The sequence below is a fragment of the Tamandua tetradactyla genome, chromosome 22 (assembly GCF_023851605.1).
Source record: "Tamandua tetradactyla isolate mTamTet1 chromosome 22, mTamTet1.pri, whole genome shotgun sequence".
Classification (NCBI taxonomy): domain Eukaryota; kingdom Metazoa; phylum Chordata; class Mammalia; order Pilosa; family Myrmecophagidae; genus Tamandua; species Tamandua tetradactyla.
This window is the reverse complement of record NC_135348.1, coordinates 47,692,775-47,764,863: the sequence shown is the minus strand read 5'-3', so window position 1 is coordinate 47,764,863 and position 72,089 is coordinate 47,692,775. Positions and strand designations below refer to the sequence as shown.

The 72,089-nt window shown below is 43.2% G+C and overlaps 1 protein-coding gene across 1 annotated transcript; it reads right to left on the bottom strand.

The window, feature by feature from the left end:
- Positions 1–28,365: 28,365 nt before the first annotated feature.
- NDNF (neuron derived neurotrophic factor) lies at positions 28,366–66,452 on the bottom strand. Its single transcript, XM_077140170.1, has 4 exons — positions 66,320–66,452; positions 41,748–41,936; positions 37,327–37,451; positions 28,366–34,085 (listed from the first exon to the last, which is right to left on the bottom strand). Exons 2-4 carry the CDS (start codon positions 41,933–41,935, stop codon positions 32,692–32,694), a joined length of 1,707 nt encoding a protein of 568 aa, XP_076996285.1. The 5' UTR covers position 41,936; positions 66,320–66,452; the 3' UTR covers positions 28,366–32,691.
- Positions 66,453–72,089: the final 5,637 nt, after the last annotated feature.

The following is a 72,089-nucleotide window of genomic DNA, read 5'->3' as shown; positions in this document are numbered from 1 at the left end:
GGAATGCAGCAAAGGCAGTGCTAGAGGGAAATTTATTGCCATAAATGCTTATATCAAAAAAGAAGAAAGAACAAAAATTGAGACGTTAACTGTCCACTTGGAAGAACTAGATAAAGAACAGTAAACTAACCCTAAAGCAAGCAAAAGGAAAGAAATTATGAAGATTAGAGCAGAAACAAACAAAATTGAGAATGGGAAAATGATCAAGAAAATCAACAAAATCAGAAGTTGGTTCTATGAGAAAATCAATAAGATTGATGGACCCTTAGCAAGGTTGACAAAAGAAAGAAGAGAGAGGATGCAAATAAATAAAATCAGAAATGGAAGAAGAGACATAACCACCGACCCCACAGAAATAAAGGAGGTAATAAGAGGATACTATGAACAACTTTATGCTAATAAACTAGACAATGTAGATGAAATGGACAACTTCCTAGAAAGGCATGAACAACCAATATTGACTTGAGAAGAAATAGATGACCTCAACAAATGAATCACAAGTAAACAAATTGAATTAGTCATCAAGAAGTTCCCAAAAAAGAAAAGCTCAACACCAGATGGCTTCACATGTGAATTCTACCAAACATTCAAGAAAGAATTAGTACCAATCCTGCATAAACTCTTCAAAAAAACTGAAGAGGAGGGAAGACTACCTAACTCCTTTTATGCAGCCAACATCACCCTCATACCAAAGCCAGACTGAGATATTACAAGAAAAGAAAGTTACAGGCCATTCCTTCTAATGAATACAGATGTAAAAATCCTCAATAAAGTTCTTGCAAATTGAATCAAGCACTACATTAAAAGAATTATACACCATGACTAAGTAGGTTTCATCACAGATATGCAAGGATGGTTCAACATAAGAAGATCAATTAATATAATATACCATTTCAACAAATCAAAGCAGAAAAAACACATGATCATCCTGATTGATGCATAAAAGGCATTTGACAAAATTCAACATCCTTTCTTGATGAAAACACTTCAAAGGATAGGAATAGAAGGGAACTTCCTCAACGTGATAAAGGGAATATATGAGAAACCCACAGCTAACATCATCCTCAATGGGGGAAAACAGAAAGCTTTCCCCCTAAGACCAGGAACAAGACAAGGATGTCCACTATCACCACTGTTATTCAACATTGTGTTGGAAGTTCTAGCCAGAGCAATTAGACAAGAAAAAGAAATAAAGGGCATCAAAATTGGAAAGGAAGAAGTAAAAGTTTCACTGTTTGCAGATGACATGATACTATATGTCAAAAACCCTGAAAAATCCATAGCAAAACTACTTGAGCTAATAAATGAGTACAGCAAAGTAAAGGTTACAAGATCAACACTCAAGAATCTGTACTGTTTCTATACACTAGTAATGAAAAATCTGACAGGGAAATCAAGAAAAAATTCCACTTACAATTGCAACCAAAAGAATAAAATATTTAGGAATAAATTTAACTAAGGATTCAAAAGACCTATACAAAGAAAACTACAAGAAATTACTAAAAAAACCACAGAAACCCTAAATAAATGGAAGGGCATACCATGTTCATGGATTGGAAGACTAAATATAGTTAAGATGTCAATTCTACCTAAATTGATTTATAGATTCAATGCAATACCAATTAAAATCCCAAAAACTTACCTTTCAGAAATAGAAAAGACAATAACCAAAATATCTGGAAGGGCAGGGTGCCCCAAACAGCTAAAAATATCCTGAGAAAGAAAAAATGAAGTTGGAGATCTCACACTACCTGATTTTAAGGCATATTATGAAGCTACGGTGGTCAAAACAGCATGCTACTGGCATAAATATAGACATACTGACCAATGGAATCTGTTATATCGTTCCAAATATTATCTCCCATTCTGTAGGCTGTCTTTTCACTTCCCTTTTTTTTTTTTTTTTTTTTTGACATGGGCAGGCACTGGGAATCAAACCCGGGCCCTCTGGCATGGCAGGCGAGCATCTTGCCTGCTGAGCCACCATGGCCTGCCCTGTATTTTTACTTTCTTGATGAACACAAAAGTGTTTAATTTTGAGGAGTTCCCATTTACTTATTTATTTATTCAATGCTTGTGCTTTGGGTATAAGATCTAGGAAATTGCATCCTATTATAAGATTTATAAGATATTCCCTACATTTTCTTCTAAAAGTTTTATGCTCTTAGATCTAATATTTAGATCTTTGATCCATTTTGAGTTAATTTTTGTATAGAATGTGAGATATAGATCCTCTTTCATTCTTTTGCATGTGGATATCCAGTTCTTTAGGCACCAGGTGAGTTCTGTCCCAGGTGAGTTAGCTTGGCTGCCTTATCAAAGATCAATTATCCATAGATGAGAGGGTCTATAGTTGAACACTCTATTCAATTCCATTGGATACTGGATAATTGGAGCTGAAGGGATACAGATTGTGCAACAGCACTGATTGCAAAAATTCAGAAATGGATATCACAATGCTTCCTAATTGTAGCACAATAATGTTAGTACACTGAATGAAGCTGAGTGTGAGAATGATAGAGGTAGGGGCTGGGGGCACAAATGAAATCAGAAGGAAAGAGAGAAGATAAAGACTGAGATGGTATAATCTAGGAATGCCTAGAGTGTACAATGATAGTGACTAAAAGTACAAATTTAAAAAAGTTGAGAATGAGGAAGAACAAAAGAATGTCAATATTGCAGGGTGTTGAAAAGAGATGGTAATTCATATTTTAAAACTTTAACTTATGTGTGAGAGTAAAGCAAAAAACTGTTTATTTGGTTCAAAATTTATATTTTACGTAGTACATTTCCTAATATAACTTATGTGGACAGTTTAATTGAACATCAAAAGTACATGGAACCTTGAGTAGGGCATGAGATTCTGTAGGTTTGTCCATAGTGATGCCTCAATAAATTTCAGAATGATTTGAACAGTGAATAAAAAAGTATTTGTAAAGCCCCCTTGGGGGAATGGTGAGAAAGGGAGAAAATTCAACTTCCCCATGCGGAGAATTCTGGATATTCTCACAAGCAGTGGGGACAACCAAAGCAATAGGCCAAGCCCTCAATCTTGGGGTTTGTTCATATGAAACTTATCCCCTTAAAGGAGAGACTAAGCCCACTTAAAATTAGGCCTAAGAGTCACCCCCAGAGAACCTCTTTTGTTACTCAGATGCAGCCTCTCTCTCTCAGCCAACTCACTGCCCTCCCCCTCTCTACATGGGGCATGACTCCCAGGGGTGTGGACCTTCCCGGCAATGTGGGGCAGAAATCCTAGAATGGTGGAACTCAGCATCAAGGGATTGAGAAAACCTCCTCGACCAAAAGGGTTTAATGGCGGTTTTTGATGAATTCCCTGGGAGAAGCTGGCTGGCTGAATTATAGATTGAAATTTCTCCTTATGACTAATTAAATCATCAGTTCTCCTTTTAAGGCCTTCAATTGATGGGATAACACTTCTTTCCATAGTTGAAGGCAACCTCCTTAGTTGATTGTAGATATAATGAGCCATAGATAGGATCAATTTATTGATTATTTAAATCCATGAAATATTCTCACAGTAACAGCTAGGCCAGTGCTTGACCAAACAACTGGACACCATCACCTGGCCACACTGACACCTGAACTTCACCATCACACATAGAAAGGGTAAATATTGATTCTTGTAATTCTTTTCCAGTTTTACAAATACTCATGTATTTTCTGGGTCGCAATATAAGTATATATTTTTTTGTGGCCATAGTTTAAAAGTGTGGAAGGTCTTAATTTGAAGGATAGACAATTGATTCCAAAGTGCAATTTTAATCTTCATTAGAAATTGCAGATAACTATTAACCAAAAACATTAGGCAAGAGTCCTCCGTGTGTATTTCTTTCATTACTTTTCTTGTAGGTTGAACTATTAAATCATCTGCTTCTACAATGGTTGCTTGATGGCATTTAAAATTCATGATAGGTTGCATCAGCTGAATACAATATAAGCAATTAACTAGAATCAAAATTATTATTATTCCTTATAAATAACTGAAATTCAGGAAACCAGATTGCCACATCTAAGTCATGAAATCCAGACCCAAATACAGTGGATCTGTTCTGGAAAGTCAGATGGTCTTTTCCTTAGTTCTAGTCACAGACTTGACGTGACTAGTGGGATTTGTACATGTACTGTGATAAGTGTCAGCTCTGGCGCACACTCCCCTTGACCAGCGAGAAGAGCCCCACACTTACCCAGTTCAGTGTGTTCATACTTGATCTTGGGGGCTTCAAGAACACTTGTAATGTCCTGATAATTTCTTCCAGATAGACAAATTTCATCATCTTTTCTAATTGAATTATGCCTACTGTTGAAATAACATTTCATACACTTCACATGAAGTGGGATTTAGCTATTCCTTCATGGATTTGTCCTGACAAGTCCTTATTTTACTCATTTTGGGATTTTTCTAGGTATATTTCTCTGAAAGTCTCTAGCTCTTACTCTATATATCCAAGAGAGTTGTGTGTATGTTAGGCAATTATGTCCACATAAGAAGTAAAATCGTAGAAGGGCAGAGAACATCATACAAAGAATGATTCAATTATTGGTCCACTGAGGCAGATTTCCTGAGTTGGATTAAATACTTCTTGCAAATCAGGCTGGACAATCTCAAAAACAGTAACACTTTGACTACAGCAGTTAGCAAAGATAGACCCAATATCTGTTTCAGGCTGGTGAAGCCAGTGCTACAAAACTGTATAAAATTCAATAGAAGTGCTTTGTTGATTCGTGGTCAGAGTTAAATTTCTTTAAGGATAAAGAGTGGGTTAGTAATGTGAGGAAAATTCAGGTATTTGAAAAGACCACTAGAAGGAAATACACCTTCTGTAGTTTCCACTGAAAAGCCATTATATTTCTATTGGCAAGATCGAGGAGGGAGGGCAGGCCACGGTGGCTCAGCAGGCAAGAATGCTCGCCTGCCACACCAGAGGACTCGGGTTCGATTCCTGGTGCCTGCCCATGTAAAAAATAAAAAATAAAACCTTTGAAAAAAAAAAAGATCGGGGAGGGAGAAGTTATTAATCTAGTAATCTATTGGGTTCTTTACCCAATATGTATGTACTAAAATATATTAATAAACATTTTAGGCAAAAGTAGAATAATAAGTAAGATTAACAATAAAAGATAGAATAGTGAAAACATCAGAAAGGTGATCTTCCCGCATCATCTTAGATGGAAGCTGTTTGGTGTCATCATCAACCTGATCTAAAGGCCTGGGATTGGCTCCCTGGCTCTGAATATCTCTTATGTCCAGAGGATTTTCTCATGTAATGGGTATCCAATGGTCCACATGCTTCTTAAAGTTAGAAAACATGGATCCAAGGGTCAACATCTAGGACCCATGGCATTGCTGTTCCCAGGACCTTGGGTCCTAGGTCTTGTAGTCAAGATCTGAGCGTATTCTTCCTCCAGAAGGTTGAATTCTCTGGGTTTTAGATCACTAAGAGCCTACTCAGTAGATGCTGTGAGGAGGCTGCTTGTCCTGCTGCCCATGAAGCTGAGTATGCAGGACTCCCTCAGAGAACCTGACCACGTCAGCTTGCAACAGGGATCAAAGATGAAACCCCTAAATACAGGGGTGGGCTCATTAATTTATAAGGAGAAAGTCGATGAATCCCATAAGATTTTTTATCTCATTGTCACTAAAAGTAATGCAATAACTTGGACTAGGAGAGTTTGAGGGGCTCTGAAAGCATTGCTAATTTTAGTTTTAGAATTTCATTTGTTCCCTCTACTTTTCCTGAGGATTAAGGATGACTTCTTCTTAGTAAAACACAAGAATTTGCAAAATTCATCAATAAGAGTCTCCGTGAAATGAGTGCTTAGAGTGACAGGTTAGGTTTCTCCAGAAACAAACAAACAAACAAAAAATCAATTTTTTCAAAGCCATCAGTTAAAAAAAAAAGTCTCAATGCATCCTGAGATTAAGTGAATAATGACCAAAAGACAGGTATTGGCCAATTTCTGGGGGAAACACAGAAATATTCAAAGGGGATTTCAGGCTTTGATTCCTTGTCAGGGTGATGTTTTCAGTCAAGTAAAAAATCTGATGTTTCAGATTTAGTAAAGCATAGCTGGAAATCTGCTTGGCAATGCCGTAAAATTACCCAGCCAATGGTCGTTCAATATCAGAGTCCATGCGTCTACACAATTCTGAGTAAAGGAGTGGAACATTTTTTTTCCCAAAACTCTACAAGATCACTTTGTTTGACCAGACAACAGTTTTGTGGACACTATGATTATCTTCAAGTACTGTTCCGTCTGAACTTCCTCATTGTTTCCCCAATCGGGAATATCTTTGACGATTAAAGATGGTGTCTTTGAACCTCTCCAAGGTTTTGCCCCTTTGACTGGTGATGGTGGCAGTAGCCTTAGTAAATGCTGCTTGTGTAGCATGGTGGCCAGCTGGGTTCTCATCATGGGGTCTCAGATCATTCTGCCTGAATAAGTCTCTTTTATTAGGGTTCAGCGTTTTTAAGAGTTTCTGCAGAGATCAGGGAACCTTTTTCACTCCAAAGCATCGCCACATCATGACCTCCTATGAGCACACCTGCTGTCTGCATAAATATTTGCTCTTTTACTCTGGTGTAAGCCATCTCAGCTGAGAATGATTAATTCAGCCATTTGACTTAACTTCTGGTTGAAGCTCATGTACTAATGACGAATTCGGGTCTATGATAAAAAAGCCCGCTCCTCATTTTCCATTCTTATTTTTAGGTATGACAAAATTAAATCAGGATTATCCAAGGGACTTTCCAAAAATATTCTTCCACAAAAGTCAAATAATTATAGCATTCTCATTCTTGGAGTAGGGAAAGGAGAGTCACTAAGTTCTGGGTGTTACAGTAATGGTTGGACATTTGGAAAAGGAAATTAACAATATTCCAAAGGAAATAAGACATCTACCTGAGCAGTGCTGAAGGTCTGCACATCGTAAGCAATCATCAAATTTATGGAGGCAATAGAACTATGTCAGCTGAAGCATTTACAAACCCTGCTCCTACAGCTGTTATGCAGGGTATGATAGCCATTGGTCAATGGACTGAAATAAGCAATGTTTTTTTTAATTGTTTCCTTTAAGCTGAGTCAATACACCAAGGTTTACCCAGACATTCACAGTCAAAAAGAGGAAAAGTGTCATAATTAGGCATATCTAAGAATGGGGGTTATTGGGGGGTCTTCTTTAGTTTACAAAAGGCATGTTTATATTTGTTTTCTCAAAGAAAACGTCCAACAGTTGCAGCAGAATTCAGCACACAGTGCCTCCAATCCATTCCAAAGCTCCTCATGTTAACTGGTCTAGGACAATTTTGAATGACTTGTAATCTGTCAGTGGTAGAGATTTACCTTCTTGGGGTTAAATCATTTCCTAAATAATGGGTCTTTTGCTAGAGAATCACAAGTTTCCTTTAGAAGTTTTGTGTCCTATGATAAGGCTGAGAGGTAGAATCAATCTCCTTCAAATCCATTTACATGTTTCATTGATTATAAAAGCCATGTTTTGTTTCAAATTACATCTTTGGAATTAGGATGTGTCTCACAGTTTGCGGTATCTGGTAATTGGTGCCAGTCAAGTGGCTGACGAGTTATAATTGTCAATGCCTGTGTATTCATAAACATCCAAAGATCCAGCACCAAGACTTGTAGTGGGGTGTCAGTGGCTTGAAGAAAATTTCAGAAACAGCATTAAAGCATTTTTACCTCACAGAACCAACTGATACAGGGATATGGTGAATCAGAAGTATTTAGCAAAATTCCTGAAGAATAGTTAAAATTGCGCTCTACGTAATTGACAGTCCAGGAGCTCACTTCGATGGCTTTAAGTTCCTCCCAGGATTCCTTTTTAAAATGCTGTGTAAACAATTTTCTCAATGGCATAAAGAATGATTTTGTACATAAAAAACACTAGTATTAATAACTACTGAAATATGATTTTGAAGTTTCACTTGACTATCGATGTGAATATGAAGACATTTTAGGAATAACTTTTCCTAAGGTCCTTGGGCCTGAGAAACAGGGCCCCCTGCCTGGGTCCACACTCCGAGTTTCTGGCACTGACCCTTTTCTGTCTGTGCCCTTCCTGGTGGGACAAAGAATCTTGGTACCAAGGGGCCAACACAGAGGGCTTCTGCATGCCACCACCACGGCATTCCACAGGTCCTCACCCTGGAATCCCCTGCCAGGGCATGCACAGGTGCTCATTTGGGTCCATACTCCCAAGAATGGGCCATGCAGTGATACGCTCATCCTCGGGTCTGGTATGGGATGGAGCAGAAAAGTGAAGAAAACTGTGGAGGCAACTGCCCTTATGCCTGGGATGCTCGCATGGCACACTCCAAAGAAAAGTCTAAAAATTCCAAATTGGAATGTGGCCTTTGGAATCATTTTCCAGTTGTATACATACATATATTTTACTATAAAACAACATTCAAACACAAACATTCTTAACATAAAAGCATTCCATACGTGGTGATCAATCAATGACTCACAACACTATTACATAGTTGTATGTTCATCACCATGATCATTTTTAGGATATTTGCATCACTCCAGGAAAAGAAAAATGAAAAAATTCATACATACCATATACCTTACCCCTCCCTCTCATCGACCACTAGTATTTCTATCTACCCACTATATTTTAACCTGTGTTCCCCTTATTATTTATTTTTATCCATATTTTTCAGTATCCATACCCTAGATAAAGAAGCATCAGACACAAGGTTTTCACAATCCCACAGTCACATTGTAAAAGTTATCTCTTTACACAATCATCTTCAAGAATCAAGGCTACTGGAACACAGCTCTACAGTTTCAGGTACTTCCCTCCAGCCAATCCAATACACCAGAAACTAAAAAGGGAAATCTATATAATGTGTAAGAATAACCTCTAAGATAACCTCTCAGCTCTGGTTGAATTCTCTCAGCTACTGAGACTTCATTTTTTTCTCATTTCTCTCTTTCCCCTTTTGGTTAAGAAAGTTTTTTCAGTCCCCTGATGCCAGGTCCCAGGTCATCCCAGGATTTCTATCCCACATTGCCAGGGAGATTTACACCCCTGGGATCTTGTCCCATGTAGTTGGGGAGGGCAATGAGTTTACCTGCTGAGTTGTCTTAGAGAGAGAGAGGCTACATCTGAGCAACAAAAGAGGTTCTCTGAGGGTGACTTTTAGGCCTAATTTTAAGTAGGCTTAGCCTATCCTTTTTGGGATAAGTTTCTTAGGGGTGAAATTCATGATTAAGTGGGCTTGGCCTATTGATTTGGTTGTCCCCACTGCTTGTAAGAGTACCAGAAATTCTCCAAATTTCTGATTCTGAAAATTGACTTTCTTCCCCTTTCTCCCCAGTGCCCTAAGGGGACTTTGCAAATACTTCTTTATTCACTGTCCAAATAGCTCTGGGATTTATCCAAGCATCACACTAACCTGGACAAACCAGCAAGATCTCACATCCTATTCAAGATTCCATGTACTTATGGTATTCAACTAAACTGACCACACAAGCTAAATTAGGAAATGCACTATCCAAAATAGAAATTTTGCACCAAATAGACATCTGTCCCTGTAGTCTCATACAGAAGTTGGCATTTAAAAATATGGACAATTTCATCCTTTACCCAGTTTTCTGATATACCTTAGTCCTATCCAGATCAGCTTCACTCATATCTCTACTTGATGCCTAATCACTTTTTAAACTTTTTAAATAATTCCTGTATGGGGTAGTGCTGATTTTCCAAGCTTCAGAGTTGTGACTGAGTCTCAGGTGTCACATAAATACCCAAAGTTTCCGGAAAAGACCAGGTAATATACAAACAGCTCAGTATCTCAGAGTTTAGAATCAACAGTTACAACTCCTAAGTGTATGTGATTGCTGTAAGAGCTGACAATCTAGGACCCTTTACAATAGGCCCCAACCTGATAACCCATGCTCTCAACTTCAGTTCTCCGAGTTGGTATATCAGTTAATCCATATGATTGAGGCGTGATATTGTCTTTTTATTTCTGACATTTCGTTCAACGTACTGTCCTCAAGGTTCATTCTCCTAGTCGCAGCCTCACAACTTCATTCCTTCTTGTGGCCGCTCAGTGGCCCATTGTCCGTGTTCACCGCAGTCCCCCCTTCCATTCCTCGGTCGCTGAACCCCCAGGCCACCTCCACCCATCGTGGATCAGGAACACTGCTGCCATAGACACCCGTGTGCAGATGTGCATCCGTGTCCCCACACTCAGCCCCTCCAGGTACACACTGAGCAACGGGGATTCAGGATCCTGTGGCAGCCCCACCCCGACCTCCTGTGGGCCAGCACACTGCCCTCCACGGGGCTGCACCTCTCATTCCCACCAACAGCGAACAGGTGCAGCTCTCTCCCTGCATTTCCTCCAGCACTTGCTTCTCTCTGTTCATTTTTAAATAGTTTTATTTACACATCATAGAATCTAGTCTAATTGCATAGATATGCCTTCGTTACCATACAATATTTATGTTTATGAAACTATATACAGGAAAATGAAATAAATATGTTTAAATTTAAGTTTGTTGATTTAGTTTATAGCTTTTAAATAGAGACATGATGGTATATGGCATTCCATTAGTACTATTTTATTTATGATTTCCTTTTCCACTTGCACCAGAGTTATACGTTTAAAATCTATGCCTAATTATGTATAAAATGACAATTTCAATAAGTATAAAATATAAGCACTGTTTTAAGAATGCATTGTGTCATAGGGAAATGGAGAGTGCATAAAATAACAGCACTTCTTAGAATTGCATATTAGGTTGGATTCATCACGGAATTCTCCCTCCTGTTTCAGTTTCTTTAACTTCCCATCCTTCTTCTTGACCCTGGCAGAGACGACACCACCTGTGCTCCTCACGAGGCGTGAGAGCCCCTCTGAACCACAGGGAAGGCTACATGTATGTATTGAAAAGCAGGGCAATCCCTGCACACACCAGGAATTCAATACGGATGGAACGGTTGAATCCTGCCTTGCCTTGGCAAGCAAACCTCACAGGAAACAGCATGATGACCACTCAATAATATTTTATTTTCCTTCTCCTTCCTTCATTTCTCCCATCATCACTGACCCTAGCCATGACTTTCTTAGACAAATCTAGCAGTGTTTCTCTGCCCCGAGCCTCCTCGGCGTCTCTGTGTCCGACTGTGCTCCCTGCTGAGACCCAGACACGTGGGGCCGGGCTGCCGAGTGGGCCCACAGAGCCTGTCCTCAGCCCCAGTCCTCCCCATGGGCGCAGCCTTCGGGGCACACGGGGGCTACTTCCAATGAGGCCGGACACACCTCCTTCAGGGTGAGTCTTCGTCTTGTCACTGGGTCTTTGTAAATGGAATCAATACAGAGAGAGAGAGTGAGAGATCGCGCCATGGAGGCAAGTGGCAGAAAGAAAGGGAACTGGGGGAGAAGGGAGACGGCAGGTGCCCAGGTGCCTCGCATGCCGGGGGGGCAAGGACTCCCTCTAGGAGGGGCTTGACGAGGACCTGAGGTGGGCGTTTCCTCAGCCTCAAGCGATAAGCTGATGGATTCCCGTTGTCAGAGTCGACCCACTCATGGCTCTGCTTTAAGCAGCCTAGGAAGGTGACGAAGTACACTGGTCCAATTCAAGAGGAATCACAGCCACCGGCTGAAGCCAGCGCCGGGCAAGGTCACAGCGGCCCAGAGGCCGTCCGGGGCACAGACGCACGCGTGTCTTCACACCAGCCCTCCGCACACTCATCTTCATCTCGCGTTTTCCCTTTCTTTCACCGATTAGAATCTTTCGCGTCAGGACATGTGTAGTTGACTTATCTTTATAGCAGCCACACAGACCCATTGCACAAACACGCTCCATGTTTTTTACATTTGGGCAGCTTCTAGGATTTTTTTGGTGGTGGGGGTGGGGGTTGCTATTAGAGTACTGAAGCTATGAAAAGGCTTAAATAACCCACACGTGTGCAGGTCTGCCCAGCGTGGAAGTGGGTTCGGGAGCAGTTGGAACTGGGGTGCAGCGCTCCGCCCCGGCTTGGACACGCTGCAGTCAGGCTCGTCCCACAGGGTCTGACAGGAATGCTGGGTCCACATTTCCAGGGTTCAATCCTGACTCAACCACTATTGGTTGTTAATTTTTGAAAGCAACTACATTTTCATATTCCAGTTTCCTCATTTTAAAATGGGGATAAAAATGCATACTACTTTATAGGACTGCTTGGGGGATTAAATGAGATACTACACAAATTATTGACACATTTATGAGAGATCCTCATTATATTAAATATTATGAATCATTACTGGGCTATTGTTGTTTTACAGTTTATTAAATCAACCACCACAGCTAAGGTTAAACGCCTGCCTGAAGGAGAGAAGTCAGAAAGTTTCCTGAAAGAGATGTTACAGAGAGAGAAGAAATTACATGTATCTGAGGGTGTGTCTTTTCTGTCTACGTTCATATACCATCCTTCACTGAACACATCAAAATGATATGAAATTAAAACCTGCTAACAGATGTACAGAGAAAAGAAAGAAAATTTTCAAAAAATTAACAGTGATTATGTTTGAATGATTGAATATTGTGCTTTTTCCAGCTCCTGTTTTCAAAAATATCTATGGCCAATAGGTATTGTTTTTCTAATAATAAAACCTCAGTAATCCATTTAACAATGTCTAAATTACTGTCCTCCAGCTAGGTACTCGTGTATGCATATGTGATGGCAAGGGTGCAAGGGACACAGTTTGCAGACCCCACATTCTAACGACAATAACACTGTTAAGGTTTAAAAGAGAGGAAGTCCTGGATTTGGCAATAAAATAGAGGTTAGATTTTTAACTCTATCATTTACAGATGTGTGACCTTCAGAAAATCATCTAACATCTCTGAGCCTCAGTATTGTCACCTAAAATGTAAACATAAAAACCTATATCCCTGGCTTACTGGGAGAATGAAGTAAAATAGGGGGTGGGTGCGAGCTCTGAAATGTGTATCACTTTTCAAATACAGGAGAGGTTATTGTCATGGTGTGATGGTTAAGTTCATGTGCCAGTGTGGCTATGGTGCCCAGGGGTTTGGTCAAGAAGGCACTTACCTGATTGCTTCTGCGATGGATTCAAGTCATCAGTCATTGATGGGATCTGTGGCTGATGACATCGGCAACAACAAAAGAGACCTTCAGCCATGAGAGAGGTCTCATCCAATCGGGTGAAGGCTTCAAAGGGAGAAATGATTTCAGCAGTCAGAAAGAAGAGTTTCTATTTCTACTTCAGCCAGCCAGTTTCAACTGGGAAATTCATTGAAACCTTCATTGGAGTTCCTAAAAAGCTAAATGTCTTTCACTCATTGCCAGTGAAACCAACAGCTGGGCAGAACCCCTTGGTTTCTTGACAACCTTCTCAGCCCTCCAAGGTCAGATTCTTCCAATCTGGCCATTTCTCTCCACAGTTGAAACCCTCTTATAAATTTCTGTGGTCCCCTCTGATGAGGACTCAGTAATGTATGAAATGAAAACTTAATATACATTATTAGGTGGCATAAGTATTTCTTCTCTTAGAACAGTTGAATGACTTTTTCCCTTCTCTTGCCCCAAGTTGCATTAATCACCCCAGTGCTTCCCTGCTAACAATCAAGCTCTGGAATTCAAGAGCAATAAAGCATCTCCCGAACTTCTCCTTTCACGATGGATGTATACCGTCATTTAGAAGAGAACAGTATACCTTTATACATAAACTTCTACACTTTACTTTTAGAGCAGCCCATGCCTTTAGCTTATTGCTAGAATTCTGATTTGATCCACCCTTCTTATTGGAAGACTCAAAAATATGTATCTTAGACACTGCGAAAAGCAAAGCCAGAGACAAACCCCTGCATCTGGGCTTCTCACTGCTGTGTAGGAAACTGACACTGGCTCCTTCCGCGGTTCCAACCCACACTGCTGTGTGGCCCAGGTGACCCGGAGACTCCTCAAATGCACCAAGCTAGCCTTGTCCCACTTCTGCTTGACAAGGACTGGCTGTTCTGAAGCCTTTGCGCTGTTTCCTAGTAAGGCCCACTGAGGCCCTCGGCTCCTTTTCGCTATCTGCAGCTCACGAGGTGGGGACAGGCGCCTGAGGTTCCGACCCTGCTCGGGCCTTCAGCAGAGTTCGGCGACCTGGGATGCCTGCGGACACCGGACGCCTCCTAAGCCTCGCACGGTTGTTGTTAATAATTATTGCCCCTCAGCCCTCAACAAGGAACAGTTGGTTAGGACTTTGTTTAAAGACTAGAACTGTGCTTTGATTAATCATAGAATGTGTCAAGTGTGGCTTAAAGAAGAACTGATTATTAGGCTGCTCTCTCATTCTCAAGTTCATATGGCCAATGGGCAAATGTCATTTCCAAAGTAAATAGAAGGGATCACTCCCGATCAACGCCTTCATTATATTTAAATATATTTACACTACATGACCCTTGCTGTTTAAATTTGAAGTTTCATCAGAAGTTACACTTACCATTTAAATCTGAAATTTCAGACATTGAAAACACTATAAAAATATTTATGACTCTCAGGACAAAGTTTGCCAGGTATCTGTGAGAAATCTTGTCAGTGAATAAAAAAAATCAAAGGAAATTTGGTAGAAAAAAATGATCTTTGCTAGGAATCAGGGGGCAGCCTCTGTTTGCTGTGTGACCCTGGGACACCTGCTGTATCACTCTGAGACACCTTGTTAGCTTTAAAGTGAGGACATTTCCATGAGAGCACTTTCAGGATTAATTATTTACTCTGGTCTCTGCCCCTGTGGCTTTATGACTTATTAGAAACTACTCAGTGTGTGTGTGTGGGGGGTGACTGTTTCCGTTGGATTTCTGAGTTGCTGACGAGGTGTACTGCTCATTTCTCAGTGTTTGGGCCCACGTGTTTCAAAATATCACAACTTAGAGCCTCACGTCGAGGCACCAACCCTGGCTGGACTGCAAATGTGGAGGGTCCAAGAATGTTCTCAATAAGTTGGGACTGAAGCGGCAGGGCTACTCACAACAGGAATGCGTTAAAGAAACTCATCACAGAAGCACAAGTCAACGTTGAGCAGACCCCAAAGAGGGGCATTTACCCTATTTCGCAAACAGGTCTTTTAGTTGGCCTTGGCAGAGTGTGAGGTTTGGATAGTACATTTAAAGGGCAGGGTTTGCCAGCTGCTGACGTGTAGGTATTATTAACACACACTTTTCCTACTTTCTCAAAGTGATACATTCATGCTTATTTTGGGACGTAGGCGATGGGAAGTCATTGACTTTTCGCAGTTCCACAACGCCTGTGCTTCCCAAGACCCTGTCAGGCTGTTTTCCAGGGACTTTCTTCTGGTTTATAAGTAGGCAAAGCCGAGTAAGAGGAAACTGTAATAAAACAATGTCAACTAAAAGAAAAATTGGAAGGATAAAGTTTTCTTTTATCTGTAATTAGGTTTAGTTTTAACGCAATTTCCTCTTTTGATCCTGATGTCTGCACTGTTGTCAGCAACCTTGGTTTATTTATGGCTCCTTGGTATAATCTAGCTATGTATGAAACCCCAGTACCAGGCTTCCTCGAGTACCTCGTGATAAAGCTCAGTCCAGAGCAGAGTTATGAGGGGAAGCAACTGTCTTTCCTCTATTCAATTTGACAATAACACACCTAGCCAGAGTTAGAAACAGGCTTCTACTGGAGCAGGAAATTTGGAGGTGGATATATAGACTTGTATTTCATAGATATATAGATATATACCTAAATGGGTGTTCAAATATGGCCTAGGAGTTGAATTTGGAAAGAGATGGTTGAGGTAAAAAAAAAAAAATGGTGAAAACCAAAGGGTTTGTAATGGCCCCAAAGCAGTAATTTAAGTTCTGTCTTGGTTCTCCCATCAAAGCTATCATCCACAGTCAAGAAAAGAAAGTCAAAACAGAGGGGATTTCCACAGCCTTGAGTTTCTTTATTCTTTATTCTATACCAAGTTGGTATCAAACTCAACTGACTTCCTTAGAATTTTGACTTCTCCTTTGTGAAATTTTCTTAAAAACAATAGGGGTTTTACCTAAACTTGAAGATCGAATATTAATTACCAAATAACACCCTTTAAATGGTGTTTCTTTCAGCAGGGTCTTTCTTTTATCATTTGAAAATGATGAAGAGATGTTTGTTGGGGTTTCCAAATTCCATTTGCTCTCTGGAAACCACATTGCAGCCAAAGGACTCTAATGAAAGGTTCTCTGTGACAAACCTGAACAATGATCCAATCTGAATGAAAAACCAAACTAATGAGAAAATGATGGAAAAGACCAGCTTTCTGCTCTCCCCATGAGGACTTCATTTACAGAGAAATCAGCAGCTGTGCCAGGGGTAACACAGGAGTGCTGGCCATGCAAAAAACACCTTGGAGTGAAATGAATTTGAAGTAAATGGACTGGAAATGTTGCCTCTCCAAGCAATGAACACAACACAGGAGGAAAAACATGGAGATTTTAATTTGGTTAAGTGTGCTGATTCCAAACTTCTCCGTACTGTCTGAGTTCCAGTGACTATATGGATACTTGTGACTGCTGATGAAATGGAAATACAATGTTTCCCCTAAACGACTGGGCGCAGGATCTGCAAAACCAAGATGACATCAGCTCAAAGCCTCAGAAGCTGCCGTGTCCCTTTCCTGCTGTGTGAAAGTGAATGTTCCCTTAACTCTGCCACAGCAGGGATGTAATATTGTTTATTGCTACTGCCTTTTTGTGAAGCTCAATTTATACTGAATATCTTCAATACATATTTTTCAGTATAGGAGGGCCTACACATTTTTTTCTTTGATCCTTTATATATGAAGTTTAGAGTTAAACTTAGATAAATGATTCAAAACATTATCTTATTAATCAACCCACTAATGAAAAGTTCAGATAATCCCATTAGTACCTGAATACTATTGTGTCAACTCAGAAAATTACAGGTTTCCTTAAATGGATTCAAAACAATGAAAGGATGCAAAATCCAAAGGAAAAGAGAAACTGCTTTCAGCCTTAGACAGTAACTATGAGCTGTTATTATTATTTCTTATGCTGTATTAAGTTCTGTTACACATTGCAACAGGAAAGAGAATCACTTCTCCAGAGGGACTAAGTAAGAACTTCAGTTCACCAGTAGTGAGTGCCACGAAGTGACCTCATTCACTCACTCTGAACCGCTTTTTCCTGGGGACAGGCAGCTGGACTTTGGCCGTGGGCAGTGACACTGTCTGGTCCGTCAGGACTCTGTTCAGGAGAGTGGCTCTGGAGGTGCCAAGAGCCTGAGCGTTCGAGCCAAACTTGGGCTCCAAGTTCAGCTCAGGTAAGTAAAGTAATTTACTTAGCTTTTCCAAGCCTTGGTTTCTTCAGTGAGCAACTTGAGCTCATTAGTAGTAGAAGATCCAGCATTAGAATCCACGGCTGTCTGATTTTAAGTCTATTCATTTATTCTTTGTTTTCTTAGTAAAGATGCATGTCTCAAATGTAGCTTTAAGCATATATCCCCATTATCAGACGGCGAAGCTTCCTTTCTGAATGCTTTGCAAACCCCCGGCCCTTCCCGAGTGCTACGTTCCATCCGCAGCTCAGCCTTTTGACCACGGCTCACCCTGGATCAGCAATGTGCTGTGGTGGGGGAAGAAACATGGAGGGGAAGAATTTCTACATTTTAACACTAGGCAAGTGTCAGAACTGGTGCTCAAGTCTCCCATGTCTGCAGAAATCAGGACTACACTCCGCATTTCTTCTTACTTATTTTGTTTACATTTATATCTTCAAGATTGAAACTTCTAAAGCCCAGGATCCCCTCTCCTCCCTTTCATCCCCCCCACCCTAAAGATCTGAAATACATTGGAGCTTTGATCTGCTGGCTGTACATCACTACGCTGGAGCTCGAGGGGATTCCAGAGGCATCTGCCTCCTCTCAGCTGTCAGAGAACGAGTTAGTATTCACCAGCCTGGACTTTCAGTGAAGGTGGCGACCCTGTCCATTTTTCCCCTAATACATAAACATGGTACCTGGTCCGTGGCGAGTGCTCAATACAGACTTGCTGGATAAGTGAATGAGGAGGTAAAACATTCTAAAACCGAAGTGATGGTTTTTTACAGAAGTCTTCACTATTTACTTGTTTCATATCCAGTAACCCTGTACAAAGGATACATGCATCTAATGCTTTAAAGCATATTTACACCCAGAATATTCTAGTGCATTCACTAGAAAAAGTATACTTTTCAATTCTAGACACTTGTTTGCGATGTTTTTGAGATTTTTCAAAGGCCAAGGAAGGGGACAAAATGGCAGTTTTTAAAATGAATATTTAAATTTAAACTTTAGTACAGTTTTTGATTCCCAGAAAACTTCTGGGGATAGCACAAATTTCCTGTAGGCCCAAGTTTCCCCTAATGTTATCATCTTACATCAGTGTGGTACACTTGTTACAATTAGTGAGCCAATAGTGCCCATTATTAACTAAAGTCTGTAATTTATTTGGATTTCCTTGTTTTAATTCATTAGTTCGCTCATTAATTTACCTAATACCTGTTTTCTAGCCCAGATGCACATCCAGGAAGCTGCGTTGCACTGAGCCATCATGTCACATTTTCCTCGTTTTTAATGACCTTGACAGTTTTGACGAGTACTGGTAATGCGTTCTGTAGACTGTCCCTCTCTTGGAATTTGTCGGATGGTTTTCAGATGCTTAGACTGGGGCGATGGGTTCGGGGAAGGAGATCACAGAGGGAAAGTGGGGTTCTCGTCACGCCCCGTCAGGTTCTCATCAGGATGTGTGCTGACTTTGTCGCCTGCTGAGGGGTGTTTTTACTTTCTCCGTGCTGAGGTCACTCTTCTCCCCCAACTTTCCACTCTGTGCTCCTTGGAAGGAGACCTCTATGCTCACTCAGCCAGGCCCACGCTGACGGAGTGCTTGGCTGGACTCCAGACCCTTGAATGTGGAGTGTTTACATAAATTATTTTAAATTCTTCTTCATGAGAGATTTGTCCTTTTCCCCCCTTTATTAGGTCATTTATTTATATCGATATAAACTTATGGAGATTTGTTTGATACTTTGGGTAATAATCCAACCCCTCTTCATTAATTTTATTGTTCAGATTGTCTCAGGTTTGGCCACTGGAAGCTCTCTGAGTTGGCTCCAGTACCCCTTCGGCAGAATCCCCATCACCGGATTTGCTTGACTGTGATGGTGGTAGTTTGTTTTGTTTTGTTTCGTTTTAGCATCTCTTTGCTTTCTGGCACCTTTGAGCGATATGCTCAATGCTCATTATGCCTTGTCCATGCACAGTCCTAGGATGAGTCATTTCTCTGAGGCCCCGCGATTCCTTTTATGAGAGAAAAGTATTAGAAACCAAGATCTGGAAGTGAGGTGTGCTCATTGCTATGGGGGTGTTGTTGCTTCTAGACCCTCTCAGTTGACAGAGCAAGCAAACATATGTGTGTATACACATACAGCAACAAATATTTCTATGTATCCATATGAATCTAAACATGAGTTCATACTGTCTCCAATTATAACCCAATTCCACGTGGATCATTCCAGTCTTCTCTTGATTCTCTGTAAATTCCTACCCCAACAGTGAGAGATTTGGCTTCCACCATCTGTTCTTCATTAACCTAATTGTGCAATTTCAGTGAATATGTAAAACAATGTAAGAATTTTTACTCCATACCCTAAGGAAAACAACTTTTTCAACTAGGGCAGAGCGCTTATGTACAGTTTCCTCTGCCTTTCGTCTTACTAACTCCATTCATTTCCAAAGTTGGGTCAGCAACTCCCCAGCCCCACCCTCTTCAGTGAAGCTATTTTTGTCCTGTATCTGTAATAGAGTTACATCATTTTATCATTCTCCTGAGATACCCTAACCTCCTACATGGTTGTCTTAAATTTGCATTTATTAAGGTTACTTTTGGTGCTGCAGAGCTTAATGGATTTTGAAAAATGTGTGGTATGCAGCATCTATTTTTTAACAGGGCCGAAGTCACTGTGGCCATGTTCTATGATGTAGAATGTGTGTTGCTAGGCAATCTTTAGGATGTATGAAATAGATTGCTCTTTCTACTTTTTTAAAAATCCTATTGTCCCTGATAGTACACTCTCTTCAGAGGTGGCCCTCTCCATTTGCTTGATTAGATTCTCCACTCCCAAGAAAAGATAGCCATGTCATCTTCATGGGTTGTTTCTAAGGTAAACATAATAATTTCCACCAACAATTCAAAACTACTTCAGGTCCTCACCAGAGACTTCAACCTAAATCGAGTATGTCATCTTATTTTTTCAAAAGCCCAGTTTAGGAAAATAATATTCACGCTCACACTAAGTCCAGAGCATATCTGCGGACCACTGACCCCTTCGTGGGTATTTTCGATTCTCCCGTCGACCGCATGCATGTGCTGGGTTGTCTTGCCTCCTGATGGATTGTCTGCTTGGACTTCGTATTTGTGATCACACCACTGGCTTTCCGCTGAGGCACTAGAAAAGATGCTGTAATAAAGCCCTCTCTGCATGCGTGATGAGAATATCGTTGATGGCATATTCTGTTACTCATCTGCCTACTCTCTAGTATGATGTTCCAAGTGGGAAACATAGACATTTAATTCTAAAGAAGTTTTGAGAGATTCAATTAGAGGAGTGTAATTACTCATATATAAGTTTTTCTAAAAAACAAAAACAAAAAACAAAAAATCCCTCCTCCACTAAGAAGACTGAGTGTTGGGTTTTACACCCAGGGGAGAGATGAATAGGACGCACGTTTTGCTGGTCATGTCAGCAGAACAAACCCTGGCAGGTAGTAGAGAGCCGAGTCCCTGCCGGGTCACTCTCACATCCAATTTCATCTAGAATGTAGTGCTGGGAAAGGCTTTATTTCTTTAAGTAATGGATATGTTACTTTTCCGTCTTGGCAAAGGGTATCTGTGCAAACAGATACGTCTACCTTTTCACTCTGACCACCAAAGAAACTTCAGAATTTGGAGTTCAGCTTGAATAATGACCTAGCTTTCACAATCAACAGATTGCTGTTACTCATTTGCAGTTTCATTTATATCTTACTATTATGCTGCTCAAAGGAAAACAACTTAAACATATTTGTACATGGGTAGAAAACGCTGTACCAAACAAACACTACTAATATAAAGCTGACGTAAGAACAAAAAAATTATACAATAACTGATTAGAGAAATAATCATTAGGGACAAATACATTCCCTAAATATATGAGATTTTTGTTGGAAACATAAAATCTTGAGCTTGTATACTTGTACAAGCAACTCACGATATATAAAACAAAATTGACAATATTACAAGGGAATTCTACACATCTTCAATTGTTGGAGATTTTAATAAACTTCTTTGTCTATTATAAACTAGTGTATTATACTGACAAATTAAAAAGGATATTGAAGGTTTGAACCATGCAACTTACAAGCAGCATGAATAGGCATTTTACTTGTAGGACGTCAACAGTATAAGAATATACATTTTTACAAGCACACATGGAACATTTATATAAATTGAAAAAGAACTAAGTCACAAAAAAATCCTAAACACTTAAGTGTACAGACTACACTTTCTTATCACAATGAAATTAAACACATATCAATAACCATATGAAAGCCACATCTCAATCACTTTATGTATCACAGAAGAAATCATAGTGGGAGTTAGAAAGTCAACAAACTTTATGACGAAACACTACCTATCGAAACATGTAGAAGGTGATGCTCAGAGGGGATGTTATTGTGGCACTTTAATGGAAATGTATGGCCAGAAATGCATATGGCAGGAGATAAGAAAATAAAAATAAATAAGCTAAGTGATGACCTCATGCAATTAATAAACTGTGAATTCTAAGAAAGGAGGAGAAAGTAACAAAACATGAAACAAAGAAACAATTTAGAAGATGGTCGAAAACAGAAGCTGCCTTCTTTAAAAAAACGAAATAAAAAAATGAAACATTTTGGGAAGATGTTTTTAAGATGTGAAGACAAAAATAATTTTTGAAATAACAAAAGACATAAAACTATAAATATGTAGAATATTTAAAGATCATAAAATAATACTATGAAAATTATTAGAGCAATAAATTAAAAAATTTAAGTGAAATGTCAGCTTTTAAAGGAAAATATAAATTAGCATTTTGACTCAAGTTGAGATAGAAAACCTAAATAGAATAAGTGGTCTTAACTCCCCAAAGGAGAATAGATTCACATGCTCTCAGGTGCATTTTATCAAATATGCAAGGAACCAATAATCTTTAATATTTAAAAAAATTGTTTCTGAAGCTAGGGAATGAAAGAGAAAGCACCCCAACTGATTTTGTGAGGCAAGGAGAACTTTGTCAGAAACCAGACAAAGCTAGCGTGGCTTAGAAATTAGAATGCATCCTCATTCTGGAATATGAAAACTAAATCCAAGTCAAATATGTTAGGGTCGTTATATTCTATCAATTGTTTTTTGTAAATAAGTTTATACCTTCTGTGTATTTATACGAAATATTTTTTCTATGAATGTACATAAAATTAGGACTTGCATAATAAACCAGATGTTAGCATTAATTGTACATTATATCTTACCTAAAATACAGATGCAATATTTATTGTTTACATGCTCTTTAAAAATGCCTTTTAATTATTACTTTAATTCTCTATGGATCCCTGGAGAGTAGCCTCAGTTTACTTCTTACGGCCACTTCCCTTGACCAGAATGTGGGAGGAGCCAGGCTTGGTCAAGGTGTTTCCTTCGGCTTCTGTCAGAGGCGGACGGCGTGGCACTGCGCGCTCAGGGCACTGCGCCCACGTCCTCCCCGGCCTGCCCTGCAGCACCTTCCCTGAACGCTCCAAGGGGCAGCGCGCGAAGGAGAAAACCTCGAGGTGGCTCGAGGAGGTTGTTATTTCACTTGTCACAGCAATGGGTGGGAGGGGTGCGGCGCCCCTCCCGTGGCCCCATCCCCAAACAGGAAGTTGCCACCCTCTTCCAGGCGCCTGAATGCGCTCCGAGGTGCCGCCTGGAAAACTCCTTTGGAAGGTCTTGCTCCTCTGCGGCTGGGGCAGCTGGGACGGTGAGGAGGGCTGTTGGTGGGCAGCAAAAGAGGGGCCCGGCGGTGACCTGCCTCAACTCACCCTCCACGTGCCGCGGTCGAAGGGGCAGTTTCTACACGAACGTAAGTGTCACTTGCCAAGTGTCAGCTTGATATGCGTAGAGCAGAAACACAGACCATCCTAGGGTCTGATGGAAGCAGTCACATGAAACTCATTTAAACCGGGCCTGAGGCAAGTTTTCTCTGAGCTTAAGCTTGAGGGTACTTGTCTGATGGGAGTCCGAGGTGTGTGTCAGCCCATAAGAGTGTTCCGTATTGTGAAAGGCCGTCCGGTAAGATATGATGAGGCTGAAGATAAAGACATAGGTCTGGGAGTGTTTTGTTTGTTGGGAGAAGAACCCTATGAAACAGCGAACACAGGAGGGGTGAGGGTTCAGCCCTGAGTCTGGGGATAGTTTGAGACGCAGTGTACAGGCCATTGCTGTGTGTTTACCCTCTTACACCTCCACGTTCACAGGAGAAACATTCAGGGAGAATGGACATGAAAAAAAATTATTGAGATCAAGTCGACACAGAATGCTAGCTAGATATACCTACTTCAGTGGGGAAAAAAAAGTCAGTTGTCAAACTGTATTTAGCACAATACCATATTTGATAAAAATGAATAATAATAAATATTAGTTTATGTATGTGGAAGGAAACAGTATCAGAACGTAAACAGAATTGTCACAGGCAGTTTTCTTTGGAGAATGGCATTAGAATGAAGGCTCTGTTCCGTGTTCCATGTTTCTGGAATGTTTCCATTTTTTATATATCCAACCTTACTTTAGCAATTAGGGAAAATATCTTTAAAGGGCAGGGAAGACAAGAAGAGCATCGAAGCTTTCATCGCTCCTTAGCATTGTCCAGGAAAGAGAGTCCAACCTAAGAGGCCCCCGGCCCAGAGGTGCCGTCTGAAACCTTGTCTCCGCTGATGGCTTCCCCCACAGGCAGGGGCTCAGGCAGTGCCTACGTAAGCTTCTTAAACGTCCAGTCCACAGGGAGAATTTATGTGGAAACAGCTGCAATCAAGGGAATCGGAATAATCCCGATAGTGGGCATGCATTGTGTCGACAAGTCAAGTCCTCGGAAAGGAGGGCACAGTCCAGCATTCAGAGGTGGAGTTGTGCCCTGGGGCCCCCGGGGAGCACCGTCTCCACGTTTTCCACCAAGTCAGGGGCAGGCCCGTCACTACTTCAACCACCAGCTTTGTCTGCCACCCTGGATTTGATACTGGGCTGCAACCCTTGTCAGCTGTTCAATGCTGGGAAAGTTACCTACCTCTTTTGTTTTTTCCCTATCAAAAAATAATTCATTTTTCCACAACAAAATATGGAAAATCATAGTACCTACCCCATAGGGTGTGGGTTAATGATAAAATGTCTACAAAACTCTTACCTCAATGCTTGGCATATATTGAATACTTGGCAAATATCTGCTATTAAAATCAACTATCACAAAAGAAGGTAAATGTATACAAGGGCAAAAAGAGAACTTTTTATACGCTAAAACACAAAAGTATCAAAATTTTACTGATATATTACAAACACATTATGTCAAATAGCATTATAGAAAATTCTGTAGAATAAGACATATAATCAAATACCAAGCAAGTCTGCGTGGAAGCTAGCATAAGACACTACTAACTCATTAAAATGGAAACGTTTAACACAGTGTGAAGAACTTGGTGATACTTTGTCAGTTCTTTCCTCCAGCTGTCCTTAATTACCCACATCAAAGACAAGGGGTTTATAAGCGACAAGCCCCACCTTGCAGGCGCTTAATTTGCCCTCCTCTGCACTAACCTGCCCTGGGGGAGTCCTGGTGGGCTGGTAAGCGCCAGAGGCACCCGCACGGAAATGGGAAGACGCCATGTTTGGGACTAGATGCATCTGAGTTTAAACTCCAGCTCTGTCTTTCATTAACTTTGTGACCTTGAAGATTTCACGTCATTTCATTGTGCTTTGTGTTCCTCATCCCTTCAGTGAGAATAAAATAATGCTTCCTCTCAGGGGTGGTATGAGGATTAAATGACTCAAGTGCCTGACATACAGTATATGCTTAAACGCTGTTAATTTTCCTGCTTTTCCCAAAATGAAGCTGAGAGACCACCACCCTCTCACATGACCCTTGAGAAAGCTCAAGTCCACAGAAGTTATAAAACTTACCCAAGGTCCCATTTCTAGGTTCTTTCCTCGGTTGTCCTTTCTCTTATTAACTCAACTTCAACAGAGAAGGGAAAACTCAATGGAATCAAAAAGTATTCTTTTTCTCTTTTTAATATAGGTAAGCCGCCAAGAGACTTTTAAAGTAGAGTGAGTCTTATGAAAGGTAATAAGTAGTCTAAGAACTGTTCTAAATCCTCAGAGATATTAAAAACAGGTCTGCGCTCCCAAGATTTCCCCAGCAGAACACAGGCATTCTGTATGCTTTGGCCCCAAAACTCCAGACCTGAGCATTTCTCAGCTCATGCGTGGGACTGGCGAAGGTGCCGGGGCCGGGCATTTGGAGCAGCTATGTCTGCTCAGCTGCATTGGCAACACAACTCTCTGCCCCTGGGCAGTGGACCTGTGCACGAAGAGGTCAAACTCTCTGCTCCTGGGCAGCAGACCTGTGCATGAAGAGGTCAAACTCTGCCCCTGGGCAGCGGACCTGTGCACGAAGAGGTCAGTTAAATGCAAACGCTGTGCCTCTTACTGCTCTCATGGTTCCGTCAGCTTCTCCTGAGGGGCCCTTGGACAACCCAATGGGGCTGAGTTCATGTGGATGATGGAAAGGAGCAAATCCAGAGAGCTGTAATTTTTGATCTTGGCCTTTTTTTTTGTTTGAGGAAGAATGATGATCTTTATCCATCACGAAAGAGATATAAAATGCCACCATTTTAAAACTAGTCAACTGAAACACCCCACTGTTTCTTACAAAAAGAAGAAGCAAACCCCCAAAATGATATTTTACCAAAACAGAAATGGCTGCATTTTATTTGTTTATTTAAAAACACACACACACACATATATATATATAGTTTGTGTGTGTATATATATATATATAGTTTGTGTTTCTCTCACTTAAAGTTCTTACTATACCCAGAAAAAGTAGGAAGGCTGCATATAGCCGCTCGGATATGTGGACACGCCCCCACCGGAGCCAGGTGGTTTTCATAGGTACCAGTTGTCCTTGCCCAGCTGCTGCTAGGGGATCGAGGCCCATGGCTGCACCACTCACCGGTGGTCAGTTCAGGCCTGAGAGGGCCGGAGAAGACCCTCGAGGCTGGAGGCACCGCCCGCGGCCCGAGCAGCTGACAGCTCCTGAACCACACCGCAGACACTTTCCACCTGCCTTGGAAAGCTCTGAGGTCATTTACTCAGAAAGGATGATACTGAACAGTCAAACCTTTATTTCTATTATGTGTTCATTTGTTTGGTTCTGTTTATTACAAAAATGTTTCTGAGAAACAAAGCCCCACCGTCAGAATTATTATTATTTAAGGATATTTTGGGCTTTTAACAAAATTTTAAAACACATTTCTGTGCTGTCAATTTATACAAGTTTAAAAGGATTATATCTAGAGTTAACTGTGGACAAGAGATGGATATTAAATTATTTCCAGATAATGATGATTTGATTGGCATTAATCTCAACAGGTATTTATACCAGAAGAGTGAAATCAGAAACATTAGAAATAACTTCTGACACTAATACCAGAATACTGAAAAAAAAGGAACATACACATCCTCTCTCTTACTTGTAAGATGGTTATTCGTTTCTAGACTGTTCTGTGTGGGTCTCATCACCAGAACTGTCTATGTTGACCTCTTTGTCTCACACTTTTATCTGAATTCAAAAAACAAAAATCCAAATTCTGAGGATTCTTGGGGCATGGTCATAGACTGGGGGGCTGTTTGATGTGCCTCCGATTCTAGGTCTCCAGTCTCTACATTTCTAATAAGTTTTCAGAGAGCCTCACATTATTCTGAAAGCTCTCTCCTCTCCGAGGCATGATGAATGCTGAGTTACATTCCCGCAGCTTCATCCTTCGGTCTGCTTCTTAAATGCTCCTTGCAGCGTGGCCCTCTTCCCTCCAACACTGTCATTTACCCCAAAAGATGGACCCATCTTGCAGAATTAGTATCTAAATGACAGTTTAACAATGTCCTGGTCTCTTTGATTTTGGACCCCATTATTTTTCTGTGGCAGAGATCCACAGTTCTTTTATTTTATTTGTACTTTGAAAGAATACTTAAAAATATTCCTGAAAGAGGTTTAAGGGTAGATGTGAAATTCATTCTAAGTGACATTCTCTCTACATTTTGATTATTAAGTTTGTTTCTAAAGGGTGAGAAGAAGAATTGAAGGAAACTTTATCCAGATCCATGATCAACCACTGCCAGGCAGCGAAAACTTCTGTCAATGGTACACAATCTTAGTAGAGTGGGTAATCTAGCTCAAAAACCCAGTGTAGGATTGCATGTAGGGCAGAGTCTAAACCTTACTAAGACTGGACTGTATCAGATGCCTCTGCTGCTCGTGGTCTCTCAAGCCTATAAGAGAAGAACGAGATAAAACTGTACTTCTCTTCATGTTCCATCTCCTCTCCCTGCTCTTCCTTCCCTCACTTCCCCCCTTCAAAACCACCAAGTCCCCAACCCCAAACCACTCTATATTTTCTGACCAAAATGTTCTGGAGGAAACAGAGCGCTGGGTGAGTCCTGACACTTTCCTGGTCCTGCAGACAACTGCGCACAGGACAGCTGACGTCTGAGCGCAGCCCCTCGGCTGGGTCCTGGGGAGAGAGTCCAAAGGCCGGTTCCCGGCTGACTCTCCCACTATCACACCCTCTCAGAGGGGGGAGTGGAGGGGCCGAGCTGCTCCAAGAGACCTGGCCTTCCAAGGTCGTTGCTAGCTTCTTGCATCGCTTTGCTTTTTAGCTAGGCAGTGAGTGGAGGCTTTATGTGAGTCGTTGAGTGCTCTCTGGAGTGGAGTGGCTTAAAGTGAAGTCTGGAAGTGACACCAAACCAGGAGTAAAGAAACGTGGGTTCCAGTCTTACTTGCACCTCAGTTTTCTCATCTGTAAAGTGAGGTGCTGAAACTCGTTGATTTCTAGAGGGGTTGGTTAAGTGATCGAGAGAGGTCTCAGGCTCAAGTCCCTTGAATCGCATGCAAAGATGGAAAAAGGTCTAAAACCCTCAAACCATTATAATCTTTTTTAACTGTAAAGTTTGTGTGTGGTTTTTTAAAAAATTGAAGACACTTCATTTGGCCCTTCTATATACCGATGTCAGATATCAATATCACAATTTTTCTAAGTATATTCTGAATAACAAAAAAGGAATGCATATGACCTTTCAAGCAGTGATCCTTTAATGTGCATTGAAAATATTAATCTAGATATTAATTCTGAAGTACTATAATCTAGAAAAACATCTGATGCAATTTTTGGATAGATTCTGAAAAGTTTTAGACACAAAAAATAAGGTTTATCATGAAAGCAATTGATTAATGACCGCACAGCTTCAAGTTCATGTAAGCATGCAAACCCAGGCTAGAAATACTTTGTCTCTAAAAGAAACTAAAATGGCCATAAATTTTTTTCTTTTAATTTGAAGTTATCAGTTATAGATAATATAAAATTCTTAAGGAAATCTGAAATGGTCTGGAAGAATACGTGGCTTTGTTTCATAAATAAGAAAAAGTTCAGTTCTTTTTGGAAAATGAAATGCATAAATGACTTTTATTTTAAAAGTTGGTGATTTAACAAAGTGTCAGTGACTGAGAGATTTCAAACAGAGTTGAGAGGTTAACCTGGCAGTTATTCTTACACGTTATATACATCTTCCCTTTTTAGTTTATGGTGTATTAGAGAGGCTGGAGGGAACTGTCTGAGACTGTAGAGCTGTGTTCCAGCAGCCATGTATCCTGAAGATGATGTATAATGATACAACTTTTGCAATGTGACTGTGTATTCTGGTTTGTTAGCTGCTGGAATGCAATATACCAGAATATACAGAAACAGAATGGCTTTAAAAGTGGAATTTAATAAGCTGCTAGTTTACACTTCTAAGGCCGAGAAAATGTCCCAATTAAAACAAGTCTATAGAAATGTCCAATCAAAGGCATCCAGGGAAAGATGCCTGGTTCAAGAAGGCTGATGAAGTTCAGGGTTTCTCTCTCAGCTGGAAGGGCACATGGTGAACACGGAGGCATCTGCTGGCTTTCTCGTGGCTCTAAAAAACGGACTCTCTCCAAAATGTTTCCTCTTTTAAAGGATCCCAGTAAACAGCTCCACCTTCAATGGGTGAAGACACACCTCCTTGGAAATCATCTAATCAAAAGTTACCACCCACAATTGGGTGGGTCACATCTCCATGGGAACAATCAAAATGCTCCCCCCCAGCAACATTGAATGTGGATTAAAAGACATGGCTTTTCTGGGGTCCACCACAGACTCAAACCAGCACACTTTGTGATTGTGAAAACCTTGTGTCTGATGCTCCTTTCGTCTATGGTATGGACAGATAAGTAAAAAATTGTGGATTAAAAATAAGTAAATAATAGGGGGAAGAAATATTAAAATAAATTGAATAGACTGAAATACTAGAGGCCAATGAAAGGGAGTGGCAAGGGGTACAGGAAAATATAGGGGGAACAAAGCCTAAAATATATTGGGTAGAGGGAAATACTAGAGGTCAATGAGAGAGAGGGGTAAGGAGTCTGGTATGCATGAGTTTTCTTTTTTCTTTTGTGATGCAAATAAACGTTCTAAGAAATGATCATGATGATGAATACACAACTATGTGATGATATTGTGAGCCACTGATTTTACACCAAGTAGGGAATGTTCATATGTTAAGAATGTTCATGCTTGTATGTTGTTTTGTTTTGTCAATAGAAATTTTTTTTTTAAGCTGGTGATTTATATTCTTGTAAGGATTTTGGAGTATGGGCAATGTGCTACTTAGCTGTTTTGACTATGAAAACTTTATTATGTTTTTAGTTTTTTAAATTTCTCTAGTTTTCAGTGTCTTTCTGCACCTGAAAATAAAGATGATGAGCTAAATGTCCTCAGAGATTCGTCCCTGTCTGATGAAACCATGGCTGTTCCTGGGATTCTGAGTGCCCTATTATCGAGACTGTATCCCGGAGCTTAAAGGAGACACGGTAGTGCTTTCAGACTCTCTCCTAGGTCTTTTGTTATCTACAAGTAAGTTTTTCCAACTTGTTCCCAGCTCATGTGAATACTCCTAAAGTCTGGACACATTAGTAAATAAGAAAGTTTCATTTTTAACAGGTATTTTCCTTTATGAGTGATTTAAGTTTTGCAGTATGTTTCATTTACCTACAATTTTAAAAAGGCAAATTTCACGGGGGCCATGAAAGAATTCTTAGGTTTATCTAGAGTATGCAGAAACACCATCACAGCTGGCTGCAAAGTAAAAGCTTGGTTAAATTGATTTGGCCTGGTTCCCCGGGTTCCCAAGTATTATGCAATAACCGAGAGTCGAGTCCATCACCTTCAGAAGCTGCAACAACTCTGATTCACTGTAACCCCATTTAGTTCTTTGCTCTGCAATAATGTACATGCACGTAGTGGGGGAAGCTGATTCTCCTTCCAGAGACCCCACATTTATGACTCAAGACACACTATCTCTGGGATGTTGTCAATTTTAGAGTCTCTCCTTCCTTGTTGGTTGGTGACATGACAGTTAGGTATGTTTTTTTTGCTGTTTTAAACTCTTTCAGATGTCCTTGCTGTTTTTTAGAGATGTGATCAATTTTGTCTGGATTTCTTAACACTGAGGATTTGGAGGATATATTTCTGCTGGGGTTCTTTATTTTTCTGGTGAGCTGAGCAGGTGTTGTAGAGACTGATGTCATTTATGCCACCTTAGCCATAGTGATTCCAGACTTGATAGCAATGTACCGTGCATGCCTACCAGGTGAAAAGTGGCACCAGCATGCAGAGGACAATCCAGGGTTTAAGAGATTACACCTGTTCCCACTTGTGGTCACAGAACCACTTTGCAAATTCAAATCACAGAATCCTACAAAAGAAACCTTTTGTAATAGAAGGTGACTTACTAAGTTGCCTTGTCCAAACTGATCCCTGCCTAATTTTACGGTGGAAAAGGGAGATGATGAAAGGTAAAAAGGTTTGCCTAAAGCCACATAATTTAGGGGATTGTAAAATCAAGACTTTCTGAATTCTGCCCAGTGTTCTCATACCTCACAAATCATGTGTAGAATCCGTAGAGAAAGAAACCAGCTGAGACTGTCCTCTGTGCATTCTTTCCATGATTAACGATCTGCTGTTATTTGCCTAAATTTTATCTTTCACCTAAATTACTTCCTAAAAATAAATTAAAAAGCAAAATTAAAAGTAGCTGACTGCTAATGTTACAAACAGTAGCTTCTGTGGTTCCCTTGCTCCTAACTGGTGGTTGCTAAGGTGCTTCATCTAGGAATTAAAATAATTATCTTGCTAACTTTCACGCAGATAGAAAAATACTTAGAATATCCAACTTTTCCATTTAAAACAGATGCTTAAAATGCAATATATTCTAAGTCATTATGGACAATTTGTTTAATAGTTGTTAAGTTGCAATGTTTGGCCCGTCCTTTTCTTTTTCTCTTTTTCTGCATGGGCAGGCACCGGGAACGGAACCCGGGTCTCCGGCACGGCAGTGAGAGCTCTGCCGCTGTGCCACCGTGGCCCGTCTTGCCCTGTTCTTTTAAAGCCAGTCCATGGCAGGCATCTCATCTGTCACAGCTGGCATCTCTTCTATTTAATGTCAAAACACAAATTCTAACAACTTATTATAATGCCATAGTAGCCTGGAGAGATGTAGAATACCTTTTTGATTGTCCAAAAAAAAGGCAATTTTGGTGCTAAATTACATAACAGCACAGTTTTAGGAAGAGAATAGAAACTGAATAAACCAAAGTAGCTGCTCGAGAAAATGATCAGTATATAATCTAATATCTTTAATTTTATGTACATGAATATAATGTACGTCAACTTTTTTGTACATGAGATACATATAGCATTTAAACATTTTACTCAACAAATAAGAATTTACAATAGTGATGTAACTGACTAGAGGGCTGTCCACTTAATAATACTTAGATTAGATCTGTACCTTAACAGGAAGAGAATTTAATAGATTACAATCATAGAAACACTGACATTTAAAACAAGACTTTATAAAATAATTTATATATATATATATATATCCTAGCATCTATAGAGAGGAATGATTTGCATTTGTGGATTGTGTGCAATGAATGGCATGTTTTAAATCTTTAGGTTATAAAATAATTTAGAAGCAGTTCATGCAGTGGTCAAAGCAGGGATGACAGTTCTCAAGGGGTTCTTTGCCCTGGACAGCAGCTGGGCCTCGGGTGCCCGCTGGGCACCTCAGGGGACACTCAGTCCATCTCCTCCGACTGTTACTCACACAAGCATAAATATCCGCAATCTGACCTCTTCCCTTCGCAGGTGAGTGCAGGTCCCATCTTCTCTCAGCCGCCAGAGCCGCCAGTTCGCAGGTACGTGATGTCCCGTCTCTGTGGGAGTGAGTTCTAGGTAAATATCCCTACCCAAGGGGACTAACAGAACTTCCTGGTTTTCACAACTTTGCTGTGATACCTCACCGAGTGGCCCCCGTGCCCGATGACGTAAACATCCAGCAGGTAGGACCTGCCGGGCTGAAGACCCCTGATGGTCTCTGTGGCCACCGCCCTCTGCAGGTTTTGCCCGTGGAAGTGCTTACACAGGACCTTTTCCGATTTCTTCCTCGCGTCTGGGCCTAGGCACTGGTTTTGGTCTCTCTTCTTCTGGTCTTCGCTGTACTTATCATCCACTTCTTTTTTGTAGATGCAGAACTTGTTCCTTTCCTGGGTGCCCAGCCAGGCCACGGTGGCTGAGGAGCAGGTGCGGAGCTTGTCGAAGGCTTTGATGCGTGTGTCGTTGGGAAGGGACGGGAAGGCCGCTTTGCTCGGCCCCGTGGTGGCCAGCAGCTTCAGCATCGATGCGCCTCTCTTGTTTCCCTTCAGCTTCAGGAGATATTTTGCCTTGGGTTTTCCTCTAATCTGGAACTGCCGAATGCCCTCCACCGGCTGCGACAGGAGAAGCTTCCCGTCTCTCCTCACCTGGATGTGGACGGCGTCCAGACAAGAGTGGACGAAGAAGGTGACTTTCTGGTGAGAGGAGATTGGCGCGAACCGCAGGAACTTTGCTCCCTTCCTTTTAACAAACACGTCTGCCACCTTGCCGTCCTTCAGCTCGAGGGTCTTCTCTCGGGCCTCCTCCTTGGTCCTGGCGAAGGTGCCCACGTAGGCGGTGCTGGCGTTGCTGCGGCCGCTGACCACGAACACGTCCAGGTAGTACTGCGTGCCGGGCCTCAGGTCCGACGCCGTGAAGATGTTCTTGTTTCCTATGCAGACCTTCTGGAGGTCGGCCCTGGGCCTGGCCGAGGCGTGGCGACCCGGCTTCGGAGAAGGCCGTCTTAGGAGCCCGCGCTCTTTCGCGGACCCACCTGGAGGAAACCCGAAGTGGGCGAAGTCGAAGGGGCTGAAGTCAAGGCCAGGCTTGGGCGCCGTCATGAACGCGTCGTCCGCACTCAGCTTCGCCTCCACCGCGCAGAGGCTTTTGAAATTGTGCTCCTGGCTGATGACCACACAGTACTGGACGGGCTGTCTCAGCACCGAGGCCGTGGGACTCGGTTTCCAGGCCAGAGTGACCGTGGTGCGCCCCAGAGCGGTCACGTCCACTCTCGGGTCGTAGGGCAGCTCCGGGTAGGGCCGGTCCGACTCGGGCGTGGTGGTGGCATACACTTTGAAGAGCGTGTCTTTCTCCGTCGACAGAAGCTCCAACTGGTACAGACCGGAGGGGGAACTGGGAGACACAAAGGACTCGACGTCGTTGCCTCTGTAGGAGAACAGCTCGGCTCCTCCCTCCTGGACGCTCTGCTGCCGCTGCAGGTCCAGGGGCTCCCGTTCACCTGGGGACGAGAGAAGCACTGGCAGGCTTAGGGCACGGTCCTTGGACGCCGCCCGTCGCCATGGCTCAAGATTTATTTACTTTGTCTTCATCATAAAAATAATACATATTCATGGAAGGAAAGTTGGGAAATAGAGAAAAGTGACAAGGTAAAAAATCGTCCACTAATTCATTATAGAGAAAGAGCCCTGTTGTGGTCTGTTTCCATCCAGTCCTCTCTGTTCTCTGCACCCGATATTATTCTCTTTCACTGCTCTCTATGACGTAATAGCATTTATTCACGTGCATTTATTTACCTCAACAAATCCATTTTTGAATCTTATTTTTCTTAATATTGAAACACAAAAATAATACTGCTGGTCAACATGTTGCTATTATAAATAATGCTCTTATATGTGTGTAAAGATTTTTTGCATTTAAATGATTTCTTCGTGGTACAGTACAATAACAGAATTTCTAGGTCAAAGACTGCAACACTTTCAGAGATTGTTAAACTCTGAAACTTTGCCAAAACCTTTCCAGAAGAATTTTATCAGTTTGCATTTTGATGGTCATCCATTTCATTAGTTCCACTATTGGTAGTAGGACTGGATAAGCTTATTGAAATACCAATTATGCTAATTTGTATTTTTGTGATTTTAAATTTTTAGCTCTTTGATTAGTAATCAAAATGAAATATAAAAAATTTTGGTTAGATATTTTATCTCCCTGCCTTTATGAATAACTTGTACATACCCTTTGACCTTTATGTGGTTTTTCTTATCACTTTGTTCCCTAAAGCTATTTGCTTGACTTTATTTCCCCCCACCCCCAGGTTGCTATTCACTTTTTTTTTTTTTTTTTTTTTTTTTTTTTAAAGGAAAGACAGAGAGAAGGAAGGAAGGAAGGAAGAAAGGGAAACATCTTTTAAACATTTTCTTGTTTTATTGTATTCTGTTTCTCCGTTTTTTGTTACATGGGCTGGGGCCGGGAATCGAACCGAGGTCCTCCGGCATAGCAGGCAAGCACTTTGCCCGCTGAGCCACCGCGGCCCGCCCGCTATTCACTTTTCAATTTTGCTTGCGCTTTTGGAGTATACCAAAAATTTTTTTGAAGTACAATTAACTGTTATTTTTATCCTTTGTAGTTTTTCCCATGAACTTTAAGGTTAGAATGTTCTGTATCCTTTGAAACATAACACACACATATTTCTTCTGCTTTTTTATGATATTTTTCTTACATTTAAACCTATGATTCACTTACATTTATTTTTATGTGGTATAAGGTAACAATCCAAATTCGGTATGCATGGAAGTGGATTGAAGAAGAGAGAGCTCCAAAATCTTTGTAACAGAATCCAGATATAAATATCAAATTATAAACAGGTTAGTCAAAGCTTAGATCTCATACAGCTTATTACAATTTACTACATTTCAGCAACGAGGTGTGACTTGAAGTCACATTTGGTTTTTCTAGGGATTTGGTTTTCTTCTTTGCACCCACACAGATGCTAATTTCCCGCTACTGCTCTCTCCTAATTTCTCTGGGTTCTCCATGGAAATCAGGCTCCTGTCAACGTGGCCAATGCAGCTTTTCGCTGCGTCTGCCAAGATGAGCCTGGGGCTCTCATGACTCCTCGGGTGCCTCTGCAGAACTGGGCGCGCTGCGCTGGCCTTGGAAGGCGCTGCCGCCGACACTCACCATTGGGATAAACTTTTCCTCATCATTTTTCGCTAACTGACACCAACTTGCCTACTCACTTTTGTTTATACACATTTTTAATTAGGCTAAGAAATGATTTCGAGTGTCAGTGTCCAAGGACATCACTATAAAGCCCCAAATCCTGAGTTCCTGCCTAGTCAGAATGTGCTTGTCCCCAGTTATAGCCTCCGACACGAGGACGTGGACGACGAGGGGAGACAGAGCCACAGCAGCCTAGACTTGCTGCCTTTTGTTACTGTTAATGTCAGGGAGTTACAGAGTTACCTCCGGTTGTTACTGCTAATGTCAGGGAGTTACAGAGTTACCCCTGGTGGTTACTGCTAATGTCAGGGAGTTACAGAGTTACCCCCAGTGGTTACTGTTAATGTCAGGGAGTTACAGCTACCCCCGGTGGTTACTGTTAATGTCAGGGAGTTACAGAGTTACCTCCGGTTGTTACTGCTAATGTCAGGGAGTTACAGAGTTACCTCCGGTTGTTACTGCTAATGTCAGGGAGTTACAGTTACCCCCGGTGGTTACTGTTAATGTCAGGGAGTTACAGAGCTACCTCCAGTTGTTACTGCTAATGTCAGGGAGTTACAGTTACCCCCGGTTGTTACTGTTAATGTCAGGGAGTTACAGAGTTACCTCCGGTTGTTACTGCTAATGTCAGGGAGTTACAGTTACCCCCGGTGGTTACTGTTAATGTCAGGGAATTGCAGAGTTACCTCTGTTGTTACTGTTAATGTCAGGGAGTCACAGTTACCCCTGAACAGATGCCTGCACCCTGCAGCGTGAACTGTGCCATAGGATCTCACAGCCCATGGATATGGAATTAATAAAATCACCATGTCTATGTCAATATCAGAATTCCCACTTCCCCACTTCACGTGCACAGTCCCACAGTTTCCTAGTGACATGTCTCCTCTTTGCAGCTCACTGGTGTCTTTGAATGGGACGTCATCAAGCCTCACCCTTAGGCTCTGAAGCCTCATCCCCTAAAGGGACGACACCACGCCACACCCTCGCACAGACTCCGCTCACTTGCCTGTGTCTGGTTACCTGCTTTTTACCCTCTGTGCTTCTGTAAATGCCCATGCCTGCTCCTGATGGGGCCTCTTCCTGCTGGCCTCTCGCTCGTCTTCAAGGCTCCTTGCTCCTCTCTTTGTTTCTGCCCTTTATTTCCCACAGGTCGGGGGTTAACCTTGGCTGCATATTAGGATCAGCTGGGGACTTCGAGAACTCCCAAAGCACAGGCCACACCTGAGAAGCAGCGGGAGTCTCTCCAGGTGGGGTGACCTCCAGCTGGTCCCACGTTCAAATCGAGGCTGCAAACCACCGCTGAGGAGGTGAGCCCAAACCTCTCCCTTCGCCACCTTGGGGAGTCCCCACATCCTCCTCTGACCTTTGACTTTACCAAGGTCACGGTCACCTAAAAACATTCCCCTTTTTCCTCATCTCGATATCAAAACCTTCAGGGTCACCAGGGCCCCTGTGCAGCTTTTCTTCCTTGTGGAGGGCAGGAGGCTGAGGTGCGGCGGGCTGGATCCCGGGTTCCTTACCTGAGCCGTCCGCGCTCGCGGGCTCCGGCAGCTCCTGCAGCCTCAGCTTCCACTCGAGAGGCGCGTCGCACGGGGTCACCGTGACGGCCAGCGGGGTATCGTCCTCCTCCACCGTGAAGAAGTACCTGGGGGAACGGGCCCGTTCAGACCAGCAGGATTCCAAAGCAGGCCTTACTGAGTCAATCCTAAGCGTTTAGTTTTCATTTGTTAGACAGATTAGATTTAAGAGAGGCCACTTACTGCATTGACTGTGGAAGTTCAATAATCCAAGGTCCTGCGGCCAGATGTACCACCAAACGCAGGGTGAGAGATTAAGAAGACATTGAAGCAAAAGCATTTCGAGTTAAACCAATACTTATCTGAGCTTTGGTTTTATTTTTGCAAAGTAAGTCCCAACCCAGCAGAATTTCCAGGTATCATGCCCTGCTGGTACTGTTTTCCCATAAATCTGGTGATAGAGGATAATTTGTAAGTTGCCCTCGCAGGGCACCCAGTTGCCAACTATTTCAGACCACGTGGTCACCATGACCTGCTCTAAAACACATGCATTGTCGTCTGTCACAACGACACCGCCTTCACCTTCCCACATCACACGACGCCCGTCTTTGCTCACACGCCACAGCCCGCCCTGGAGCCCTCGGTCTCAGCTTCACTGTCCGTATCTTTTCAATTCAAAGTTCGGACAGCTCAAAAAAACTTTCATAAAAGTAAAGTCCACTGTATCAGTTAGCAGTTAGACACATTCCTCTGCCACTTCTCCATCACCAGGCTTTTCTGGATAATTAAATCATTTAAAGAATCGAAAATGAAATTTAGGAAAATGAAAATACGACTGCTATATGGCCTCCCCTCTGATTTTGCTGCCCCTCGAGACTTTTGAAGGAAAATAAAAATATCGCCTAACAATAGCAATGCTATATATTTTTCTTTTAAATAATTTAGATGACTTCATTTAATTGTCTTTCAAAGCCTATAATCTTGCAAATGAGGAAACAGCAATGTCAGTTCTCACAAGTCCAGAGTCACTCACTGTCTCTATGGCAAAAAGTAAGAGGCTTTCTTCCTGCAGATTCTCCCTCCTGAGTGGCTCTTGCGTCTCTCCTCTCCAGCTGGAGAGATGGGCTTCTCCCTGGCCAATGCCCTCTGCCCGTTTGCGCTCAGCTGCCCGCACTCTAACCCCGCTGGGTGAGGGGCCGTGCTGGGATGTCTCTTCTCTTCCTACGTCAGTCCCTGCCCGTAGGCTTTAAACCCCCTGCGTGTGGACGCCTGGGCTGCAAGCCCTGAACTCCTGCCCCAATTCCAGAGGCACAGGGCTGTGTGATGGTGGCTCAGTGGCAGAGCTCTCACCTGCCATGCCAGAGACCGGGGTTCGACTCCCGGTGCCTGCCGAAGTAAGAGAAAAAAGAAAAAGAAAAAAGAAATTCCAGGCGCATGCATCCAACTATCTTCTTGACAGCTTCACTTGGATATTAAGGAGAATTTAAAATCTGAGATAGCCTGTCCAAACTTCAGATTCTCCCCTAGAAATTAGTTTCTTCCTGCAATCTATCTCTTTCAGTAAATGGCAACTCCACCCTTCTTTTTGAAAAATTTTTTTGAAAACATGGAAAAAATTTTAAAGTTTTCTTCCTCTTCCACTCTACAGCTGATGAATCAGCATGCACTTTTGACTCCAGTTTTAAAATATATACGCCATCGACCCCTTTACCTACCATTACCTGATTGCAGCTGCCATGACTCCTGTCTGAGTGCTGCACGAGTGTCCTGATGCATCTCCCTGCTCCCGTGCCTGCCCCTTCTAGGTCACGTTCTCCTTGGCACTCTCGGCGTGTCCTCTACCTCTCTCTCTGGGAACTTATTATAATTTCTCACTGCATTCTTGTGTTTTTATTTGATTTACGTCACGTTCCCCCACAAGGACACACTTTCCTCTCCATGTCTCTGTATTTCTAGCCTTTCGCACAGGTTTCCATATGCATTCAATACGTGACAAATAGCTTTGAATGAATGAATTAGTAAGTTAATGAATAGAACCCAAGAACCATAACACAAATCTTACTGTTCTAGCCAGAGGATCCTTAACCTAGCATTATTTCTATCTGAAGATAGAGAATTGGAGAAGAGATACAAGTAATTTTTCCCATTCCAATTCAAAAATGACTGTGAAGCTGGGGCTTGGGGATAAGGCAGTAGGAGGACAAATAAGGATCTTGCAAAAGCAGGAACAGCTCTTTCCTACAATCGTGAAGTTAGACGATCGTCCAGACACAACAGCTGGACTGTTAATGGTAAGGACACGTTTTATCTGTCCTAAACGTCCCTAAAGGGGGGTTTCAGAAGGTGGAATTTTCAATTCCGTCTACATTTTGGAGAACAGAATTTTGTTCCTTCAGCCAGGTTGCATGGGAGATACTGACCCCAGTAAACACAACTGAACCTATTTCTATTGCACAGAAACGAATATAACAAAATAATTTACCTAGCATCAGGCACATAAGAAAGAAACCTGTTCAGAACATCTCGTTCTCCACTCACTTTTGGTTTTTGGGAAGCCCCACAGGCAGCTAACGTCAAAGCAGAACCGAACAACGTGCAGTTCATCCCTTACCTTCTGTTCTCGTCAAAACCAATACTAGGTTATTTCCCATCATAAGCAACTGTGTCTTGGTAACTTAAATACGGCCATAGACGACCAATAATAAATAAAATGATGCTTGCATCCCACAAGGTCACTATACATGTAAACATCAGGGAGTCCCTCTAAGTCAACATTTTCATATGGAACCACTTAGGATTAGGGATAAAAGATAATGTGGATAAACTTCAACAGTCTGACTGACGCTCACTGGTGGGAGAGAGCGGTAATCAGAGGGGCTGGGACGTGACCCATGCAAACGGTTACCGGCTAGTGAGGGAGCCAGAAATGTAACGAAGAACTAAGAAACAGGACCCAGAATTAGAGTGCCAAAGCTGAGGGATAAACACAGTATGAACCATCGAGCTTTGGGAATTTGTATATAAACACAAGAACAATTAATGAATTTTTCACTGGTCTTTTTCTGTTCACTGCCGCCAAAATTTATCTGGAATTTCCTCTTTAGCTGCAATATCAACAATGCCTCTATGTACTTCCAATTGCATATTTCATCCCTAGAAATGTAGCTCCTACTGTGTCTGCCAGGTCTTTCCTCACTTGGATAAGTTAACTATTTATTCCACTGTGGATATTTGGAGCTCCAATAATTATTCACAGGAAGAAAAGGCAAAACAATGAATGACTGAAAAAAAAAAAAAGGCATGGAGGATGGGGCAACTGTTGATTGTTTTTCAATATCTCTTAATAAAAACATGTTGCTTTAGAAAGAAAAAAACACAATTTTTACGATTGTTAGAACCCGAACTTTGATTTTTGGCAGTTTGGAAGATTGAGGATTAACTATTGATTTGACTAAGTGGACTGCTGAATTTAAAGGACACTACAAAGCAGTGCACAGTGTATTTGGAAAATCAAATCGCTTTTTAAGAAAAAAATTGATTTTATCTGATTCACTTAAAAATATCAAGGGACAAGATAATACGTAAAGGAGAATATGTTCAGTGAGGATTCAGGAGATGTTTACAATTAATACGAAATATTAGGACTGCCCCAACACGTTTTCTGTGTTCACAGATTCAGGCTTGGTGAAGCCTGGGACATCCGGTTCCTTCAGTATACTCATCCTTGCGTTTTGTGTCAGTCTTCTGATGAATGTCATTTAAAGACTCATAATTGTTTATGTGTTACTGACAAATCAGTGCCTACTCTACTTTACTCATTCAGATAAAGGGGCAATTTTTCATTGGGCAGTACTGAAATGATACCCAAACAATAGTTAATTTCAGTCAAAATACGGACACGGGTCCCCTGTTATCACCCAGGCTGGCCAGATGGTGAGATGGCTGAGCCTTTAGGGGAAGAGGTTTAGAGAACCCTGTTCCCTGCTTATTGTTGATTCAGCCAGTTTTTACCACTGCTTGGTTTGATTTTCCCAGAAGCTGATCATATTGGTAAAAGAAATATTCTCCTCATGAAACAATGCAAATCCTCGCAGAATTGTGTACATTAAAATTATGTACATTAAAATTATTTCATCTTAATCCTATAGTGTCCTTAGATATTTCCTGCTCTCCTGAGTATAAGAAAATAATTATTCTAAAATATAAAAAATGCAAGGATTGCTCCCTCCACCCAAAGGCAGACCGCAATCAGGAAGAGTGAAACTGCCTCCATTAAATGCTTTAGGCTAGCCATTTTTTCCCTTACTTAGGGAAAGTAGATAATCTCTTCAAAGGTTGATTTACAAATTTGCAGAATGTTACTCTCTCTTTTTTGGAGGCCTCTTCTATGACAATTGCTACAGAAAGTACCAAAGGGAGCGTACCTTTTGGGTGTGTCTCTAAAGAGGTAACTGCTAATCTCAGCACCATCCGGAATTACTGAGGAATCCTGAAAAAACGCCTTGTCCCGAATCTGCATCTGGAAAAGCTCCTCATCTCGCGTCGGCAGCTTCTGCATCCTGGCGCCGAATGGGAAGAGCAGCCACAGCACGCACCAGCCAGGCAGCCCCATCCTAGGGCAGAAGAGAGACCATAGGCTTGTGTTACTTCTGCAGACAGATGCTGGAGCAAGTTCAAGTACTCAAAAGGCTAAACCTCTCTCGGTTCTGACAGACGCCTAGAGATGAACCATCTACCATGAATATGCGCACGTGATCCTGACAGCAACGCTCCTGGGTTTTTTCTCTCCAAATTATTTCATGAGGCTGAAAATTAATTCCCTAGAGTTTCAGATGTTAGGAAGATTTTGAAATGAAAGGACTCTTGCTAGGCATTCCCAGAGAAAATTCCCACTTTATTATGGCAGGAGCCAGAACAGTCATTGGAGATAACTTTATACCAACATCTCAAAGGATGTACCAAATGATCAGCTGGGGTCAGTTCAGGTTCTCCAACTGTACAAAAGTCATAGCAATGACCGGTTGGGACCAGTGCTCAAACTGTTCATTGTTGATATAACTGGCCTGTTATATTTAGCAGGAGTCACGCGGACACCCTGAGAGCCAGAAAATTTTTATCACAGCCCAATTCTACTTATTCTTCACTAAAATTTGTGAGCGCAGGTATATGGGAACTCTGAAAAAATGCGACTAAAGATCATCCTACAAATACAGTATTATGTTTATTTCTGAGGTCCAATCTCATAAATGATAGTTGTTTGGAGACTGCAAAGCTCAAGTTGTCCACAGGTTAAGAAAACTGTCCCAAATCACACAGTGAGCTGTCTGTTGCTCTCTGATCGTGACGGCCGGCCAGCCTGTCCCATGCAGCACCGAACATAAACCTCGGCCACGCCGGGAAGTGGACTCGGAGCCCCAGCACAGCTCCAGCCCTCGGCTGCAAGGTGTGTGCTCAGGCCCGGCCTCACCACCAGCGCCACATTTTCACCGGGTCAGCTGCTGGCGTTTGGCACCGACTTCCACGAAGCGGCCCCGGGTCGCTCCGTAGGTCGCCTCGTGGGGATGTTACCAAGGACACTGCCTTTTACATATTTCAGTTTTTCCAACAGGAAGCCCCTTAGGCAAGTCCCCCGGCACACATCAACCGCTAATGGCAGGTTGGGTGTTCCCCGAGGATGTGGGACACAGAAAGAATACGGAAGGAATTGCTTTCCCCTCCCTCTTTGGCTTAACACTCTTTAGGGAACTTAAGCATTAAAGAAACAACCGTATTTTTATATTCAAGAGCTTTTAATAGTGAGAAAGCTAAACTTAAATATCTGTGATAATAGAGTAGGTGAGATAAGCCCAGTTTTATTTTTAAATAGCCATCGCTGTAGCTGTTATGTCACCTTTACCTGAATCATCACTTGACTTTAATTTTATCTTTCTTTGAGACCTCTCAAAAAAATGTTCATATAACTAAACAAATATCTTTTGAAAGGAATAAACTTCTTTTTTTATGAGGGTGTGAGAAGTAGTTTGGCCACAGTGAGCCTGACCTAAAAGTTCATTTAACTTCTGTTTTTTGAAACCATTTGACTGCCGCGTGGCCTGCAGTTTTCTGCATACAATATCCACAGTAATTGGGAGTTACTCTGTGCACAGCACCCACAGACACTCACTGGCCACGCGTCCACCCCCCGCCCTGTGAGGACACACTGTGCCTTGGGAGAAAGCGCCCGACCAGACTGCAGAGCCCCCGCTCCCGTCCTCTGCCAGGCCGCTCAGCACAGCCACGATAATTTCTATAAGCAGCTCCTACTCCCCAATCTCATCTCTAAACTGCCCTGTAATTGCAAGACAATTTGACTGGGAGTTGAGTGACTTGACTGTAGCTTCAGCTCCTAACTAGAGGTGCAGGCTCCGTTTCGTAAAGGGTTTCGATCTCTGAACTCTAGAAAATGAGGGGTTACTTTGTGACTGCACACTGAGCTCCTCCTCCAGCTGGCAAGTGGTTCAGGAATACAGCCAAGCCTCCTTAGGGTTCCCCAAATAATACAGCTCCTCAGATATTCAGATGACTGTCGAGGTGAAATCCAGAAAAAGCTGGGGATACATGTGGGTACTCAGGCGCCCTAGCTGCAGACGAGGGTTATGGCACCAGAATGGCAGGTGGGCCTGGCCAGAACTCAGCAGGCACACTGGAAGTAATCGGGGGCTTGGTACCCTGAAATGGACAAGACCCCCCTCCCACTCTCTCAATGCCTCCTCTGTCCTGGGGCTAACAGAAATGGGAAATCCAAAAGAGTTGGCTGTCCCACCCCTGTTCGGACTACTCATTATTGCAGCACAAGAAGACACGTTCAGTTTGCTTCTCCTTGTAATTAGCATCCCACCGTTTTGTCCTGGGAACAGAAGGGACCGGATGATAAAAATCATGGCCTCAGAGACCGTTAGAGTTCAGCTTCCAGCACTTATTAGGAGCCTGAGCCACATGCAAAGGTAGCACCTGAGTGGACGCGCAGGGTGCGTGGGTACCTGGAGCCCTCGGGGGCAGCCTCACCTCGCCAGGCCGCAGCTTTGCTCGTGAAGCTGCTGTTGCCCAGGACCACCCTGCAATGGATAAGGCAAACTGCCCCAAAACCCCCAGAGTAAGAGAGCTGGCCAGTGATGATTAGGGGCATTTTTCTCACCTTCCCAAATGCCCTTGGGAAGGATTCTTCTTGAATGAAATCAAATAAGAATGAGATGATATGGGGATAATAATTACACCAATAATGACTTCTGTTACACATGCTACATGCCTGGCACTCTTCTAAGTTATGGATTAGCATTATCTAGGGCTAGCAGCCCCATGGTGGAGGTGCTTTTATTCCTCTCATTTAATAAATGATCAAACTGAAGCTGAGACAGGTTCGGTCACATAGTAAATACGACATGATGTGAGAGATAGGAACTAACTCTAATTGTTACATATTCTCCAGATCAGCTCCTTAGCAATGTAACACTTAGTAAAGTACACACTTTCAGATGGTAGGACTGTGCAGAGGAAGCTTCGGTGACAATTCCCCATGGATTGCTCTCACATCTCATGGAAGCGGGAGCCCTGACTGCCGGCTTCAGTTTATCTTATAAAGATGTCCCTGCACTGGACAGCCACACGGACACTGCAGATGATACCTCTCTCCGGAGCAAAGAGAAGGCAGGATTGCTGCCTGCAATAAAGATTGGGGTTCACCAGGCTTGGGCCCCTCTCTCTTGGTAAAATGCACACCTGGGCTGGAGCCCCCCAGTTTTCTCTGCATCGTTCTCTGGAAATTGGGGCTCGAGGAAGCCGCAGAAGAAAACCGTCGTTTTCTTCTGAACCTGCCACTGCTGTGGGTGATGAAGGCATTCGGCTCTAACCCTGTGCCTCCTGCCAGCAGGTGTGAAACTTCTTCAGGCCAATTTGTCAGCCTTCCAGGAGGGTAAAACACGAAACTGGTCACAGCTCTCCTCCCACTTATTAAATTATTTTATTGCCTCATCTACTTTACTGACTCAGGTGGACATTTTATTTATATTGTCATCATCAGGGAATAGACTTAATCTGATCTTTTGCTTTCTTTATCAAAAATATCATGTTTCCCTAATCAGAATTACATCAGGTCACATTTTTTGTTTGTTTCTGAAACAGTCTTAACCATATTAATTGCCTTGTCAATTATGGAAAACACATACTTTTCCAGAAAACTTTTAAAAAATTATTATGTTCCTCAAAACCAGGATTTTATATTGTCAGATTATAGTTTTCAAAATACAAACCATTTTTATCTAATAACATTCAACCATTGTTGGGGAAAATTTACTTAGTAATTCGTTCAACTTGAGCAGTATACAGGCAGTTTACATTTAACAAAAATGTATTTTATGGAAGCACTGAATGTAGCTAATCAAATAATTTTTAACTGTCCAGTTATATCGGGGGCTTTTTTTTTTTTACAACTTCTGCTCACAGGTCAAAACTCGAAACCTTACTTAAATATTGTATGAAGAGTGGTTTTAAGAGTTTGTATCTTTTTTTTTTTAACCAATAAAATGTTCTCTCTCAGCTATTCACTTTTAAGAATTAGTCACTTTAAATAAACAACTGAAAATACTTTCTTCTTAAGAGTAAGCCTCTGGCGGACCAGGCCATAAGGACAGATTTTTCTTCTAAGGCTACAAAAGTGCCCTCTAATGGCATAACTTTTCCTCTCAATTATTTTTGTTATTTCTAAGTAGCCAAAGCTTACCTAGAAGCTTAAGTTAAATGACAATTTAACTTTTTTTTGACAATTTAACTTTTTAAAAAATGACAAAGTTTAAGTTAAATGGCAATTCCCAGAGTTTCACGGAGAACCACTGTATTCTCCCCTGTGAGCATCTGGAGGATAATCTAGCGAATGTGTCTGTGCAGGAAGACATTTGGCTATCAACTTTCAAAAAGCAGGCTCTAGTTCACCTGCTGTAGAAAATTGCTAGAATGATTCCAAATATTTTTATTTGGAAAGGTAAATCCATCAACTTGTTTGCACAATTAGTCAAGACCCGGAAAAACGAGGCACTATTGTTGCCTCAGTGTGAAGACCGACTGACGTTTTGATGAAAAGGTCTGATGAATCGAGCACGCAGACGTTAATCAGAAACTGAAACTGTTGATGCCGTGGAAGGGCCCCATAGCTGGCCACACCTTCCTGCTAACCCCAATGTGAACAGGGACAGAGGAACCAAGAATCTGCTCTAACTCAATCTTTGGAAGACGGATTATTGACGATGTGAGATAGTTTTATCCTTTGCGGTGCCAACGTATCCGTGGTTAAAAGGAGAACTTGCTTTTGAAATAGAAGTCTCCAAAGATTAACTACATGTTCTATATTTTTAGGGTAAGAAGGGGGTTTGGGTGATGCAAAGTAAGTAACTTTGAGTATAGTTAGCTTATTTGGTGCATGTGTGTGACTGTGTTTTTTAAATCATCAAAATATTTAGAAACATTCAGGGGTCCACTGAGTTGGCATTGGGATCTGGGTAAATGTGCAGTGGTTCTAAAAGAAGAGCCTTTTAAATAGCGAAATGCAATGTCTGCTGCCTCCTCTCTGGTGAGCACTAAGCACATGAAGAGGGGTTTTCTCTATGATGTTTTAGGACTAATGATGACCGAGCTGCTTCTTCCTTTGTCTCCTTCCCTTCTTCGCTTGGGCCTTTCCCAGGCACGCAGGAAAAGGGAAGGGTGTGGGCTATAGTGTGTCGATTCAAGATGGATTTTAAAGAAAGTATCAGTGGATAGATATGGAGCCACAAGCAAATTTTTACTGGTTGGCAAAGTGTGGAGGACGGAACAGATGATGGATAACCAAAAACTTATAAATAAGTCTAAGAATTCATTTTTAGCATTAATGTGAACTTTTTATTTTATGGACATTTTAGGGTAGTTAAATGTTAAGCTGGCTTGGCATTCCTTTTCTCACAAATGTGTGCTTGTGAATTGCAAAATTGTCAATAAGTGAAGAAATAAATGAAAGGGATTTTAATTTACCAATGTATGAACCAAATACCCAGCATACCCCCTAATACCACAAAAGCACAATGTACCTAAAAGGAAGTAGCCCATGTCCAAGTGTCTGCCTTCAGGTGATATTTCATGAATTCTACAACTGTCATGTTGCAAAATGCATTTTAAATTAAAGGAGATCAACTAGCCAATTTACCAAACATGGTTAAAGCACTGTTCACTAGGTGAAAACAAAAATATATTGTTTGAAATCGTGTAAATGAAGCATGGTTAATTATTTTTATTTCTTCTTCTTCTTTTTTAACAACTTCATCACACACCATACTATCCATCCTAAGCATTCAATCAGTGGTTCCTGGTATAATCACATAGTTATGCATTTACTACCACAATTATATGAGAACTTTCTCATTTCTTCTCAAAAAAAATTCCATATGCCTTATAACCCCTATTATTGACATTCAGCTTTGGTATAGTACCTTTGTTATAGCTAATGAAAGAACACTACAGTGTTACTGTCAACTATAAACTTTAATTCGCATTGATGTAATTTTCCCCACATACCACCCTATTATTAACACCTTGTAATAGGGATGTGCATTTGGTCTAGGTCATGTGGGAATGTTCTTATATTTGTACAATTAACCAAATGTGGTTAATTGTCAATTTTTGCCACTTTTGAAATGTTTGTTAACCACAAATCCTAATTAAGAATCTTGCCTTAAGAGTAGGGAGATAAACCAAGACACTAAAAAGCCTACTTTTAATATTTGTAGACAGATTAGTGTTGTTTTTTTTAATCTCATTAATGTAAAGAATTTGCAAATCTGGCAAATAAAAAGTTCTTCTGGGTTTTCCTGTACCTCTCCAAGACTCTATGAATAGAAGGAGAGATATAAATTAGAGCATGGTGATCTTTTCCAGCTTCTGGAGCTCTCCAAACAGCAGCCAAGGCCTTTGCCCACCTGCGAATGCGTGACTGAAGCAATTCCCTCCCCCTGCACCACCCCCAGCCAAGGACCCATGCCCTCCCGCAGGAACATATGCCCAGATTCTCAGAACTGTCATCAGGCGCCTATGGACGTCATACGTTATAAAACAAGATCAGATTCATCACTATAAATATGCCACACAAAATGGACAATTAATAACTAGACACAGCACCACTCAGATCCACCGAAGGGCACAGCAGTGGCCAAGCCTGTGTGGGTCACAACCCGGGACAAACGTGTGGTGACCAGAAAGAAGAGCGCGCGTCTGAGTCTACTTGAAGCAAATCCATTGGGAATAAACGAAATCCAATGTTTGATTACAGAGAGAGGAAAGTACTAAATCACGATTGTAATTTAGGGAGGATAATTTTAAGGAATGGATGGCCACAGAGATTTCTGTTATTTTCTTTTCCTTTTCAAGTGCAAATATTTAGTCTTTTCAACTTCTATTTTTAAACTCGAGGGCATTTGGTTTTGTTTGAGTCATCCTAGCACATCTGATGTTGAAGCTGAAGTCTTTCATGAGCTGAGAAGGAGACCCAGCACGCTGAGGAGAAGGCCCTGTGCCTGCCCAGCCCTTCGGTGGCAAAGGGCCGCTGCCTTTTAACCTTAGGACATCCACGCCCGCAGGCTGGGACAGGCGGCTTCCCACAAGGCTGACATCTAGTCATAAAAAAGCTGATTCCAAGAAGCTATGCTTGTTTTGTTGCCTTTTGCAAACAATGAAAATGTTGATTAAAATTAATTGCTTAGTCTTAAGAATCCAAAACTAATGTCTGGCGTGGCTGAAATTGGAGGGAGCTCCAACCCGTTGGGTTTGGTGCCTCTTCATATTTGCAAGGGAGCCACAACTCTGGCGGAGGGTGGCCTCGGGCCCGCACTCTCTCAGCTACTGAGGGTGAGCCCTGGTCCCCACCCACGGTTGTGGCAGCCCCCCCGAAATCGGCCCCGCACGGCCCCCCAGCCAGAGCCAGCGCTGCGCGCCGGAGCCGCGGGTAAAGCCTGCAGCGCAGCTCTCACTGCAGGGCAGGGGTGCTGAGACCGCACAGCTCGCCTGCCAGTAATCTACACGTCAGGGGCGGTCAGGGGCCTTCACGCGCCTTCCGACCTCTTCTACCAACTTCCTACACGACTGCCAGGTTTCATTTTGGAAGGAAATTAAATTAGCATGTAAAAAAAATCAACATAAAATTGAAACATGCCAAAAATCGCCACAAGCTTTCCCTTCTATCACCTATCCCTCTGGTCTTCCTGGCTCATGATTCAAACAGGACCCAGGCTGGGGTATTCCAATTTTAAAAGACAGCCAAAGCTACACAATAAGGACAACCTGAAAGAGGGGCAGATTTTAAAACAGGTAGCTCAGTATTGCCACCAGCACTAATACCAAAGAAAAGAATGACGAGCGACAGAAAGGGCCAAAATGTATGTGCCATAGGTAGGAGAAGTCTTTCGATCTAGAAAGCCAGTTTTATTATCCTAAGAGAAACAGGTCTCCTAAAACTCATCTGGTAGGTGTTTAGAAGATATGATAAAATTCTAAAGCAGCATATAGGAAAATAGCAAAATAAAATTGGAACAAAATACTGGATGTCTTCATCCTATCAAAACTTCGCCTCTATGCGCCACTGTGATTGCCGAGATAATCTCCACTGTTCTACAGGTAATGATTCCCGGAGTAATGGGAACCCCTCAGGGAGCAATACTGTGCTTAGTTTGGCAACTAAGCCTTATTTCCTGTTGATCTGCAACAAAATGAAAGTGGGTTCCTGTGCGACGTTCCCAAAAGCAGTTCAGAAACTGCACACCTCACCCTCTGCCCAAATTCAGTGAAGATGGGACGTGGCAGTGTGCCCGCAGCACCTAGCCACAGCACTCAGCAACCTAAAAAGATGGGATAGGCATCATCATGGTCAGCAAGGAAACACTGAGCCTCTGCTGGGTGCAGCACCCTAAAAACACTCTAAAAGCACAAAGATTTTTAGTAGGGACCACACTGCTCTGCTGTTTGCAGTCCAGCTGCGTGGACATTAATTATGTGATAATGCCCTCAATGAAGAAAGCCCACGCCAAATGGAAAAGGGTGGCTTGGACATCATGGTAAAAGAGTAAAGACTCAGCAGGAGCTGGTGAAGGCAGAGAAGAGCTCAGAGGGGAAGGAGGACTCGAGGTGGAGGAGGCCCGGATACAGGTTAAGAGGAGGGACAGTTACGGACCTGAGGCTTAGAGGTAGAAACGCCTCGGGAAGAGTTACATAAAATGTTAGCTGAGTATTTATGCAAAGACTGAATTATACGCTGACAATACAAGATATCCTTTGTCCTTGAGGCACTGAGAGTCTGGAAGGAGGTGAGGAAGGAAAAACTCTCAGACACAGATAAAGAGAGATTTGTAGGGGACTAATTATGAAGCTCTTAAAAGAAAAATCCGCCTTTTTAAGGATGGGAGAAAGTAGAAATCAAAAAGAAAACTCCCTAATGGTTCGTTACTTATATTTCTAAGCAACTGTTGAAATTCCTAGACAAATTTTGAGGAGGGCCCCTAAACTCTTGTTTTCTTTTTTTGCATGGGCAGACACCGGGGACTGAACCTAGGTCTCTGGCATGGCAGACGAGAACTCTGCCTCTGCGCCACTGTGGCCAGCCCCTAAACTTTTATATCAAGTCCTTAAACCACAAGTGAAAGGCTACAGAATCAGGAACAAGAATTTCCTCAGAAGAGAGTCTTCTGTTTCAAAGCTGGGCATTTGCCCCATCCTTCTTTTCCACACAGGACCCTCGAAAGATAAGACTGACACATGGCTCTGTGGAAAACCCTCACCTGGGAGCCAGACACCTCCACCAGAGTCAGAGAACCATCCGCTGGTCGTTCTGTCCCTCTGGACCTCAGGACACTTCACCGTAAGGTAGAATGTTTGGCCAAAGGGTCTCTAAGCTAGGCTGGAGCTGCACCTCTAAGACTCTGTGGTTAGTTCATCATATCTCTTACAAGAGCTGGCAGCATGAGACAGAAAATAACTTTCTTTATGATAAACACTGCAACTCGGGGTCCTCTCTATCTAATTCTAGGATATGAACGAACGGGCTAAGGGCAAAACGAAGGAAAACTGGGCAACATATATGGAAATGCATCAACCCTCTTTGTGCAGTTAATAGCTACTATTGCAGGTTGAGCTTCGGTGTCCCACAACTGTGGCAACAGCACAGAGGTGATTAATGTGGATTTCTGTTAGTGAGGAAACCCAGTTCTAATTCCCTTGAAAACAATCATTAAAACACTCCAGGTGAGTTGCTACAGATTCTCAGGGTTAAGGATCCAGCATGTCAATTACAGAGCTGCTATTTTTAGAACTATTTCACATAAGCTCAATTCGCCCTTGGAGTGAAGGCGTACGTCTGGGCCGAGGCAGAGGCAGCTGTCAGCCTGTCCAGCAGAGGAAGAAGCTGGAAGCCAAATTTTGGTTCTGGTACGTGGTTGCTGCTGCAGGGAGCAGAGCAAAAGTCACAGATACAAAAGTTGTGAAGAAATTAGACAGGAAAATACCACAACTGGGCATATGCGATCACCTCTTCATGAGCTGCAGCCAAGTGGATGGGCTAAAAGAAATGTATGGACCTTCCTACGAGCCCACACCTGCCAACTGGCATGCAATCCATGGTCCTGGACAATTGTTTGGAAGGCATCACCACCCACGGAGGAACCTAAAGGCTGCGAATCACAAGAGAATGAGGCGGCTCTGCAGACGTGAGCAAGGAAGGACAGCGTGAGTGCACTGAAGACATCAGGGGTGTCAACTCATTGGTGAGACAGAAGGAAAAGATAAGGTAGAGGTGGTCACGATGCAGCTGCAGGGTCATTCGGACGGACACCAGGCTTCTAATACTGACAAGGAGAAAACCCAGCAGCCCCTTCACATGTTCTGAATATACATAGTAGGTACTCAGTGAACAGTGACTGACGGATGGGTCAAATGGAATAACTGCTGTGTGTTCTGAACTAGGCCAGCACTGGTTTTCTTTACAGCAAGGATAAAAAAGAAAGGCCAAAGCAGAACACTGCGGTAGGAAAAAAAATCTCTTCACTCACCTCTCCGCAACAACCTCAAATTTTTATATATTTTCCGTCTATCTCCTCAAAGGATCCTCAAAATCCAAAAGTCTTTTCTAGTCATATTCATCATATTAACAAAACAAAGTACTTAAGTAATCCAAGTTCAAAGGTACTGCCATTCCATGACAAACCTGGTTTTAAAATCATTTCCGTAAATCTGCCGGCTCTGTCTGCGAAACACATGGGCTGCATCTTTCATAAAGTTTTGATCAAAGAAATATTTTATTACCCAGCTTCTGGTGATGCAATAAAAATGTAATAAAAACTGTTGTCCATCAACAAGGCAGTGACAGCACAAAGTTTTTTAAAAGAGCAAGAATGCTGGAATTGTAGCGTTCATTGATTGATTCAACAAACATTTAGTGGGCACTTGTCTGTGCCAGGTTGGGTTTGAAGTGTGAGAAACATGGCAGTGAACAAGATGTGTGATGTTCCTGCAATTCAGAACTCACACGTCAGTGAGGGAGGGAGCTGGTGAACAAGTAGAAAACTAAATATGATTCTGGACGGCAGTAAGCACTCGGAAGAAAATGAAACAGGATAGGTGGGTATGGGGGCACTATAAGGAAGGGAAAGTTAGGGGAGAAAGAGGCTCTTTTGAGCAGAATGATCAAGGAACGGCTCTCTACAGAAGTAGCCTTGGAGCAAGGATGTATGTGAGGAGTGAGCCATACAAGGCACCGGAGTTGGAACTAGAAGGGACTTCTTACAGAGGAGAAACTGAGGATGAGGGAGGGGAAGGACAAGCACCGGTCTTCTGGTTTTCACACCTGGAAACCTTCACACCTGGGAATCTGCAACCATCAGCCACCAGAAGGGACACGATGGCAGCCACAGGACCAGGGGACAGCACTGCCTCCGTGAGGCTGCGAGCAGCCAGGCCAGGTGTCTTCACCTGGCCAGTTTTCAACCCTGGGAGGCTGGGATGGTGAGGACACCAGGAGCTTAAGGTGCATTATCGGATGAGAAGGGGATTAGATGCGCTCTACCTAGCCCAGCTAGTGCCAACAGTCACCGTGTATAGGGAAGGAGATTTCAGCCCAGTAAAATAAGGATGTATTTAATAGAGCTGTCAAACTGAAAACTGCGATGTAAGAAGTAGGAGGAGTTCTGGCAGAAGAAGGATGCTCCCTGACTTTCCCAGTGAGATAGGAAAAAAGAGTGCCATGAAATCTCCGGGAAGATCCTAATAGGATGACAGTGGTGTGGGGTCGGCTCATCTGAGCTGCCCCTGCCTGCGTCAGCATCACGTCCTGGCATGAAGTCCCTCCCTCCTGCATCCTGGGGTTCCAGAGGTAGACACGGCAGTCCCCGTCCTCCAGGGACACCACAGGCTGTTTCCTATGATGCTTCCTTATCTGACCGGAGTTATAGTTTATTTTACATTTTTTCTTGACCCTATAGAAAAGCTCTTCAGGAAACCACATGACATGTTGTCCCTCAGACAGAAGCTACATTTTACTCATCTTTATATGGTAGCCCTTTACACAGTTTTGTTTAGTTCTAGCACCAAGTAGGCAATAGATAGGTATTTGCTGAATTATATTGCTGTAGTGAAGCTCACAGAATTTAGGGCAATCTGAAATATCTCCCATCAGAAAAACCCTAAAATTTCCGGACTGTGCAATGAACTTGGGGTGGCTCCTTGCTCCTTGCTCCCCAAGGCCGTTCTTAGCACCAGACCCAGCACCTAACTCTCAAAGGGAAAGACAGCTCAGCGCTGGCTGCTCCAAGCCAGACTAGACTCAGGCTGGAATTATAATCTGGGCCGCCATTCCTTCCTCTGCAGAACTCACCATCATACCATTGCCACTAGGGGCAGAAAACATAACCACTTTGACCCTCAGTCTCCATGTTTGTTGACTGAAATGTAACAGTATCTCCTTCCAAAGCAGTTGAAGGATTAACTGAGACACTTCCTGATAATCTCAGCACTGATTAGGGTCAATCCCTCCAGTTCTTAAACTAGGAACCTCAGTATTATCTGGTTTTTAAAACCCCATGTTCTTTGAAGCATCAAATCTTATCAATCCAAATCTTATCAATCCACCTGCTCTATATTCTCTCAACTTTGTTTTCTCTTCTCTATCTACACTGTCAATGACTTAAATTATTCACTTATCACATCTCACCTAGGGCTCTCACATCCATTTCCAACACCTCCTCCATCCGTTTCTATAGTTCTGACAGTGTTACTTTCATTAACAAAATTCTAATTGCTTCACTCCTCTGTTAAAAAAATGTGAGATGACCTCCCACAAACTAGAGGATGAAGCCCACGGTGCAGGGGGCCTGATGCCTCCTTACCCACCACCTGCACTCCCTACTGCTGCCCTCCGCTCTGCTCCACATTCCCAGCCACGCCTCCAGGCTTGGCACACGCTGTTGCCTCTGCGAGGATGCTCTGCCATGTCTCTGTGTGCCAAGCTCCTGTTCATTCTTCAGGACTCAGGCATCAGCACTGACAGGGATTTGAGTTGCTCACGTCTCCTGGCTCATTCTTGTTTAAACGCAGACTATTTAAAATTCTGTTCGTATACATGCTTGAGATCCCCAGGAATAGAACGGGAATCAAAGTTATCTCTATCCAGCTATTATGCAGCCCACGGAAGCTGTTCATGGCATTTTGTGGGGGCAACACAAATAAATGAAAATGAAAATAATAAAGTTGACTTTTTTGGTTATCATACAGAATTTGTTTAACTAAGAGGTAATATGGGCTAAATTGGAAAAGGGTTTGGATGCTTTTGAAAATTTAATGACTGCTAGGTTATTCTTTGAAAGTGGGAAGTCTGGAAGCCTAGCTCCCACCGTTCGAGATGAGGTCAAGAACATCCCTCGGCCTCTCTAGACCACTGGATGGTCCGGAGGTTGACGGCAGGAGGGAATTTTCTGTCCCAAAGAACACAAAAACGTCTTGATAGGAATGCACATCAGCCAGAAGAGCCTCTTCCCTCTGAAAAATGTCGAATGGGGCTGGGTTGGGACACACTCTAATGTGGAGACAGGACCGGCCTAGGGCGGGGCTTCCCAAACCTTCATGTGTGCACAAGTCACCCCCATTTCCTGCAGAGGTGCGGGTTCTGGTTCAGTGAGGGTGTGGGAAGGTGTGAGCTTTGGCCCTTCCCAGGAGCTCCAGGCGTTGTGGATGCTGTCAGCTCACGAACTGGAGCTGCCAGATTTGGATGACTTTGTCTCTCCCAACCCTGTAACTCCCTTGTACTTTTATTTTTGAAGCTCCTAAAATATCATGAACCTATCACTGCACTATTGGTAAGCTGCACTATTGGCTTCATCCCTAGGATACTGATTAACTTTCTGATCTCTAATTTTCAGATTGCACAGTTCTCCCTTTTCTGTATCTTCTTTACATTTGAAAAAATGGCATGCTGATTTCTTCCTGTTGAGGAGTTTATGTTTGTTGTACAAGCCAGTAAGGGACGGGTGGCCCATGTAGGAGCCAATGACGAGATTCAAAGCTACACTAAAGTTTCTATTTTCTTCATATACTTAATGGGGGCTGCAATACAGCAGTAATAAATAAAATGCTATCCAGAAGGACCCACTTATTATAGCCATAATATATAAATATCATAGAATAAAAGGGGTGTTTGATTCCATGCAACTAATCCCGCATTTTCCCAAACAACTGCTAATGCTGAAGCTCCGCTCCCACTCTCTGCCTGTGGCAGTTCTTTTGTTATAAAAGCATTAAAGTTTGTTTCCTACCAAAAAGGAGAGGCCTCCATAAGCAAAGCACAGAACAAAATCAAAATAATAATTGTGAAAAGAACTAAAATGAAAATAAGGAAAACTCCTTACACAAGTGGGCAATTTAGACATCCCAGGGAGCTTAAATATATTAGTTAAAATGGTTAAACCCTAAATCATTCTTAGTTCCAGAAAACAGAAAAAAGGGGAGAAGAAAACACACAAGTGTAAAGTTATTTTGCTCTTGTAAAAATAAATGTTAGAGTAATGGTCTTCAAACGCGTATTTCTTGTCCTATCCATTTCCCAGGTAACACACCACAAAGCTGTGTCTTGAGAGATGAGCTACTTGCCCACCAAAGGTGCTGGTTCCTGATAAGCTGGTGGTTTAGAGAACCTGGCAGAACGCACAGTTAACATGTCACTTTCTTTTTCTTTTTTACTCTAGGCTTGCTCTTTCTCCAATCTTATATCTCAGGGTCTCGTGTGAGACCTTTCCAAATCTTATATTCCTGTCAATTCAGGATTGAATTCCCTTACAGAAAAAGTGAATTTAATTTTTGCCCTAGACTTTACTCTTTTCCATCCTCTAGTGCCATTAAATCTATATAATGACATTATATATAAAACATTCATTTGTTCATCTGTTCATTGAAGTTTGGGAACAATTAAAGGTGACTACAGCAAAATGGACTTGGAGTGAGGAGAGACTAGCTGAGGTCCTGACGACGCACCATTCTCTGCTTTTGTACTTTGACCTGCCTAAATCTTGGATTCCACTTCTGCCATGTGGTGAGGATTTACTCCCAGAATTGTTATGAGATTAAGTGAGCTGATGGATGAGAATGTCCTCTTACAATTAAAAAGATACTTTCTGTATACAAATAGTATAAGCCAGCTTCTCTAACTAGTTGCAAAATGTTATCCAAAGCAAAACTAGTTGCAAAATTTTATCCAAGGTTGACTCTAGACATGTGTTTTTGACTTACTCTTAAAATAGAGATGTGAGCAGAATTTTCAGCGTCAGATTATTCTATCTTTATTTACCTAACCTTCAGGCAAAAGGTGAGGTCCCTACTCAGTTAGAGACTGACCAGGGGATTGGTCAAGATGTTGTTTTTTTAAAAATAATCACATGAACAGTTGGAAACTCTAAATGCTCTTTTTGTCAACCTTAACATGTCATATCTGGGGAGACGAATATTGTTCAATAAACAAAGCTGGATTACAACGGACTGAAAAGTGAATGTGCTCAGGCTTTTTAGGCACGAGATCTAGTGAAGGATTTACGAGGAGCGTGCTGAGATTAGAGAGCAGGGATCAGGTTCAGTCCTGGGATGTCCTGATTATTATCGCCGGATTACGAGGCAATGGGGGAACAGGACACTTCCAAAAGGTACAAGAAGCAGACAGACGCATGGCGACTTTTAATGAAAAGCATCTAGCAAATTGCAATGAAACAAGCAAGCAGATCAACCTACCACAATTAGAGAGACCACAAACCAGAAAATACTGACTCAAATTGTATTTCAGACCCAGTTTTTTTCATCCTTTTCCCCGCAAATTAGTAAAATATAGAGTTTGGTGTGGTTTTTCTTCTTTTTAAAAATTTTAAAGGGAAGCACTAATGAAGAGCTGCAGCTGGTGCGAAGTGGGGGTCAACAGTGTGAGGGGACATTACACAACATAAACCCTGCCAAGAGGAAAAGATGTCTCCACACTGCCTCTGGGGTGGTTTCTTTGCTTCGGAAGTTTGGATGCACTTGAAACATAAAATGTTTAAATTATAAATGAAGTTGGTGGCTAAAGTATTAACATGAGTATATACACTTTCAGTCTTTGAACTTTTTCTCATCATATATTAAAGGGTTTGAAATTTTTAGAATATTTGAACAACCCTTTCATAAGTGCCTATGATAGCTTTTCATTATTAACATGGAATTTTGGGAATCATTTATTTTAAAAATCTTAGAACTGGTCTAACTTCTCAAGAATGCCACATCATTAATGGAATAATAGATTAAGTTTAGAACTGAATTAGTACCAATTATACTAATTACACAGGGATTTGCAGCTTATTGATTTTTCAGTGTTGCAACTACTATACATAATTGGAATATATTTCAATATTATGAGTTACGTGTCTCTAATAAAATTATAACTCATTTTTCTAATTCCCAATTTTATTAGGCTCTACTTACTGAAGAAAACATGTTTTACTACTTCCTTTTCCGGACAACTTGTTTCCATGGCGCGTTAAAAGCTTTGTTGATTTTATGCTTGCACACATAACACACACAAAAGTTCAACTTAAGAAATGGGGCTTTTGGGGGCATTTTAACACCCAGATTTGATTGGCTCGCCACCTAGATTGATTAAGTGGAGGCTGAGAAAAGAAAAGTGATTTGTCTTCAGAAGCTGACTCCATGGCTTCGTGCAGACGCCATAATGCAAAGCGGTAACCTATTTTGTATTTTGTGTGTGTGTTTGGAGTAGGATTTGTGTGAATGGCAGAGGGGTGGGGGAGAGAAAGAGGAGGCTTACGCCAGAACCTACGCACGTTTTCAGACTAATACTCGATTATGACTGTAACAATCACCCCTATTAAAATGCCTTTGACCTTCCAGAAAGACAGATGTAGGACCTGTTGCGTGTTTCCCATCACGAACACATCACGAGGAGCCACTGCCAACCTCTATGCCACTCAGAACCAGAATATTTTTACTCTCAAAGATAGGCTGCTTTTGCATGACCAAGATTCTGACCAAAAAGTGGAAAAGTTAAATGAATTTCCCCCTAAAAAAATGTCCTAGTAAGTTAACTATTCCTAAAAACAAAATAAAACAAAACAAAACATTTAATGCATATACAGCCTAAAATTATAGTCCTGTGGATTCACACTAATAAATATTTTTGAATCACTAAGTTGTAAAGGAATTCTAAGAAAATTGCATCTATGCAAAGTATTTTGGCAATTAATCTTGATTTAAATTTTTTAGGTATTTCCATCAATTTAGTCTAAAACCTAAAGTTAGCACTTTCTTTAAAAACTGCAGGTTTAGGTACTTGGTAATAGAAACAGTCTCAAATTTCTCAAGAGAAATGTCTTCCTCACAAGGCTGCTTTGAGTATTAAGCAAAATAATAGATGTGGAGCTATTTGCAAACAATCAAGGGTTAAACAAAGTTAACACGTTATTAACACACAGAATCATTTTCATGCACATTTTGAAATTCAAAGCACAAAGCACAGAAATTCAAAGTTGTATATATCCTTTAATGTAAGTTCATAATTGACAACTTTGCTGAGAAATAATAAAATTACGAGGAAATTTCTCAAAATGTAACACAATATACCCTTTTATGAGAGCATAAAAAAGCTGAATAGAATTGTTTAAAAACTAGGTATATTGAACTATTCAAAACATAATAGGGTATAATATGTATTTTATTGGTAAGAGAAGAATTATGAAATGTTTATACAAATAAATAAGAGCATTTTAAGAAAATAGTGAAGAGTTTATTTGATGACTCGGCTCCCTTTTCACTCCTTTCAAGACCTCACTCTCTACAACGTGTTGTCTGCATTGTGGTTTCCAAACTTCTTAAAACTGATCTAAAAACAAAACGAAACAAAACTATGTATATAACACTGACTCAAGTTATTCTATAATGGGATGAGTGTCACAGTACCACAAAATGAAACTGCACATTTTTAATCTCTCTGGTTTTAACTTCAGTGGTGTTTTATGAAGAAGGCTCATGTCCTGTCTAAGCTGACCTGGTTATTATTTTATCCTTGTATTGTGTTTTCTTATGAGAAGCTATCGCCACGGCCAGTTTTTGTTATTCAGCGACCATCTGGAATGCTGAGTAAGTGCCATCATCGGTGCATTATGAAATAATATTAACAGAAGATAATTTCTCCCTCTCAGGTGGAAGCACAAGCAGACCTGACCCTCAGCTCCAGTGTCACGGCGAGGTGCCATGCAGCCCCAGTGGTGAGGACAGCATGTGTCCAGGCTGACGCTCTCGGCAGCTGCTCCTAGCTTGGGATGATTTCAGTGGCGAGGAGACGCCTCCACCTCACCGCTGAAGCGTGTCCCTTATCTTTCCCACGACCTAAAAGGCAGGTTTTCTGGACGGCCCCAGGCAGCCCCGAGCAGGTGCAGCTCAGGAGAGAAGGGAAGGAAGGGAGAGACAGGCTGCTCCGGGAATCAGAGGGGGCGAGAGTGCCCCTGAGATGCACCCCACCTCTCTAAGGTTCCTTCTCCAACTAGCCACCGTGCTCTCTGGCCCTCTCCCGCTCTCACCATACCTGGGTAAGACATTACCTGATACCAACCTGACTTTTCCCAACCTGGGTTATTTTCATATTCAAAGGAATATTGAAAAACAACAGAAGTGCTTTCAGATTCCTCTTTGCACCTACTGTTTTGGCATGGGGGGGGCCCTTGGCAGTGTCTGGGCTGGCCTCTTCCCCCCTCGCAGTCCCCACGTCCTCCCCCTGGCAGTGCGCAGCCTGCAGCAGAGACGACGTCATGTTAACCTCGTGTCTCCCAATTAAGAGGCATTTTATTTTTCCATTAAAAAAGATGCAACATATTTTCAGAGCTCACCTTTGCAAGCCTCTGAGGGTCCCAACAGGACTGACAGTCATGGCTGGAGGGGGGGAGTGCTGTCCCCTCCCAGCTCGCCGGGGGTCTCGGCTACCCTGCTGCCTCTGGCCTGTGTTACCACTGAGGACCACAAATAGCCCTTCAAGTACAGGAGTCAAGCATTTCTGAATCAACCCTAATTTATAGCCTTTGATAGTTTCAATGGATCGAGTGAACACCGTGATTTAATAGGGGTCACCACATTTATTGAGTGCTATCAACATGCGTGCCATTTAGATGTAATTCATTATACATAATAAGCATTCCTTATAGCAAAGTGTGCTTACTATTTGTCCGTAGATGTATTTTTAAACAAGATAAATAAAATGGATCCTGCACGTCTATGGGTTTTTGGTATGAATGAAATTTAGTAAGAAACCCATTCCATTACCCGAATAGAACGCGTAAGGTTCCCCTCCGCCATGCTCAGCGCCCGGCCTGCGAGCAGAAGGAAACCAGAGGCAGGTGAGGCGCACAAGGTGCTGTGGCTTCCTCTCCACGGCAGCGTGCACAGACGACAGCCACCCCCATCCAGGAGCGCCTAAGCCAGGGAAGCCAGGCCCCGGCACCCAGGCCCGCGGAGGCCTGTCCGGCCGCGCAGGGTGCTGTCCCCACCAGAGCCGCCCTGGCCTCCTGCCGCTGACCAGGCAGCGGGGGCCCGCCTGCGCGGCTCCTGTGCGCGAGCTTCAGAAACACAGTCCCCGGGGCTTCAAAGCCACGCCGTCACCCCTCGCAGGTTCCTGCGCGGTTCAGACCCTGAGGCCGCTGCCCACACCTGTGCACGCGGCAGCGGGACTGCCCTGCGGGACGCAGCACGCGCGGGAATGCAGCCCCACACTGCCGGCCGACCTCCGATTGCGGGGTACACTCAGAGCACGCAGCTGGAAGAAGGGGCTGCTTCCCCAGGTTTCTTCTTGGGGAGAGGCCGCACTTCCACGCAGAACCTCGCCGCTTCGACGAGCCGGTGGGATGGGTCTGTGACCGCGGCTGAGATTTTTCCAGCTACAAAGCGGACACGAGTGGGGCTTGTCACCCCACGCTGCCGCGCAGTTATCACCGACACCATCTCCGCCTTGCAGAGGGCATCTGATAGTCTGCTCAAGTGAGCGGATTTCCAATCATGCACAAGTATGTTTTTATTAAGTTCCCTCCTAACTTTATACAACCCCATTATTCCTAAAACTGCTGTTGTCTTTTATCATGATTATAGAAAAGGTAGCAAATTCTTTCAAAAGGGGAATTAAGAGAGACATCGGATAAATTAACTATGTACATTCTGCCATATTTTTAAAGAAAAGGTTCATTTCAAAGTTTCCACTAAAGTGTATGCTTCAGAGAAACATGAAACATTAAATCTGTATCACATTCAGGTTTGTAGCAGGAAAAACACTAACAAATGAAAGCCAATAACTAATCACCAACTTATTAAAATAATTCACGCTCCAAACGATACAGGAATCAGTGAAGGAATAGTGAAATGTAACCTTGGAAGTTTCTGCACTTTTCTCACAAACCTGAGGTCTGCAAACTTTAAAGTGAAGTCTAAATAAATCTAGTTCAGTGAGTTCCATGAAAAAATTGACATTGTAACAGGACCCTACCAGCTGTCCTGTGGTCAGATCTGCCTCTTTATCCCAAAGGGGAAAATCTACAGAAACATAGTGCTATTTCCCTTTTATTCCATACAGATCAAATTCTTTATCCTTAATTTTAAAAAAAATGTATAACAGGCAACACCTTTTATTTGAGGGAACTGATGCACAGCTCATGTTCGAAAATATTTCAAACGACGAAAATTCATGTGTTTGTTAGGTCACAGGTTTTTAAGAAGACACCAGTGTAGGAAGGAAGGCACGGAGCTCTGCACTGCAGGATGAGGGACGCACAAAAGCATCCAGCCTCACACCTACTTTTGGTCTGGCCAGGCTTGGGGACTACGGAGCAGCAAATGTCAGGGTTGCCTCAAGAATAACGAAAGATGCATGAAATCTGGACACATGCCCCAAACACAGACTCACACTCAATTGGTGTCACTTTCCCCAGAAATATAGCTAAATTTATGCATTCTATGATGCAATAAAATACCTGCAGTTGTGTTTTCCCATGTCATGCTATGGGTTTCTTTTTTAACAACAGCAGCAGCAAGAACAAATTATTTACTTTTCTTCCTAGGTCAGAATTATCACGTGGAGACATGACTGCAAGTGCCTAAAGCATCCATTTGTATTTTAACATAGTGAGAAAATAAAGCAGATATATTCTCAGGATATAAAATCAAAGTACTTTTAAATGGAATACTTAAATATTGGACAGCTTTAGCTCCGAAATCATTTTTTCCAAGCATAGACTTACTATTCAGCAATACTTGTTTAGTTGTTTCTCCTAATGATTGTGAACAAGAAATAGGGGAAGAATAAATTATGTTCTCCACAATAAACCTCCTGAAATAAACATTTGGAGGTCCTAAATATTGCTTCAAGATCAAATGAACTATCTGAAGGATTTTTCTGCATTGCATTTGCCCTTGGCCCAATGCAATGACTGTGACACACTTTCTTCCCATGACGAGGTGATAGCAACTATCTCCGGCAAGTTTCCTCACACCCAGCTACCGCTATGGGTCTGTGGCTCCCCAAAGCAAGGCGTGACAGGAGCACAGGCAGCAGGCAAAGTGTGAGAGCACTGCTTCCCCACCGGGGCCAGCCTCTATCCTAGGGAAAACTAAGGCAGGGAGGGTAAAACTATCATACTTTTAATCAGTGCAAATTATGTGGCATTCACATTAATTTTATCCTATCTGTTTATTCCAGCATAATCACTCCACTTCCAACATCTGCTCATGCCCCACATCAAATGAAAAATAAGTTCTGCCCTAACAATGATGACAAAAACACAATCAAGTTTTAAAATAAAAATTCTGACCTCTAGGCAAACTGAATCGAGCTGCTACTGAAGTAAACATGGGAGGATAACATTATAATTTGATCTTTCCCCTCTTCATTTCAAGTGATTTGTTAGTGTTTTAAAACATATTTTTTCTCCCACCACACAGAAAATCTGGCCAACAAGGCCAAAAGAGCGACTAAAATCTGAATCTGTGGCTCATGAAGCCAATTGAAAAAGTCGCTGCTTTAAGTTATCTGAAGAGGGATCCTCTGTGGCTGACTCTGAAAGCAGCGCCGCCTCAGTCCTCACCGGCAAGGTTATGAGATTTGTCCTTATTCCTTTACGTTCATATTTTACCACATAAATGTAAAATAGTTCCAGGACAAATAAACTGGGCATGGGAGCATCCTTTAATTCTCAGCAAAGGATATTTTTCCATTATATATTTTGTTAAATCTTAAGAGATAAAAGCTGTGTCTGCAAGTGATTAAGAGATGTTTTATATTCATGGTTTCATTTCAGCTCAAATAAATTCGTAATTTGAACCACACATAATTCATAGCAATTTAGGCCCATTACAGAGTTCTAGCTTCTTTTTTATGATAGTTACTAATTAAAACCGAGTGTCACTGCCATGCTGAGCCTGCTTCTTTGACATACAAGTTTAATGAATAAAACACCCTAACATAAATATGAAAACAATAATACAGACAAGCTGTTATATTTTGAGTGTGTGGTAAAGATTAAGGACATGCATTGAAGTTGAGCAGAAAAGGCACTTCTTTCTTTAAAGGAAGAAGTAAAAGATTTTAAAAAGAAATTTGAAATAATATTCATTTTTCAATCTTCTAGACCCCTCCTTCCCAGTTGTACCCCCCCCAAGTATATACACTTATAAGAGTCACTTTTGAGGGATAAATGATGAGATATTTTAATGTAATCCTGCACATAGGTTTAGATTGAAAATGGGAATTGGGACCATAATTAATTATGTTTCCAACATTTTTAAAGTTGGAGAGATTGAGGCAAATGAGGACATCCATATGAGACTGCAACCTTGCAAAAGTTCATGGATCAAACTTTAGTAAAGTGACGGTATCTTTTTGACATTTGATTAATTCCACATGCAGAACGAGAGTGAGGAATTAATATCCTTTCGGTGTTTTCACTTTCTGAAACCAGTGTAATAAGAGACTGACATGCAATCAAACCAGTGTAAACAATCCCTGCGAAGGTTACGGCCTTATTAGCACTGTTAATAAGCAATAATGACTCAGAGCGCCCAAACGCCTCCCAGCTCTGCTCTGGGAGCAGAGGACGCCCGCCATCCGTCCACCCACCTTCCGGGACAATAAAACAATTCGATCCCATCGCGGCGTCCGAGAGGGAGTTTTATCTCTCCTGCAGCCGGGGGTCACTGGTGTGAAGGGGAGGAGAAAGGACCGGCCCCTATCATTTCCACCGAGGCCTCCGGGTTCTCGCAGGCGCTGGGCGGCCGGCTGCAGGAGGTGGGGGGGGCGCGGAGCCCCCTCCCCGGGGAAGCGAGGGTCCTGGCGGGAGGGGGGTGGACGGAGCGGGGGCCGCGGGGCGAGCCGGAGACCGACTGGGCGGGGGCCCTTCCGCGCGGCTTGAGGGCGCACGGACACGGGAAGTGGACAGATACTAACCCACCTAAGTTGCCGAGAGGATTCAGTCAAAAAGCAAAATCGAAGCCCGAGACCATTGCTCAGGCTGGCCTCCCGCTCACCGCTGAACTGGGGGGCGGGGGCGCCTCGAGGGGCCTGCGGCGGGGCCGGGAGCCAAGGGGGACCCGACCCTCGACGAGACCAAACCGCACCCCGAACTCAGGTGCCCCGGGCCTGGGCGCTCGCGCGCGGCCCCCCGAGTGCGGGGACGCCCCAACTCCTGCTGGACCAGCGGACCGAGCGCGCAGACGGCCGGCCAGGCGCCGTGCCCCGGCCGGGGCGGGAGGGGACTGTGCTCGGTCGCTGCTGCGTCCTCCAGGCAGAAGCGGTCCCCGGCCCCGGCCGCCCGGCCGGGCCCCAGAAGTCTCTGGACGACGCTCACCCGGCGGCGGGAGGAAGAGAGAGGTGCGGGACCGGAGGGTAGCCTCGCCGCACGCCCACGGCCCCACGCCCGCGGTCCCCCGCACAGCCCGGGGACCCGCGCCCACCCACACCCGCACCGCTCAGGGGGTCCCGCGCCTCCCCGCCGCCCTGCGACCCACCGCCCGCGCCCCGGGCTTTCGCTCCCACGCACACGCCCTCCCGCAGCCGGGATCAAGGCCCCGCTGCACCGCACCCCGCGGTTCCTCCCGAGCCCAGCCGCCCCCCTCCCCGGCTCGAGCGCCCTCGCCTCCCCCAACCCCGGTTCCCGATGCCGCTCGGGCCGCTGGGCAGCGCACCAGCCGGGCACCGGGGCCTCCTGCCCTTCGCGCCCCTCGCTCGCCCGGAAGGCCCTTCCCGCTCTGCGGTGACCGACACCCCGCCGGGACCCTCCGAGCCGGGGTCAGGCCCTCCAGGCCCCTCTGAGTGAGCCCTACGGACGCGGCGCCCCTTCTCCGGGACTCCGGGGGCCGGCTCCGGCGTCGGGGCTCCCGGAGGGTCGCTGTCCCAGTCACCGCTACTGACCTTAAATCTGTGCCCGGCCGGTCTCTGCTGCTGGCGCTGTTTCCTGGGGTTGAGCGCAGAGGGCAGCGGTGCGCAGGAGACCCGGTCCCGGGCCGCGACCACTCACCGGAGCCGGGTACCGCGGGCGTAGCGCGGGCGCCGGGGCGGCCGACCGAGGGGAACGGACCCGCCCAGGGGCCCCGGCTTCGCGGTCCGCGCTGCTAACTTGAGAGGAGGCGAGCGCCGGCCGCGAAGTTGCCGCGAAGTGGAGCGGGAGGAGCGCGGGGCCCGGGTCCCCGGCGGGGCGGGAAGTGCCGCCAAGTCCTTTAAAAGGCCGGGGCGCGCGGGCCGCAGGGGCGCGGGGCGGGGACTCCGGGCGAGGGGCTCCTCGGGCTCCGCTCTGCCGCGCCGCGGAGCTGGGAGTGCCGTCCGCTCCCGAGTGTCACTGCCCAGCCCCCGCCGCCCCCCTGCTGCCCGCCCGCCCCTCCCTCCGCTGCCCGCTGCCTGCGCGCCCGCCCGCCCTCCCGCGGCGCGCCAGCGCGCACCAACACACACTCACACACACACGCGCGCGCGCGCTCGCGCACACTCCGCCCGGCGACCTAAAGGTCCCCAAGCTGGACCTTGGCGGCGGCGCTGCGGGGGGGACCTCGCTCCGTTCACTACCCCCCGGGGAGGGTCGGAGGCCCCGGGAGAGCTGCAGACCCTGGGAAACGCGCCCGCGAGGCCGCCGCGCCGCGGGGAGAGGGGCGCGCAGGCGAGGGGCTCTCGGTGCGGGCCTGGGGCGCGGCGGGGACGCGGTAAGAGCCGCAGGTCGCGGGTGTGAGGCGGGAAGCAGGGCCCGCCCCAGCCTCGCTCCGGAGCGACCCCGGCGCAGACCCGCCGCCTTGGCCCGGAGACCCGCAGCCGTTTTAACAATTGAAGAGTGGCCCGCGGGCCTGCAGAGAGCCGCGGAGCCGAGAGTGGAGCTGGGGAGGCTCAGCGGGTGATTGTGAGAGGACGTTACCTAGTTAGAACCTGGCCTGGGCGCCGGGAAGGAGCGGGGTGGGGGGCGCAGCACAGCACTGAATGATTTAGTGCCCTCGTGGGCGGCGGCAGTGGACCTGGCTGCCAGCAAATCTGCTTCTTAAGACACTCGAGTTTTGTGTGTGGAAGAATATGTAGCAGTTATGAAGATACAGTGTCAGTACTGAAGGCTTGAAAAGTATTCCTCCTTCTTACAGACAGAGAGAAGCGACGGTAGATACAGTGCTAGGCTGAGAACCTGGTCTTGTGAATACCTTGCCCAGGGGTGCTCTGCCGCGGCTTCCGACCTTTCCTGGCCCTCCTGCGGTAGATGGGGTGAAGAAACTGCTTCTACTTCTCAGAAGTGCTTGAGAAAATCATAGCATTATGAAACGCTAAAAGGGATGTTTGAATCGGTGTGCAAGTGTGTTATTGCAGATGAGACCATGAGGTGTAAAAACAAGGTGTCCTGGGTCTCAGCTCAGAATCCGGAAGAAGTAACTACTCCACTTACGAAGTGTGGTTCAGAGCAAGGTCGTTGGGGCATTCATTAACGAACATTTATTAAATGTCTGCTGCGTACCTGGTACTTCTGCAATATTAAGATTTTAACCTAAGGCATGGTGCCTGCTTTTAAGAAACGTGCAGCCTGATGAGGAGATAGACGTTTAAATGAAACTGTGATTGGTGTTCTGATGGAAATGCGCACCTGGTCTGATGGGGGCACAGAAAACAGCTGACTCTCTTCTAGAAGGTGCTTTGAGTAGAGATTTTAGTGTGGAATTCTGATGGATGAGGAAGAGAATGCCACTGAGCAAACAAGAATGGGGAAAGGACAGGGGATTCCAGAATAGGGAAACACGAAAAGGATAAGCAGGTGTCAGAGTCCACTGTGTGTCCTGGGAATGAGGGGGGGGTGGGGGCAGCTGGGCGTGTGGATTGGAGGTGAGACACAAAGCCGGGTCACAGCACGCTGGAGGCCGACAGAGTCAGCACTCTTGAGAGTTTTAGATAAGGGCAGGTTTTAAGGTGTGTACATATCATCAGATGTATGGTTTAGAAAGTTACCTCTGGAGTCACTGTGGAAAACAAACAGGAGAGAGAGAACACCGAGGAGGTTATTTCCATGAAAAGCAAAAAAAAAAAAAACAAAAAACATCTTAATGAAGGCAGCAGCAACAGTGTTTGTGGGAGGTTGGGATGGCCCTGGGGTATTTCGGAAATAGAATAGACAGGCTTGGTGACCACTTGGGGACAGAGGGGAAGGAAGATGAGGAACAGTCTAGACTCACTCCCAGGTTTCTGGCTGAATGGGGCAGGTGGTGATGCCAGTAGCCTAGGGAAACAACACGCAGAGAGAGACTGTTTCAGGAGGAATGCGTTGAATTTGGCTGTGGGACCTCGGACAGTGCCAGACAAGCAGCCAGAAGGGGAGTTCCCAGGGGCAAAGCAGGAGCCCATCAAGAGTCCCAGCCTTCAGGCCGGAGAGGGGGAAGGCAGCCGGACAGGAAGCTGAGGGTGGAATGTGGCAGAGCACCCAGGTTCTAGGGGTGGCCAGAGAAAGAGGCACCTGCACACGAGAGACATGGGAGCAGAGAGGGAGAAAGAGGACGAGGAGAGAGCAGAGTTGATGAAGCCAAGGGAAGAAGGGAGTGAGGGGCAGGGAATAACGTGGCAGGGACATTGGGACAATGAAACTGAAAAGCAGCTGTTGGTCAGTGACACCGGCCTGAGCAGTGCAACGCTGTCCCCAGGGCCAGGTAATAGAGGAGGTAGAATCACGAGAACAGCGTACAAAAGCTCACTGATGTTGCAGCTTGGCTGTGAAGAAGAGAGAGGTGGAGGTGAGAAATGCACTTTTATGGTGGTTGTAGTTTTGTTTACTTTTCATATGTGCGGTGGCTGCAGGACGCAGAGGGAAAGGCCACCAGTGTGCTGTGAGAGGCCTGGACAAGGCATTCACATAGTCTTAGATAGAGCATGTGTTGTGCAATCAGACAGACGTATTAAATTCAAGACTTTGGCGATTTATTTGCTGTGGGGCAAGGAAGTTAACTTCCCCGAGCTTCAGATTTGGACTGCTTTTTCAAATATAAAAATAGAACAAGCTATAACGTATTTAGAGAAGTTTTTTGAGGATTTGGTGGAATAATGTATTCAAATGCTTGGCAGATATTTGCTTATTTATATCTCAATTTGCCATTAAACTACTAAGTTCAAAAGTATGCAGTCAACTGTAAAAAGAAGGAAGTCTGAGGCAATTAAAAATTGCAAGTGTAATTTGAAAATTTAAGAGAATTTCTCCTGGATCAAGAGCACACCTTAAGGCCGCAGTCTTTGAGAGGAGGTCTGAAAGCTCAAAACTATTTTCAGATTAATTCAAAGATGTTGTTTGCCCTCTTTACTCTGTTGGCATTTGCACTGATGGTACAAAAGCAGTGCGGGTTGTCTTAGTTTGTCAGGCTCTATGACAAATGCCATAGTGTTGGTTGATTTAAACCTCATGGTTTCAGAGGCTAGAGGTCCAAAGCAACATGTTGGCTAGAAGGCTGGTTTCCTCTCATCCACAGTATCTGGGCTGGCCAGTAACCCATGGGTTCCTTGCTTTTCATGTCACATGGTAATGTCCTCTCCTTTCGCTCCCAATTCTGCCGACTCTCAGCCCCCAGCTTCTCCCATTGGCTCTCTGTGACTAGGTCTACATCTCTCCATCTTATAAAGACTTCGGTAATCCAGAGTAAGGCACACCCTCATTCAGTAGGGCCACACCTTAGCCTCAATAACATCTTTAAGAGATCATATTTGCCATGGGCTTGCAGCCATAGAAATGTGCAACATGACCAAAAACATGTCTAAATTCAGTCCAGGACAACGGGCAAAAGCGCTATTACTTTAGAATGAATCTGGGCAATAGCTCCAATTGGCATTGCATTCTACGTGGTCACAAATGTCAGTTTCGTTTCAGACTGTCCTTGATGAAGCAGCAAACCATACTTTCTATTGAATTCCAAATCTTCAGTGTGTCTTCCATGTGGTACAATGGGAAGTACATATAAAGTACTTCTGCCACATACCAAAGTACAGTATTTGCCTTGAATAACAGCACTTGTGTAATATCTTGAGCTACAGGCGAAACTTACTGCTTTATTCACGGAAACTATTTTTACCTGAGAGAACAGCTGACAAACTCTGGTATTGAGATTGAGTATTTGGCAGATGGTTTTACAAATTGAGTGGAGGGAGCCAGCATATCAAGGTGAAAAACCAGTAGTAATCATTTTGAACAAAAGGTTTGAGCTTTCAAGTGAAAATTAGAATCTAGAAAACTCGTTTCTGTCACCATGAGCTTGATAGCTGCTGATACATATAGTCTTTTCCCATGAGATCGTGATCATATTGGTGAAATGTGGCTTTCTTTGCTATTGTATAATCAAATATATCACTATTCAGAGGCTCTGCCTAACTCAACTCAGCAAGCCAGTCTTTTTGAGATGTTATAGAATCATGGATGCGTTAGTGATCCATTCAAAATTCAGAAGAGACCAATGGATTTTAATGTAACAGAATAGGAAAGGTTCATTGATAGGGTTTCATAATACACAGTGCAATTATAGCTTTAAAAAAGCTACCACTTGTTGACTTTTGGTGTAGCATCAAAGAAGAATATCAACAATTATTTGAAAACCATTAAAATACTTCTTCCCTTTCTAACTACATATCTGTATGAAATTGGATATTCTTCATTTACTTCAAACAAAACAACATTTTGCAACAGATTGAATACCAAAGCAACATGATAATCCAGCTGTCTTCTATTCAGACAGACATTAAAGAAATTCTTCTATTCAGACAGACATTAAAGAAATTTGCAAAAATTTAAAATAGTATCTAGCACTTTTTTCAGTAAGTTATTTTGTTTAAAAAATAGCTATTTTCCATTAAAAATGTTATTTATGTTAACATTAGTAGATTTACTATTGTTATTTTTAAATTAATTAATCTCCATTTTAAAAATTTTTCTGTTTTATTTCCTAATATGGTGAAATCCAATAGTTATAACCCACATAAACAAAAGGAGTGTAAAGGGTTCTTGAGAACCACTGTCATATGGAACCCACCTAATCATGAAGACAGATCGAAAGTTTATCAAAAGTTTACCACAATATTCTGGCTATAGGTAGGTTATCACTCAAATCATATTTGTACGGAACATTTCTCATTTTGCACAAATCTAAGTAGGTTCTTCTATACATATACTTAACTCTGTAGAGTGCTCTAGTTAATGTTTCTACTCCGGAGCCTGGGACGAAAGAAATAGTGGAAACCAATTTTACCTGTAGTTTGATAAAATAGTATAACATCTGGGCCGGTTTGAAAATATTATGTACCCCAGAAAAGTCATGTTTTATTCCTGAACCAATCTTGTGGGAGGGGCCTTTGCTTTTAATCCTGATTCAATATTGTATGTGGAAGCTTTCGATTAGATTGTCTCCATGGAGATGTGACACACACAATTGTGGGTGTGACGTTTGATTAGATGAAGACATGACTCCACCCACTCCAGGTGGTTCTTGATTAGTTTATTGGAATCCTTTAAAAGAGGAAACATTTTGGAGAGAGTCAGAGCTGACAGAAATGACAGAGGAGAGCTGACAGGCAGAGAACAGAGACGATGGATGTTTAGAGATGCTTGGAGCCCAGGAGACGTCGCCATGAGATATTAAACAAACTAGAACCTGGAGAGATCCAAGGGAAGCCAAGAGATGAAAGCCAGCCCTGGAGAAGC

Excerpts from the sequence above, each read along its gene's own strand:
- NDNF (XM_077140170.1), bottom strand. The coding sequence starts at position 41,935 with ATGGGGCTGCCTGGCTGGTGCGTGCTGTGGCTGCTCTTCCCATTCGGC. Across the intron at positions 37,452-41,747 it reads TTTAGAGACACACCCAAAAG|GTACTTCTTCACGGTGGAGG; the intron begins GTACGCTCCCTT and ends CCGTTCCCCCAG. Across the intron at positions 34,086-37,326 it reads CGCGAGCGCGGACGGCTCAG|GTGAACGGGAGCCCCTGGAC; the intron begins GTAAGGAACCCG and ends TCTCGTCCCCAG.